This window comes from Chironomus tepperi, unplaced genomic scaffold (assembly GCF_022539635.2).
Source record: "Chironomus tepperi strain 1889 unplaced genomic scaffold, CSIRO-AGI_Ctep_v1 contig_81, whole genome shotgun sequence".
Classification (NCBI taxonomy): Eukaryota; Metazoa; Arthropoda; class Insecta; order Diptera; family Chironomidae; genus Chironomus; species Chironomus tepperi.
Window position 1 is genome coordinate 53,165 of NW_027226203.1, and position 72,089 is coordinate 125,253.

The 72,089-nt window shown below is 31.8% G+C and overlaps 1 protein-coding gene across 1 annotated transcript; it reads right to left on the reverse strand.

Annotated features, from left to right (window-relative positions):
* Positions 1-23,779: 23,779 nt before the first annotated feature.
* On the reverse strand, positions 23,780-43,740 carry LOC139085689 (protein sax-3-like). The gene is made up of 10 exons (XM_070633803.1): positions 41,236-43,740; positions 30,850-31,297; positions 29,221-29,351; positions 29,007-29,147; positions 27,961-28,092; positions 26,963-27,894; positions 26,760-26,879; positions 26,075-26,321; positions 25,291-25,960; positions 23,780-24,582 (listed from the first exon to the last, which is right to left on the reverse strand). Exons 1-10 carry the CDS (start codon positions 41,309-41,311, stop codon positions 23,940-23,942), a joined length of 3,540 nt encoding a protein of 1,179 aa, XP_070489904.1. The 5' UTR covers positions 41,312-43,740; the 3' UTR covers positions 23,780-23,939.
* Between the last annotated feature and the right edge of the window lie 28,349 nt (positions 43,741-72,089).

Here is a 72,089-nt window from a genome sequence, read left to right on the forward strand (position 1 = left end):
TAAAAGCAGGACACTTTCCGTTTACCCTGGGTTCTAACGTATTTTTGTCCACTGTGGCGTGTTTAGGATGAATTATATGTAACTTAATTAATAATGCTAAGAACTGCTTTTAAGATGACAATGAAATCATAAAGATGCAGTGGTGACTCGAAGAACTGAGCCAGTGAACAAGTTTTTAACAAATTCAGGCTAGATTTAATTCCAAAAACAATAGATCTTGTCAATTTATCCAATCTTAAGTGAAATTGTTTTCTAAGTTGCTTTTTTGTACAAGTTGATTTCGGAAATGATCGGTTGTAAGCCTTACCATCTCTATCCTGATTGTGGGGTTGCCAACGTTCAGACAAGGTGCTTTGAAGAGGTCCTGACATATAGCTAGGGCGTCAAAGGTGTATTTAGCGATATCAGCGTTTACCTCTTGACATTTGGTCACCTTCAGAGTCAGACTTAAGCTTTCTTAATTCTTTTATTCTTCCAAATTGGCTTCACATGATTCATCATCCTCCATAGTCTTCCTAACTCGTCGCATGTCACACAAAATTTTTATACGGTTGCTGTTTTGTTCAACATGTGTAAAACTGTGTATAGTTCATTTTTAGCTGTCGTAATTTCCATTTTTTTGCACCATTGAGTTCATAAATTTAGGCATTCGCGCAGTTTTATGGCATCAAAATTTCAAATATTTTTTTACAGCTCACGACTGCATGTGTTAAATTTCCTATAAAAAATCTTTAAGTTACTGTTTAGCTTTAAGAATTAAAGCAAATAAGATAATTTCACGCACTGACAATAAACCTCAAAACTTTCCCTGTCAGATTTTTTAATTAAATCCAAATATTTTCATATCGGCTATTAGGGATGCGTCCCGGATCAATCTTTCTGATGCTGTGTCAATAAACAAATATTTTTTCAAGTTCACAATTTTTTATGACCTTCCAAAAATGTGTTGCATAAAAATGTTTTTTAATGCTTCTGGGAATCGAGAATTGCCACCCTCAATAATTTCATTCCAATGTGTTCCTGTATGCATTCCTCACCCTTACTATATTTTGTCTTCGATGCGTATGATGATGATCAATATTTGCAGCATGCATAGATTATTTTTTCACCCTGTAAAGAATGTTATAATAATGAGTAAGAGTAGCTATGATGCAATAATTTTGGAACTGTGAGAGAGGAATATATGTTAGTAGAGTATTACAATTCTTTTATGACCCTGATCTATTGATTAGTTATTTTGTTTCTTCATTCTCTCGGTAGATTAAGTGGATGAACTACAGGGTTCTGGATGATTAGATATGTAGAATGCAGTTGCTTTTTTGGGGTGTTGTGGTTGGTTTGTAGCGCATTTTTTGGTTTTGTTTGGTGTGATTTTGATGAGTTAGGGTCAGTTGCGGATGAGTACAGTCGATCACATTCAATATTTAAGTGTTAAATTTTGATATATAAGCTTTTGTTTCTCTTATGTTAATCTTAAACCAGTTGTCACGAATTAGAAGTTCCTAGCAATATTTGGGTCATAGCTTAGGTAATGGCAAAAGCTATCGCCATACACCTAACCATGAATTTGATACCTCTGGAGTAAACAGGTCTTTTGTTCTGTTATCACCATTGATTCACCACCATTTATTCCTTTGGTGCCCTTCATTTTTATACCAGACTAGCGTCATTTCAAATATTGATCGTTATTATTTGAATGAAAAAACGGGGATGAAAACTATATTTTTAAAAAATAAATGACCGTTGAAAATTTTTAAATTCAAAAAATACTTTACAAACAAAAAATTAATATTTATTCAAATTCTGATGCATGTAACTGTTTTCTTTCAAATGAGCAATGATATCAATGATCATTTGAGTCTTAACTTCATGGAATTTCATGAAAAGAACTGATAATTTTTAAAAAATATTTTTCGTTGTTTACATTTATATCAACGGTAAAATATTTTTTGAATTTTCGCAATCAATTTCGAATATTTTCGGACTAATTTCGAATTTTTTCGAAATGAAATGACGCAAGTCTGTTTTATACAAAATATTCATATGACGAATTGTAACTGGGTATATTGCAGGGTACATTGTAGAGTACACTAGGTCTTATGACGTACTCGTGTCTTTGGAATGTGTAGAGCTTGTAGGTGGTTCGGATCCGACTAAAAACTGTAGGTCTAAAGGGTGAGGTACCACAGATTACTAATCGCAGTGTCTCCAACTATAAGACTGTATTCTTCAAGTATTATATATAATCGTCAGACTGATATTCTACTTGATATTTACCCGTGTACAAGTCCATATAATGCCATCTACTATTGGAAGTCAGTAACCAGTGATTGTTGATGCTTAAGTAACAACAAGCACCGTTCCTAAGTTCATACCAGAGTTGCAAAACAGGCACCTGTGACAGGCAAAAACTGTAGAAATTCTTGATAATTTATGTGGATTTGTAAGAAAAACCATACAAATTATCAAGAATTTGTACAGTGTTTGCCTGTCGCAGGTGCCTGTTTTACAACTTTGGTTCATACTTAATAATTAACTTTCTCTCAACCGGACACTAAGCCATTTCATCACCATATTGACTCATTCGTACCAAATTTATCAGCTAAAAACTATCTCAATAACTTACATGATGCACAACTCATATGGACCTTCAAACAAACAAAAAAAATTCATAGATTGCTATCTGTAACTAAAAAAATACACAATGCACTTCCTTAATCCCTGTATTCGTCATTAGAGCATTGCGTAATTGATGCATTGCACAATATTTTCTCATTTCTTCTTTCACTCGATATTCTATTTTTTTGTGCATGTCGATTCCAATCAACGACATTAAGAACCCTCGCATTTTGAACAATAGATGATTTAATGATCATCTCATGCGACAAAAAAAAAATATTTATGGAAATTTATAGATTTTTTTCAATGATTTTTTATCTTTTTAATGAAACAAAGAATTACACAGAAAAATTCCAATTATTTTTCTGTTTTTATGTTAGCATAGTTATGAGGGATGTAGGATGGCTGATTTGTTCGAAATGTCTGTATTGTGTAAATGATTTTAATAGCTTTTGGTGAATTAATGATGCAATTTTTTATGTGTGAAATAATATTTTATGAGTTTTGTGTTGATAATGTGAAATGGCCGCAATGAATTGTCCGATATTCATATGAAGGTGCCCTTGAAAGGACATAAATTTAAATATTTTAGTGCTCTTTATTCAGCGTTCCAAAGAATTACTGGATTGGATGCCTGAACGTTCCGAATTGGCAGAAGTTCTCGAAGGATATAACCGGCTTTAGACGTTGTCTTCGTGACAATGAGCCTACATGCGCCCTAGCCAAGGAAATAAGAAGTAAACTTGCTTTATTCAGTAATACTCTTGAACAGAGTTGGTAGGCATCATAGTGGAGACGCCAAGGGTTAGACGCTCCAAAAGTACAGTAAGTACAGTAAGTACAGCAAGTGCAGTAAGTACAGTAAGTACAGTAAGTACAATAAGTACAGTAAGTACAGTAAGTACAGTAAGTACAGTAAGTACAGTAAGTACAGTAAGTACAGTAAGTACAGCAAGTACAGTAAGTACAGTAAGTACAGTAAGTACAGTAAGTACAGTAAGTACAGTAAGTACAGTAAGAACAGTAAGTACAGTAAGTACAGTAAGTACAGTAAGTACAGCAAGTACAGCAAGTACAGCAAGTGTAGTAAGTACAGTACTGTACAGTAAGTACAGCAAATATAGTGTCTGAGTATCTGACCCTTGGGAGACGCTCTTTTGGTCTTTTGGAGTCCGGACTCCCTGCCAACTCTGCTTTTGAGTTCATTCCATACTTATGCCTTCTATATGTCACTAGCTTGCTGTATTATTGATTATATCCAGCACAAATAGACGTCAAACTACAAAAATATGATTTAAATCAATATCTACCTTCAACTCTCCATATCCACTCCTCCTTCCGTTTCACCATCCATTAAGCAATCCTTAAACAATACAACTGCGCTCATTACCTCCATCATAACTCATTTTATTCAACATCAAACTGATTTCCTCTCTTATTTCCATCTATGACGGTAGAATAAATCATTTTATCCGCATGTAATTCTCCTATTGTTCTACAAAGTGTGCCACTTATCATCTTTTCAAAAATCAATTTTGAGTGCATTTTACGTACGAGAATGGCACTTTATACTGATTTAAAATTCCTGATTGTAGTCACTAGTAAAGCAAATAAATTTCACTTTTATGCCCTGTCACAAGGTTTTGTTGAGCAGATTCTTATCAAAATAATATTCGGAACATGTTTCAAACTTCAATAATGCTTGCGTCGTAAAATATCTTATTAAAATCTCCAATACATCCAAAACAACCGCAGTCAGCCTCTCAATATTCAAATGAAATAGCTGCGAAAAGAAAAAAAATTTATTTCCAAAGTTATCGCATTAAATCCAATTTCATCGATAAAAAAAAAGCCATTTTATTTATTTATTGAAGTTTGTGACAGGATTTTTCGATTTCCTTACCAAAATGTGGATTTTCATTTTCTATTTCCAATGCTGCAATGTGGCGTCATTGAATGAATATTAAGAGATTTTTTCGATGGGGGTGTTGGAGCTGAAACGAGTGAGAATCATAAGAGGCAGTCAGAGTTAAATGGGTCATTAGGTTAAAGGTTTATTGCTTATGTTAACAAGAACTTTTTTTTTGTTGCAGTTCATGATTTTACATTTTTTATTGTTGATATATAGGCTCTTGAGCATTGATTTTTGGTGCGTGATTTAAAGTGGAATGAGAGGAAATAAAGTGAGATTTAAAAAGGATTTTAAGATTGGCAATTACACAATAATCTATGTTATCGCGTATCGTAAATAAAATGTGATGTTGGCAATGTTTTGTGCCTTATTCGAAGATTTATTTTAAGTATTTTTTGAAAAAAGTTGCGAAGATTGAGTGGAATATTAAGATGGAATTTGCATAAGTCAAAGAGTTTTGTGACTTTAATGATATTAGACTGTAAATTCAACAAGCTGTTAGCTGTCAGAGCAACTTTGTGACTTTCCAACTTTAAGTACCTTCAAAATAATTTTTGAGTACCCCCAAAAATCCAAAAATATTTATCCCGACCAATGGGATAATTTTTTAGGACCCCAAAATCCCAAAAATGGGAAAAATGCAAATGGCCATTAAGTGGACATCTTAACTCAATTTAATTTGGAAAATTAGCTCCAAAAATGTCAAAAATTCAAAAACAAATCTACAAAAAAATATCCATTAAGTTACATGCCAAAAGGTTGATTAATGGATTTAAAAATTTCTAATGAATTTTACCGAGACATTCCTGAACTTCATTGCCATACATCAAATTATTCTCAGACTCATTGAAAATCTGTTTTTATAACCCTTTGATCCATCACAGTGAAAATACATTTAGAATGAAAATATTTTTCACATAAAAAATTTCATTTCCCAGCCTACACAAAATATAAATTTTCCTTTAATTTTACACGACATTAAAAAACATATTCTTGTTAGTAACATTGATTAAATTCCATCCATGGGACCTATTCCAAGTCATCTTGAATTATGAATAGATTAAAATGATAGTGACATATGTTTTGAAATTCCGATTAACACTTACACCAGGGGCACTAAATTGAATCTTTAGACATTAATTTTGTTTGTTTTTTTATTTTTTTTTCAACTCATCTTGTTTTTACACGAGCATCTCATATGCATGTAGTCTATTTTTGAACAAATCACATTCGATTTCCTTTTTTTCTTGAAACAATTTTTCTTGTGTGCTGGATTTTTTAGGGCTGGTGCTTGGGATGTTGATGCAGTTTGGCGATTAAGTGGTCATTTGATGTCTACTAACTAGTCTTACTTATTTCGATGACAGTACAGATCAATTACGATCTATGGCCTCCCTCAGATGTCGCCTAAAGCTGATTTCATCGTTGTTTTCCGCCTGTTAATTGCCAATACCAAATGCAATGCTGTCTCTATCGACAGCTTCCTTCCAAGAGTTCTTCGGTCTTCCACGAGCTCTACTAACTAGTCAGTAGATTCAATTTTAAGGAATTAAGAGAAGAATTAGATGTTAACGGTTTTTTTTTTCAAATGTTAAATTGATGCGAAACATTTGTTTGGTTCTGAAATGACGCGAATAAAAAATTGTACGGTTTTAAGAAAATGTGACTTTTTAGTGAAAATAAAATAGTGATTTTTATAGTGAAATATAGCATAATAGTGTACAAAAAGTTGTGAAAAATCTATTCAAGTATATAAATAATCAAGACATCATAAGAGGGAACTTAAATCACCAAGAAACAACGGGTAAATAAAGAAATCAAAAAATTTTGTCAAAAAATCATCAAAAAAGGTAAGTTAAGCAATTTATTATACATCCAATGATCTCACTTCCTTAATTACTGCAACCATGTTCATATGTCTCTAACAGAAATTGAGCATACTCACCTAAATACGTGTGCACTATGCTTTCTCGTCATCGGGATCAGGATCGGGATTCCCAGGGATTTCCCGATCCCAAAAAATTCCGGGATACCGAAAATTTCAAAAGTCGGGATCGGGATTGAAAATTCATAATGTGCACATGAGTGTACTAAATAATTTATTAGAGCATACTCAATTTTGTAAGCATACTCATGAGCATGCTCTTTGTGTCTCGGGTGTGGAGCTTAGGTGACCAAAAGGCCTTCCACCTGACTCTATTGCTGGTTTTGTCCAAATTCTCTGTTTGCACGATGATCAGACATTCAATGATCTATTGCTGTCCTAAAACATAGTATCCTCAAATAAGACATTCAGTGAATTCACTCACCATTTAAAGTTCATCAAAATTCTGTATCTATTTTCAAAAATAATGTCATCAAATCGAATAAAATTCGCTCCATTAACTCAATCCCCACAACCGTCCTCAAACTTCAATTCTCATTCCATCATACAGTGGCACTTAAGTGGATTGAGAAAAATGAGAATTTTCACTTTTTTTTTATATTTTATTTTCTTCTGCCGAGACACGATGAGCCAACAACAAACAAACAAATTTTTTTTCTTTCCTATTTTTCTTCGTCATTCTTAACACATCGAATTGTTTGACGATTGAGTGCCACTGCGAGTGAGCGAAAAGATAAAAGAAGAAAATGAAGAAGAGAAGTTGAAAAATTTTTTTTCTATTGAAATTGAAACTGAATAGGACATGAAAAAGTCCAGAGTAACATAAATCACATGAAAAATTTTGTGGATATATGCTTGTGTACATAAAAATAAAATAAAATGTCAAATGCCATTGAGAAAGTAAGTGAAACAAAAGGCCGTTTGTACCGTCTATGAAAGAATAAAGTTATCAATCAATTAACTTTTTTTTTTTTTTTGAAATGTCAGACGACTACGAGTGATCCGTTCACTGCTTTATTTTTTTGCGGAGGAGACCGAGATCGAAAGTGAGGAGTGAAAGAAAAATAATATGGGTCGATTGAGCTGTCAAGTTAAGGTGATTTTATTATACATCTCGTCCATGTGATTTGTTATTTGTAGGACATATACAAAATAGAAATCTATTATGTCGGGAAAGTCAGGGGGGACTGTTGAGCTTGCTGTGGAGGTGGAGGTGGACAGGGAATTGTTGCGGAATTTCTATTTTTGGCTGTCAGAGATGCTGGAGGATATTGGATTTTTTTAAATTTATATTTTAAGTAGATTTTTCGAGAAAGTAGGAATGCGGTGATATGAGAGTTTAGCATTTTGGAGTAGGTAGTAAGTAGTGACTTAGATTCGTCAATTTCTGTTACATATACTGGATTAAAATTTGAATAAGTCTTAATCTGATGCATGTGTTTTAGATAACATATTGAGAGCAAATAGTAGCGTACTCTCGATTCAGATCAGTTGTGATCAATAGTCTTTCTTAACCTAGTTAGCGTCAGAAGTTAGAGTAATCGCTTACCTGTACTGTCGAGTACAATACTGTGTCAACAGCCTTGTTCAATGACCGTAAGTTCCAATGTAATACCAGAATTCAATTTTGATGGAATCTTGAATTTGTGGAGTTCGAACATACCGGAGTATTGTCTACTCTGATTTTGAACAAGGCAAGATATCACTTGGAAGGAGCATTAGTAATTAGGATCAATCTCATGTCTATCTACATTATATGACAACATATATCCAGTTTACTTTCCTTAACAACATGAACTCACACATCCCTTGACCACTCTCCTTTTCAAGCTTTCTAAAAGCACAACACAAGCTCTTTTGGACATTCCCTTCTATTGTACAATCTCCATCCATTCCCAAATAAAAATTCTGGTCCTCATCCAGCACCCCGAAAATCCCCCAAAAATTTATCTTCATTCTATTTGCATAAACAACATCAGAGTCTTTACTTGCTTCCATATCACTTACCCCAACATCATCACATGATGTATTTGCGAGATGACTGAAGCTTAGCAATCTTAAAATTGTCTACGGAATGAAAAATGTCAGCAATTTCATTTTAAAAGAGAGTAGATGAAAAAAAAAAAAACGGATTCAATGTATTTTACCGCTATGTAGATGTAATATAATGTACACAGCACAAAAGACATGGAGAATGTGTGTACAGAAAGCGAGATGTTGAAGAAAATAAAAAGCTGGAATGGAATGAAAGGAAGGAAGGTATCATTAGGCAAACAAAAGTCACGTAATTCGCGTTATAGACTTTCAAATTCCTTAGATTTGTATTATTGGTTTTCCATAATGCAATAAGATTTTTTCTAACTCGACGGAAGTAAGTAGGGAAGGCATTGTGAGTTGAGGGTTGTATGAAGGGTGCTTATGGATGGTCAGAAGTTGCGCAGATTGTGTTGATTTGAGGACAGCATTGGTTTAGAGAGTTTGTAGCTATTTATGGACAATAATCGTAAATAAGTCACGAATTTTGACCATTTTTACCCAATTCTATGTGCTGTGTACTAATTTCGACTATTGCTAACAATGGTCCTGCAGTTTGTATGATTTTGGACCATTCCAATCAAAAATTGAGTGTTATGTACGAGTTTTGATCATTCATAACAAAATACCAAACCATCCTCGATCAAACGATCATTTTCAACAATAGAAGCTAACTCAGCTCGACTTATGACCATTCTAGACCAAATCCTACACCTTTTGACTATTCAAGACCGAATCCTTCGTCTTTTGACCATTCTCGACCTAATCCTACGCCTTTTGACGACCTAATATGACTCTTCAGGTTCGCCGAAGACAAAATGCAACCCCTTTGACATCTTCGACTCCTTTCTAAACCAGACAAACTTCAAACATTACCGCATTTCCTCAAAAAACGTATCGCCTCTCTTTAAAAACATATTCTTACATCTCCTTCGCCTTCCATCCGGCATCATCCTGTTGAAAATGTTGCTATTAGTATTCACGACATGTTTACAAACTCCAAACGATAAAGCCAAACGATTTCTTTTTTTTTTTTCTCGAAAGCAGCACAATGTTCCGATTTTTATTTGACTTAAAAACAATCCCCCCAGTTCAGTCATCATAGTACATGATGTTCTTTTTCCATTTCGACTTCTCCAAATTCATCTTATTTTGTCGATTTGAAATTCTAAAGACGAGGGATATTTGCCAATACTATTTTCTTCTGTTGCTTGATTCCTACTCTTATTGCTATGAAGAAAAAGGAAATGAAGGAAGAAAAATGCGAAACGCGATGCTATCACATTAAATCCAATTTTGATCTGATTTCATTTTATTTATTTATGATACTTTACAATGTGACGAGAAAATGTTTTTTTTTTTTGGTTTTTTTTAGGGGTTTGGGGGGTCGGTTGATTGGATTAGCGGGGTTTTGGGAATATTTGGAGCAATAGTGGAGAGTTGTGGACGAGTTTTTGGGGGTTGTTGATTCAAAATGACTCACTATGTTAGAATTCTATGAATATTCGGTCAAAAATGGCATACAAAACACGATTGCTCAAAAGTGGACAAACTATGTGACAGCATTGATGGTTCACGGTCAAGATTACCCCAAAGCGACATTTCCAGGTTTAAAGAGATCCAAAATGCCAAAACATAAACAATTTTGGTATAGAATCGCACGTTAATAACCACTCTAAGCTAGGGTTAGATCAGCAATCTAAGGCAAGCATTTCCTGCATTTAACATGCTCAATCCTGCAGATTAGGACCAACAATGCTCAAAACGCAGAACCAAAAGACATCATCAAACCCTTCCCAACTTCGATCTTGCTTCGATCCATCAAAACCCCTATCAACCAACTCAAAATACACATTTGTAAAGCACAAATCGATGTTCTGAATTTCAACATCAAGTCATTGCCTTTTCACTTCACATAACATGCCAAAAAAGCTGTAGAAACAGAACAGAACAGAAAACAGAAGAGAAATGTTAATGGATCATGTTCAGTCAGCAAGACCTACAATTGTTTAATGATATCATCTCATACATGATATGAGAATATAATCTATACAGCATGTAATATGTGAATGAAAAGAAAAATTGAGAAAAATCCCTTTTGGCGATGACGATTCGATGTTATAGTTATTTGTACACATCGCACATGTTCATCGAATGTCTTTAAGATACATGCTAGTCGATCAAAAATAATTCAGTTCTGTGATCCATCCATCATGTTTTATTTTTCATGTGCTTGGCATGTCTCACTGCGAGTCTCTATCTTGCTTTCATCAGTCACATGTTTATAATGTGTTCTTTAGCTCAGCGACACATAATGCGACGAAAGATGTGGAAGAGATGCTGAATAAATGCAAAAAAGCATATCGAGTCATCTTTCACATTTAATTTTTCATTTTATTATTTTTTAAATGTGAAATTATAAAAGTTGCTTTATTATTTTACAAAAAGGAGAGAAAATGCAGTAAAGTGAATAAATATTTTTCTGAAATGGAGATGAAAATATTGTCAACGATGTGAATTAATTAGGGCGTTTTTAGGAATTAAGTGAATTTTCTGTAGATTGAAGTCAGAGGTTGATGAAATGCGCTTTATGTAATGTTGTGTGGTGACTTTTTTACTTGGATTTTTGGAAAATTTGATTAATTCAATTTAGGAAATTGATATGATTTCAATAAGATGCTGCATTACTAATGATTAAGAAGAATTCAAAAAATAAAGCTAAAAAATTCAAAAAAGCGCTTTATTCATAACCTACCAGTGACTTTCTTACTTGAATTTTTGATAAATTTGAGATTCGGCAGTAAAAGTTAATAAGAAGTGTCAAACTGAAGAGGATTTATTCTGAAAATCTGTAAAATGCGCTTTATTCCTAATCTACAAGTGACTTTTCTACTTGAATTTTAAAATTTAATTAAAATTTCAAAATGATGGGCATGCCCAACCAATTGAGATAACCACGCTCAAATCCCCCCATCAAAAATTCCCCAACTTGTCTCATGGCACATGCCTCGAAAATGTTTCATAAATTTGTCGTTATTGGTCTCACTTCTAGCGGTCTTTCTATCTCTTTAGCATAGTAAAAAAAAAGCCTTTGATGTTTATTCTGTTCCTTTATATTACTCATTGTCACAAACAATTTCAAACATTTACATTAAATTTAAACTAACATGTAATTGAATTATATATGTTTTAATTCTTCTTTATTCCGACACAATAACAACAACAACAGCAACAACGTCAACAGAATTTTTTTATAAAAAATAAATATAAATCGAATGGAAAGGAAGATTAAAGATGTACAAATTTACATTACAATAGGTGACTGGCAATTGCGCAGCTATCAAAATAACTTCGCGGTGTTTATTTTTTGTGTTGTGTGTCATAATGCTTGTTGTGTACATAGGAGAAAGGGAAGTAAGGACAGAGAGTGGATAAGAGAAAAGTAGATAAGTCATATAAATCACAATCATCAACGACAATTTAGGGAAACAAGTCTAATATCGTTGAAAGTGTGATTCAGAGTTTGAAACTTAGTGACACAACATTTAACAACGCATGGGTTAAGTGACGTATAGCTTTAGTACCGTATGGACTGAGTGACGCATAGTTCCATTAACGCATGGATTCAGTGATGCAAAGCTTGAATAACGCATAGCTTTGTTAACGCATGAACTTAGTGACGAAGCATAATTTTAGTAGCTAATATAATGAGTAACGCACAGCCGTAAAAAACTCATATAATGAATGACGCATAGCTTTATTAACGCACGAAATGAGTGACATGTAGCTTGATTTATGCATTTACTGAAGGATGCATAGCTACTAACTGCATGAATGTAGCTTTATAGTAATATATGGACAACTATGATCCACGGCCTCTGAGTGACATATAGTTTGATTTATTTATGGACTGAAGGATGTATGATTGAATAACGCATGGCTTCATAAATACATGTACTGAAGAATACACAGCTTTAAGAACGCATGAATTAGTAACGCATAGCTTCACTAATGCATGGAATAGATGACTGAGTTAAAGTAACGCATGGATTGAACAACTTATAGATGTTACAATTTATGGACTGAATGACGCATAGCTTTTATAATGAATGTACTGAGTGACGCATAGATTTGGTAAACTATGGACTATGTCAAGCAAATCTTTGGGATTTAAAATTCAGAATTCAATAGACAGTCTGACAAAATTAACCCTCAACTTCATTCTAACACTTTCACACACCTCACATCCTTAAAAAAACAGGATCATCCCTATTCCTATGCGATCACATAACACAATTCATTGAACAATATAAAGCGCATCATGTTGAAGCGACATAATATCATTCTGTATTGTCTCCGTTTTAAATTTATGCTCTCAAAAATGTATGCTGATTGCAACATTGTGAATAATTGAAATTTTTTTTATGTTTATCTCTTCACTTGCTGTGTTGCTTCTTTTTGCGTTCTACTCTGAATGATGTTGAAGAGGTTTTTAGCTGGGAAAGTTTGAAAAATTGTTGTAATTTTGACAGTTTGGAGCTAGAATTTTAAGAATCTTCAAATTTCTTCACAATATTTATTCAATCTCTCATCGTCGATTCCCTCAATTGATAATGCACTCATTCCCCCTTCTTTTTTATCCCAAAAATATCGCTGATGACAAATTCAATCATCAGCTTTACTAAACATTTTATGCGATGTGCGTTCTTACTCATCACCAACCAACAAAAAAAGAGGCAGCAACATGCGATGCATGAATCTTCTACTGTAACATATAGAAAAGTCACCCCTTGCATTGTGCCATAAATAACAAACGCAATGAATTCAATTTTCATGTTTTCCAGCTCAACTAATCGAAATGTTCTTTTCTAGATGAGGAAGAATTTTTATTTTATATTTTTTTGTCGCATGATTGGAGAAAATTTCTTTGTGATGAAAATTTTTCTTAGTTTTTTGGCATAATTTTTGGTTGAGGAGACAGAATATTGATGGGAAGAGGAAGTAAAATTCATGAAAAATTGGAAATTATTTCTGATTTTAAAACAGACCAGATCTCGATGTCGATTTAAATTTTGTATCTAATTGGGTCGACTTTTTCATACAAAATTCGAGTTTAAAACAAATTTTGTAGATTCAGTCTCAAATTTGTAAGGTGTATAGCTTTATGACGCAGAAAGATGACAAGCTATAAGATTCATAGCTGTAAAATTCATATCTATAGTGTAGATCAGTGGATAGCAACCTTTCATTTTTCGCGGTATACCTTAGGGGCCGTTCACTTATTACGTTCGCTTTTTAGGGGGAGGGGGGGTCTAGGATTTTGTAACAGCCTCAATCAAAAACTTTTTTTTGTAACGACATTTTGTAACAAGGGGGGGAGGGGGGTCTAGAAATTAGTTTTTTTACGTAACGTAATAAGTGAACGGCCCCTTAGTGGTAAGACTAAAACCGCAGAAAGCCTACTGTTAATGGAATTTTCAACAATTTTTGAGGGCAAAATAGTGTTTCGCGGCACACAGATTGCCCACCACTGGTAAAGAACACTGGTGCTACACATAGCTTTAACTTATGTGTAACATAAAGTATTGTTTCGGAATCGTATAAGCTATAATGCTCTAATATCTGATTAAATAGTGAAGATCCAAAGCATTCCAAACTATTGCTGAACTACTCCCGTGGTTGCAATGCTCCTATTTCAATACAAATGATTCAAAACTCAATTGTTGAGAGATGCATAGTTTTTAATAGCACATCATAAAAATGCCAAGTTTTAATATTTAAAAATGCTGAATTAAATTCATAAAATAGGAAGATTGAACCTTAAGGTCAATTTTTTGGATGATCCCTGGCTACTCATCCTAAAAAAATATGTCTAAACCCCAGAAACGATCCCTTGAATGACACATTAACATACTAACACAACCCCATTTCATTCAATTCCTAGCGACATCATAAAAATAATGCTAAAAAAAATCTTCCCTTCCCATTTCCTGTTTCTTCTATTCACAATTTCAATTTTCTATTTTTTCTATAAATTTCTAATAGCTACTTACGTAGTCACCAACTTGCAACAATGTATGTATGCTCTCGATATTATATATATTTTTTGTACAATTCTCTTTCCATTTACAGTCATTAAATTATTTAATTATAATAATTTACATATATGAACATACTTAGTGGAAAATAACATGAAGTGGAAATAAAAATTTTTTTATTCTTCTTTGTTGAGCTGACTGACTGTTGTTTTTTCCATTAATCCGTGGATAATTGAAAAATTATAAATGTATGTATGGAAAAATTGATTGAAAAATTTACGCTTTAATGAAATTATGTCTCCTCATCCATATTTTATATATTCTTTCTATTTATAGAGATATGAAATGCATATATTAAGGAAATATAGTCATGGAATTATTAAAAGTGTGAATTTTCAATTGAAATAAATATAAAAACAGGAACTGGGATAAAAAATGAATTTTGAGTGCTTGTTGGACATAAATCATGTTGATTTAGTGATGTATTTTGGATAGTTTTTTTTTTTGTAGATTTAGAATTTATTTTTTAAATTTTTAAAAATTTGAATTAATTTATTTATTTTAAATTGAGCGTGCGGAACTGATCGATGAATTTTGATACTTTTTTGATCATTTTTGCTCAAATTTTTAATTTGTTTAAAACAATTTTAAATTTAAAAATTTTAATGTCCCAAAATACTTACTTACTTCGCTTGCCGTGCAGATCAATTGTGATCAATGACATCCCTCAGATGTCACCTAAAACCAACGAATGTTCAAAAATCCATTTGAAAATTGAAATAAAACTAAAAACCTGCACTTTTTGTTAATAAAGTTTATGAATTATTCTCTTTGTGAAGTAATTTTGCATTAATTTTTTAAATGTTTTATCCAAAGGATAATTCAAAAGAATATTCATAAAGTTCATTAAAAAATTCTTGTTTGAAAAGTAGAGTAGATTAAAATAAAGCTTTTGTAATATGATAAATTTTAGTGAGAATTTTAAATATATATATATTTTTTTTGTGCATTTTAATCAGAAATGTCCGATATTGCATCATTTGAGGATGAAAAGCAAGAGATTTTTGAGAAAAAATCTTGAAAAATAAAGAATTCAATTATTGTTCTATTTTAAATTAACATTTAAACCTTCAGTTATTCAGATCATTGAGATCCAGAACTGTGCTAGGGCTTTTCGTGGACAATGATTGTTTAAAGAGTAAGGTGCGCCTGACCTCTTTTACTTAGTCTTCCTCTTCTTCCTTTGAGAAGGCGAACGAGGCTCATTGCCGCCTTTAAAGCTCGTCAGATGTTAGACTTAGATAATTTCTGCCAGTTTCTAATCCCCAGTACTTTTGTATCGTTGCTTACATAGTAATTCCATGAGCTCTTTGGTCTATCTCGAGATTTCTTGCTCTTAGTAAACCTACAAATTTGCGTGGAATCAGAACCTTTTGCTATCAGTAATAATAGCAGCAGTAATGATTCTTTTATTAGGAATTCTTTGATCCTCAATTGTTCAATTTTCAAAATGTATTGATCTTACATGACAGTGTAGCTCTTAGTATTGGCTATTGGCAAAGGGCAGCAAGCAAAAGAGTTGAGATAGAGAAAATTTAAGGCGTCAATTTAGAGAGGTCACTGATCACAGCAGATCCATACGGCCAGCAGATTAAGTTAATAAATGTTGATCTTCTTTACTTTATCTATGCATTACGTAATATGGCGAAACTAGAAAATTTTGAATGTTTTGTACAGTAACTCTGAACAGAATTGATCAATAGATTTTTAAAGAATTACATTGTCTTTTAAAAATAGGCTTTAGTTATTATGAGCAGCTTTTAATGAATTGTGTGAATATTTTCGAAACAATCCACTCTATCTACAGTAAAAATCATTGAGTAAGTTCATTATTTGAACATTATTGAACACTATTCACTGAGTTATTACATCCTTAACATGTACAATAGCATCAAAAATCTCAATAACATTTTTGTTTCAATATTTTCATTCACATTACCTCAATATTGTTCCTATTTAGACTTCACATTGATATTCACATCTATTTCAAAAATTAAAAAATTATTCCTGCTGATATCCTTTGATTTCTAATCCTATTGATCCAAAAACATGTTTATAAATTTCTAAGGACAATTCGATACACTATAAACATAACAATTAGGAAAAATTCTATGATTGCTGCATTGATACCTTCATTAATTTTAACTGACCCATAAACCTCTATAATCAAATAATTTCTCAATCCTTTCTATCCAAAAAAAGTTCTCACATTTTGGTCTATTAAGAAAACTTATGAAAAATTAAGAGATAAATTTCATAAATAGTCATAAAAACTCAATCGTGAATAAAGAAGAAGAACAAAAAAACTAAGAAAATATACAAAGCATAAAACAACATAACACAACGAACCGCTAAATTGTTTATGCTGCTCATCATACACTCATTTACAACAGTTTTTTTATGTGTTATTCTTCTCTCGATATATGTTTTTCAACTCTATTCTGTTTTTTGTTTTTTTTTTTTCGGGATCGATTCACACGTAAATGTGAATTTGATAATTGTAGCCTGTGTGAAACACATCCGTCTCTTGCAGTCTTGTTATTTACTGCATAAGCATATTATTATAATTTTTTTTTTGTAGTTGTTATGTATTCTGTTAGTTCGAAACGCATCTTTGAGTAGTTACGCTGAATTTTGAGGTTAGGAAGTGAATGTTCGTTTGTCTGGATGTCCTGCAAAAAAAAAACTCTCTCAAGTTGCACAATACTCTCTCAAGTTGCACAAAGCTCATTCAAGTTGCACATAATTCTCTCAAGTTGCACAAAACTCTCTTAAGTTGCACAAGACTCTTTCAAGTTGCTCAAAACTCTCTCAAGTTGCACAAAACTTCCTCAAGTTGCACAAAACTCTCTCAAGTTGCACAAAACTCTCTTAAGTTGCACAAGACTCTCTCAAGTTGCTCAAAACTCTCTCAAGTGGCTTAAATCTCTCTCAAGTTGCACAAAACTTCCTCAAGTTTCACAAAACTCTCTCCAGTTGCACAATATTCTCACAAGTTGCTCAAAACTCACTCAAGTTACACAATAATCTATCAAGTTGCACAAAACTCTCTCAAGTTGCACAATACACTCTCAAGTTGCACAAAACTCTCTCAAGTTGCACAAAACTCTCTCAAGTTGTACAAAACTCACTCAAGTTGCACAAAATTCTTTCAAGATGCAACAAAACCTCTCAAGTTACCCCAAAAAAAATGCGTTTTACAGCTCCACCTCCTCATCTCAATTCCCAAACTTATCATACATTGTTTACGTCGGTTCCATTCGTTTGTTGTTGTTTCATTTTTGTTCGTCCATAAGAAACAAAATTATAACGCCATATAACTTGATTCAAGTTCTTTTTCTCAATTTTTTTTTTTTTTGTACTGGTCCGACAACAAATATCCCTCAATGATATTCCGAAAGGAATTTTGAAGATTTTTATTGTTGGACTCATTAAAGCCACACTTCTTTTCGTCGTTCACAAAAAAATTTGTTTTTGACTCTCTCGATGATAATTCAATTCGACACGATAGCATTGATAGTGAAGTTTTTATGACTCTTTTTTTTTTGTGACTGCATTGCGTTTGATTTTTAAGTTATTCTGAATAAAGGGTACTTATAACAAATTGTTTGTCTCGAAGGAATTTCTATCATCCCTCATTGTGTCGTTCCTTCACTCTTAAAAGCACTCACTTACATGCACAAAAATCCTAAACTACACATAACATTAAGATAAAATAAAAATCAGATATAGGAGATGCAATAAATTGTTCAAGTTATTTTACATCTCCATCATCTCTCTTATGTAAGATGCACACATTAATGAATTAAGCATAGATAATTGTTGAACAAGGCATAAAAAAGATATATTCTTAGTATGGTTCTTATTGTTTGTTATGTCTCTAAATCTCTAACATGCTTTAAACATAAATTTTAAGGGAATCATCAATGAAAATAGGAAATATATTCATCTTATGCATGCGATTACTTAGGTGATATTTATAGTTTTAGTGCTTGGTGTGTTTAGTGAAGGTTGTAAGAATTGAAGCAACTTGAGGAGAATTTGATCAACTTGAAATGAATTTGATCAACTTGAGAGAATTTAATGCAACTTGAGAGAATTTTTAAAAAACTTGAGAGAATTTCATGCAACTTGAGAGAATTTTATACAACTTTAGAGGATTGTATGCAACTTGAGATGATATCATGTAACTTGAAGAGATTTAATGCAACTTAAGAAAATTTTATGCAACTTGAGGGGATTTTTTTCAACTTGAAAGAATTTTGTTCAACTTGAGAACATTTTGATCAACTTGAGATGATTTCATGCAACTTGAGAGGATTGTATGCAACTTGAGAGAATTGTATGCAACTTGAGAGGATTTCATTCAAATTGAGAGAATTTCATGCAACTTGAGAGGATTTTATGCAACTTGAGAGGATTTTTTTACAACTTGAGAGAATTTCATGCAACTTGAAAGATTTTGTTGCATGCAATTGAATGCAATTTGAGAGAATATCGAAAAACTTGAAAATTTGTGGCACTAACCAACTTATTTCAACGAATCCCTCTTCCTAGTACAAGAGCCCTCAGGTTTCAAAAATAGATGAAGAAAAATTAACTCCGAACAACTCAAACTCAAACAAAATATTCCTTACGATTAGGATTAATGATACATTTGTGGTTAATATGGTGTTAACTATTTCCATTTTTCGAAGAAGTAAAAATTCTTATTTTTACGTTTCAATTAACAACAAAAACAAATTGAAAATTAATTGGGTGAGCAGGAAATGGTTCATTCATGTCTCTCTTGTGAGTCTTCAGTACTGCTGATGGTCCATAAAATATTTTTTTCTAATTTTAGATTCAAGGAAACCCCAAAATGCAACAATTCATATTCATTCTCCGATTTTTCGACAGCAGCACGTGTTTGTTGATCGTTATCGACTGCACACGCATTGCACTAGTATTAATAACCAATACGGTACAGGCGAGAAGGAATCATTTTCATATGGAGGGTAACAGCTACCCCCTTTGACTTTAAAATCACAAAATCGTATATCTTTCATTTTTTTTCTTCTTATTTCTTTCGGTGACAATACGGAAAACCTTAAATTGATGTCCTCGTGCGCACGAGACTTTGCTGTAATTTAATATTTTTTGTGAACTGATGACATTACTCTTGCGGCTGCTGCTGTTGTTGAGGATGATTGTGATAAGAAAATTTTGGAAATAGGAAATTCTGGCTATCTTTAATGTTTATTTTTGAATATTCTATCCATGAGCTGTATGAATGGTATATTTAGTGGGTTATGGTATTGTATGGGATTTTGGAAGCTTGTTATTGGTTAAATGGTCCAAAATTCGGTCTTAGGGTTGCCGTACTAGGTTGGCAATATTGCTTCTTATTACTAAGGACCATGACATTCAGTATGGAACACCTGGAAGGAAACTGTCGATAAAGACAGACATCTGACCTCCCTCAGATGTCGCCTAAAGCTGGTTCTGTCGCCGGCTACCGCCTCTGCTAATTGCCAATATCAAATGCAATGCTGTCTTTATCGAAAGCTTCCTTTTAGGAGTTCTTCGGAGTTTGCATTTGGTATTGGTAATTGGCAGACGAAACCCTGCGATAAAGCCGACTTTAGGCGTCATCTGAGGGAGGCTATGGATCACAGTTGATCTGTACAGCCAGCGAAGTAAGGAAGTAAGTTTGACATTCAGTCAGTCATGGTGTCGGTCACTGTTACAATGTATTTGAAAAAATTCTTACATATAATCAATTCTGTCCGTCTTTTGATCAACTTCCAACAAGATCTGCCTCCAATATGCATCACAGCATAACATTTTACATTACCGCTATCAAACTCATTGCATTATACTCAAAATCACTTTTTCGCTGTAAGATCTCACGCCAATAAATCTTCTGTTCCCGATTTTCTTTCTCGTAAATCTCTCTCACATCCATTCCATTCACATCCATTCCTCATCCACATCCAATCCCTGCGGTAAGAAATTTTTGAATGAAATGAATTAAGATAATTTATAGTCGCCACGTAGTAGAAATGAGAGTGAGGAGAAGTAAAAAAAAGTCTTTATTACCTGGTGAAAACATCATTGTTGTCAAGACATTTGACAGATTTAAGTCGCGGAAGCTGTAAAAATGGAAGGTTTTCTTTCTTAGTTGAAGGAAGCCACAAAATAATAAAGGAGAAAAAAAAATGAAATTATGGGATCATTAATTTAAATTTCTTTTATTTTTTTGCAGCGATTTTGCTTTATGTGGATGAAGGAGAGGTGTAATGAAGAATGAGTAAGGAAATTTTAATGGTGATGTGTGGTTAAAGCGCTTTTTTTGGAGTTAATTTGAATTAAATCTTTTAAAAATCGTTGTAATCAAAATTCTTGAGATTTTTTAGTTTTAACTGTCAATTTTAGTTTAAAATAGTCAAAAACCTCATAAATGTTCCAAAGTCAATGATGAATTTTCTCCGTATTTAGCTTTAAAACTTGAAATTCTCTTTAATTTACCATCAATTCTCAATGAAAATCAGTTTCCTAGTCTAAAAAAGATGGCATCGACTTAACTCAATTAGAATTCCTAATAAAAACAGCCTCTAAAATGGCTAAAACTCCCAAACTGCTCCTAACCTCACTCACAATAAAACCACATTCAAAACTTAAAGCAAAAGTGGAACTCAAAGCCACAAAATCTACTTTTAATGTTTTTTCTTCGCTTCTTTTGCACAAAAAAGATTGATGACTTAAAAAACACATATTTTTTCCTTCTTATTCCTTCACATCTTTGACATTATTGACAAGAATGAGTGTCAAAGAATAAGATGAAGGGGGGAAACGAGTGTAAGTGAGTAAGTCAGCAATAACACGAGTAATTTTAACAAATCGTATTGTGAATATTAATAATGAAAATGAGATGAAAGTTTTATTTTTAGTTACAATACGTCTCAGTGGCATAAAATGTGGTAGAATAAAATAAAAATTTTCGGTTCTATTTTGAATAATTGACAGCGGCGCTCGTAAATTCATTTGCGTCTTTCATTTTTGATTGAGTAAATGAGACGAAAAGTTTTTTTTTTCTGAAAAGTGTTGAGCATTTTAAGATTAAGAATGTTGATGAATGGATTAGATATTGTCGTTGTGACAGGTGGGGCTGGGGTATTGAGAGGCTTGATGGAGTTTTGTTAATTTGTCCTTTGGGTCTGTTTAGTTATTAGGGATTTGAAATTAATTTTTATTCAATGGCAGCTTCAGAGCTGAGTGTTTCTATGGTTGTGAGTTTTTTTGATTGTTCAGTCTTATTGCAAGCTGATTTCATGGCTGAGCGTTCTTCCATCTTTGCGTTTTTAAGACTGAACGTTCCTACAGCTGAGCATCTTTCAGCGTTGCGTCTTTAGGCTCAGCGTTCATACTTCTGAACGTCTTTAAGGCTGAGCATTTTTACAGCTGTGCTTTTTTAATGCAGAACGTTTCTCCAGCTGAGCATTCTTAGAGCTGAGTGTCTTTAAGGCTGAGCGTTTTTACAGTTGAGTGTATTAAAAGCTGGACGTTCTTAGAGTTGAGTGTCTTATAAGCTGAAAGTTCCTACATCTGGTCATTTCTGAAGCTGGACATTCTAAGAACTGAAAGTACTAACAGTTTAGCTTATGTAAAGCTGAACTTTCGTACAACTGAACGCATTTGAAGCTGAACATGTTTAGATCTGAGTGTATTTAAGGCTGAACGTTTTTACATTTGAAGTTCTTACATCTGAGCGTATTTAGGGCCAAACGTCCTTACTTTAAAGAGTGACTCTTCATCTGAATGCTCCTATTTTGGTTAAACTCTAATTTATTGTTAAATATATATCCTAAATTATTATTAGATGCTCCTTTAACAGAATATCCTCAATACATCCTCAAACCGTCACATCGTCTTCACGCGCATCCAACTCCGATCCCCTCCACACCAAAAAGAAACCCACTCAAAATTCATATAAAAATAAAATTGCAATAAAAAACAGCCAAAATGAGGAAGAAATTTTCATAGACCGCAATTATTTCCTTCTCATTATTCTTTCCGTTCAAGTATCCACTTCCACTTCAATTGCTCCCTCGACGACTCCCAATTCACCAACAGGAGTAAGAAGTGTACAACCGTCAATGAAAGCAAGCTAATTAAGTAATCTCACCAATGCTCAATTATATTAAAAGAAAACTCCAATCAATTCCAGCTCATTAATTTTTCTCATAAAAAAAAAATACCGTAGATAGAGAGAATGGAGATGGAAGTGGAAAGGAAAGGAAATAAAAAAGAAATAATTTAAATTTTTTTGTTTTCTTCTTCTTACTTTTTACTTACAGGAATAAATAAATAAAAAAAGGCAAATGAAAAGAAAGTTGGAAAGGGTTTAATGGATAGTTGGTGATTGATGATAAGATGAAGAATTGATGGGTTTTTATGTTAAATGGGTTGGATGGGTGTATGAATGAAATAAAGAGTTTTATGAAGTACGCGGTTTTATGGGAGAATTTACTGCGTTTTTCAAGTTGATTAAATTATTTTGAATCATTAAAGCTGAGCGTTTTTAAGTCTGAGATACATTGAAGCTGAGCATTTTCAAGTATATGTGTCATTAAAGCTGTGCAGTTTTAAGTCTATGTCTATCTTATCAAATCTATATGTCATTGAAGCTGATCGTTTTCAAGTCTTTGTGATATTAAGGCTGTGCATTTTTAAGTCTATGCGTCATTAAAACTGAGTGTTTTTAAGTCTATGCGTCATCAAAGTTAAACGTTTTAAAGTCTTTGAGTCATTGATGCTGTGCGTTTTCTATTCTATGCGTCACTAAAGCTGAGCGTTTTCGAATCTATGTGTCATCAAAGCTGTGCATTTTCAAGTTTATGCGACATTAAAGCTGAGCATTTTTAAGTCTTTGTGCCATAAAAGCTGAGCGTTTTCAATTCTATGCGTCATTAAAGCTGAACATTTTCAAGTCTATGCTTCAGCTTAGACTCTTCTCTTAGTTAGTCTCTATGTCTTACGTAAGCTGAACGTTTTTATGTCTGTGCATCACAAAGTCTGAGCATTTTAGGAGTAAAAATTGAAAACCCTCACTGAAATCAAAATAAATTCTGTAATAAAAACTGAACTGTGTTCCTTCCTGAAATTAAAAAAGTCTGTAATTTGAATAATTAATAAGACAAGTGAATTTTCATTATTTTTTTACATCTCGAATAATTTTCTTCTTTTTTTCATCTTTTCATCTCGAGAAATAAATTTCATAAATTCTATTCGTTTTATTACACAAAATTCATAAGGATGTATGTACACATATCTAGAAAAAGGAAAAGACTTTACTTAAATATCTAAACTATATACAATAAAATAAAGTAGATAGAAGTAGGGGGGGGATTTAATCACAGTTAAGCGTTTTTGTGTCAGTCTCATGAACACTCTGACTATCATCATTATGATGCTGTTGTTGATGTTGCTGTTGTTCCTGCCGATGCAAATGATTCTCATAAATGTTAAAATTTTGTGGATTCCATGTATATGATGAGCTATTCTGCATTTGTGGTTGAATGTGACCTTGCTGCTCCATTGCATTTATATCACCAACTTTCACATACAATTGTTCACCTTGCATGCCTAAATTAATGCGAAAATTTTGTGGCTTCATCAGCTTCAGTCGATTACTTTTATTTGTATTAAATTTTGTGCTATTTTGTTGGTGCTGATTATACATATTTGGCATCATTGTATTAGCCATACGATTCTCCACAATATTAACTTTATTTGAGCCATTATTTGTGTATGATTCGGAATGGAGACTCCTATTATAATTATTATTATTATTGTTTGTACAATTTTGCATCGGTGGATATACGTCTGTGGTGTAAAACATATTAAAGCGTTGTGGATCGCTGCTTATAATTTTTGAATTTCCAATTAATGTTGCTGTCGCATATGGCGATGGTGAGGGTTGTGCACTACGACATGATGTAGATGACACTTCTGCATATTCAGCTGGACCTTCTGAATATACTGCCATGTATCTGTGAATGAGCATAAAAAAAATATAAATAAATTAATTATAATTTATTATGAAAATGCTTTTAAGTTTCGTGTGTTTTTTCTGTGGTTTGCAAAAAAATGCACTTGATGTTGGGAGGAAAAAATTGCAAGTAAGAAAGTCATTGTTGGGGTTGATGCTTAAGGCGCTTTTTTGATTTTGAATTTTTGAAAATCTGACTTACAATTCTGAGAAAACGGAACTAGATTTAAGGAAACTGGATAAATTCGACAGTTGTTTGACATTTAAATTTAAAATTTCCACGTGGTTTTTTACTTCCACCTCGAATTCTTATTTGCAAATATTTCTTAATTAAACATTTATATTCCCAAAAAAATGATTGAAAATTATTGAAAAAAGTGGCAAGCATAAAACAAAACATATTTGGCATCAAAATCCTTTTAAAGTCATAATATTTTTCAATATTTTCTATTTTTTCAATTATTTTACCAAACTAGCAACTCAAATTGAGAGCAATTTAACATTCGCTCTTCGCTAAAAAATGCATTACGTAATAAAAATATTCTCAACATCACGAAAAAAAGTCATCGGAAATTAATAAATTTATGGGCAGCACAAATAGTAATTGAATTTCCATTACGACCTTCTCATCGACGATTTTTTTTTGTTCAATTCAACATTTTTTTTTGCAATTCACAAATTTAAATTAAATTGAATAAAAAGTACTTACCGATTTCGAGAGTCATCATCGATCGTGATACCATTGGATGGGGGCAGTGCCGTACAGATGGGTGAATAGTCGGGAATATGAGAATCTTTAACATGATTTGATTTCCATATTGTACCCGATGGATCCATCCAATAGCTGTTATTGACTTTTGTTGAACCAAATGCTGATGGTAATCCAAGTGATGATTGTTTTGCCATAATGTGTTTTCGTTTAATATACACCATAACACCGAACGAGAGCATTATAATGACCAATATTGTTCCCAATAAGATAATGAACCATGGTTGTGTCAAGAAGTCGTTCAAGTGCTCATTGTGTAGTGGGAATCGGTACGAAAATGATGTATCTAATTTTTTCGTCGTTGGATCAAGTCGCATGATGATTGGCATACCAAATGGACCTAATCCGGCATTTGTCATTGCCGCTACACTCACTGTATAAGTTACACCTTCCGTTAAGTTTGCGAGCATGATTGATGAACGTGTAGCATCAATTGTTAGATTTGTTAGAACTTTTGAGATATTCTCATAAATATTCACGCCACGTACAATCACGTTGTAAGATTTTAGTACACCATTATAAAATTTGGCAGGTGGTGCCTTCCATTTAACGTAAACTGTCGATGTGTTGAGCAATTTTGCTTCCATATTTGATGGTGCTTCACTCGGAACTGTTGAGTGAAAGAATATATTTATTAAAATTATATATTTAAGTAGTGTGAGTCGCTTCTATTTTCAAAAACGGAAGCATAGAAAAATATAAATAATTCAAAAAATAAACTTACCATCCTCAAGCGTTCGAGTAATTCGTGAATTTGATGGTTTGCCTTCAACAGCTTTATAGAAAGGCACAATGAAGAATTCATATGTTGTAAATTTTTGTAATCCGTCAATTTTGCATGATGATGCTCCACTGCCTGCATTTAGTACTGTCAACATTTTGTATGTTGGTTGACTTTCATTATCTAATGATGTATCGTCGATATTACGGGCGTAGATGTAGAAGCCTTCGACATATCTTCCATTAATGATCTGTGAAAATAGATAGGAAAAGTTTTATAAATTTTGCTTTTTTGAGGAGATTTTAGGGAATTTTTTGTGTTTTTAGAGGTTCTAGACTTTTTTTGAATTCAACGATATTTTGAAATTTAAAATTTCTTAACCACGTGGTCTTCACTTCGAAAAGTTTATTGCCGATAATTTCAAAACTGAGCTAAATTGATAAACTAAATTGAGATATTCATGCTTAAAAAAGTGGCAAGAGTCAAATAAACAACAACTTGTGATGTATTTTCATGAAATTTCAGAAAAAATGGTTTTTTTATTGTTTAATGAAGAGTAAATTTCACACAAGATTACAAATTTCCGTCAAGTAAATATCAGAACCTCTACAAATATACCTTTAACTCAGGTAAATAACACACACGTAAAAATGAGACAAGATTGTATAATACAAATTCATATACTTACATCCCACGTTAATTTTGTCGCTGTTGATTCAACAGATGTAGCATTTGTCAATTCAATAACATCACCCGATAACAAACTTGCTCTTGCTTCGCTCAAATCCAAGTTTGAATTTGTGTCATCCTGTTGTATGGGAAGGAACAGACAAAAAGAAGATAATAATTATAGTCCTTATTCATCAATTCCTTTTACGTTATACGACTTACCACTCCTAATGTAACTGGTTCCGACAATTGACTCGGTCCCGATACACCATGTGAATTTTCAGCACGTACAGCAAAATAGTAAGTCATACCACTCCTTAATCCATCAATTCTATATGAGATGTCTTGAATACGATTTGCAACTTCAACCCAAGTTTCTGTTAAATTTCTCGAAAACATTTCAATCTTGTAGCCGATAACGCTTGATGCACCGAAGGCGTTACTTGGGATCCATGTTAATTTAACGCTATTATCAGTCTTCTCGAGTATTAATGGACGTCCCGGTTGACCTGGTAATGTTGATGGTTCGGGTGCACGGTAGAATTTTATGTTTGGATTTGTTGGCACTTCAATTCTTAAAAATCCACTCCATGTAGATTTTCCACTTTTGCTGCTGGCAACGCATGTATAAAGTCCAGTATCGTCATTTTTATTCAATTCTGTTATTGTCAGCAATCCATTGTCCTCAATTGAAATTTTATCAGACTGAACAACAGGAATGCCGTCCTTATACCAGCTTATAACTGGTTTTGGTGTTCCAATAGCACGACATGGCAACGATGCAACAGATTTAATCGGTAATGTTTGATTCACTGGTCCTTGAATAATTTGTGGAGGTGGTGAATCATCTTGAAGATTAACAGACAAAACAACTCTTGTACTGACACTTCCAACACTATTTACAGCACTACAGACAACAACTTTTCCATTATCACTTCTGTCTATCTCATCAATTGACAAAATACTTCCACCATCGGCTGTCAATGTTGCCTCCATTTTCTTTGACTTCATACCCGGTAAGATGAGCGATCGATTGCCCTCAATTGTCCAAAATAATGTCGGTTCAGGATATCCGGTCGCTTGACATTCAAATATCACTTCACTTCCTAGTTCACCGATTTGTGTTTTTGGACGTATTGTGAACGATGGCGGTGCTATATTGTGAATAATAATTATATTGTTATCGAGAACAATGATGTCAACTGATTGTATATACTTACAATGTACGAGTAGCATACCAGCGGCAACAATTGCACCAACTCCATTGTCAGCTTCACATATATATTCGCCAACATCTTCCATCGTTATATTATCAATTTTTAAGCTTCTATCTTCGAGTATGTGAACGCGATCTGCATTTATGTAGAATAAAGAAAAAAAGAGAATCAATTTAATGCTTGATATTATATTCTGTATGTCATGAGTCTATATGTATGTTATGTGACATGCAATTGTTTGTAATTTGTATATTCATGAATGTATAATAATTGAATTGAATTGACTGACTTGACTTGACTTATTGTCATGTGTGACAATCTAATAATTTAATAATTTATGTCCTTTATACAAAAATTTGATATGAATTTGTTGATAAATCACTGAACCTGATGAAGGCCAATGTCTGAATTGAGTCGATGTGCAGATGCTTGTATGGAAGTGAATTTTTGAGATTTGCAAGGATTGTGACTAGCTTTTAATGAAAGGATTGAAAGAATTATGACTATTTTGAGCATGAGCATCTAGTCACTCCCCCCCATGCTATCCTTCATCCCATTTCAAATATTCCTATTAAATCAACAAAACATTTTTGTTCCTCATCATACACTTGTCCACATTTAATGCACATATTGCATTCCTTTTTCAACATCATGACACTATAAATATGTAAGTAGAGTACCAGATAGTGACATACAGTCTCATCTGAATAATTTTACATTTCATTTTCGTATCAAAAAAAGAATCGTTCCTCATTGCATATTGTATATGCACAATTACAAATTCATTACAGCATTATATGTATTTGCACATGCACAAAATAACATGTCACGCTTGTTATCGTTATATTTTCTATTTTATATATTTTTAAATGCTGAGGAGATTCATAAAATTTACATACAATGATGTTTTAACTCTATACGTTCCCATAACATTTTGTGAGGGAATTTAATTAGATCGACATTATGCAATGAAATTTATGTGTTAAAAAGACATAACATGCATGTCTCATACATACTCGACATTCATATTGAATAGAATCGTATCTTACCTAAAGGCATATTTCCACCTGATGCTGTACGACGCCATAGCACGTCAGGTAATGGTTCACCACCTACTCTACATTGAAAGATAACGGAACTTCCAGTTACTGTCGTTTGATTTTGTGGACCACGTATGAGAAATGGCTTGACTGTAAAATGTATAAAGAATATATTTTGGATATAAGAGATGTCATGAGAAATACGGATATGTCAATAACTTACCCATAACCTTTAGAACAGCAACGGCTGATTCACGTACACCTACAGCATTTTTGGCTATACATTGATAACGTCCATCGTCCGATTGTTGGACATTTTGAATGATTAAATTACCGCCATCGGCAATACGAATTCTGTAAAATGAAAAGAATAAGGTTGAAAAAATAAAAGTTTTAGTGAGGATGTAAAATAATATATTTTAAAATGATGGAAAATATGCTCTTTACATGTAAGCATAATGGATTTACAGCATGAAAAGGAATATTAAATTAAATTGAATTGAAAAAGCTAGAAATCGGTTGGGTATCCCATACCATGAATGAGAGAAAGACTTGCATGCATGAGAGAGCATAAATGAAATGAATGAAAAGGCTTTGAAATAATTAAAAGGCTTATCAATGGACATAAAGTCTACATAATGAATGTGTATATAGAAAAATAGATAGCAAAACAGGGAGAAAATCGCTGTTGATGAGAGTTTTATGCTGCATGTTGTTGATAGATAATGATTTTCATTGAAGGATCGTTAAAGAGGAACGGATGTGAGAATTTTTAATTAAAATTAAGTAATTTTGACTTTAAGTGCGTATTATGTGTGGGAATATAATAGTATTACATGTTTTGAAGGTGTAAATAAAGCACATGAAGTGTGAATCACTTGAAATAGAAATGTGCTACTCATTTTCTACTAAATAAATCAAAAACATTAAGATTTTAAGCTTATTTGAATGTTCTAAGGCAATCGAAACTTTAAATTGCGCGTTATCTGAAGAAACTTCTTAAAAAATTTGAAATCTTTGCGAAAATTCTCTTGAAAAACTTTCATTTCTCAGACTATAAAACTTCTCACATTACAATGCAAATTTCTCAATCTTAATTAATACTCCACCATCTTCCCATAAAGTCACCATCCCCCTTTCTTCAATTTTTCTACTACACAATCAACAGTACTGTACGAATAACAGAATCAGAAGCACTATCAAGTAAGGAAGCATGAAAAAGTAGTACATTTTTGCATTTTAGTTTAGTATGAAGAGGAAAAATTAATTTCTCAAATGCTCTTTACTTCGATGCACAAACGGCAATGGCTATTGATAGCTGAATATGGAACTACAGTTTTTTTTTTGTACTCCTTTCCTCATTCTATTTTTCAACATCGTCATTGTCGGATGATAGGAGGAAAGAGATTTTAAATTCCGGAATATTTTTTAATAGAAATTGAGTGGAACTGCTGGTTTGACTTGATGTCTGATCTTACTGGATGCTAATAGAGGGCAAACTGGATGTCAATAGAGCATTACAAGGCATAATTTTTTGAATATTACTGAAAATGCGCTCTATGCACCAACATCCAGTGACTTTAAAACTTGCTCATTTTTCGACTAGTTTTTCCTCTGATTCCTCATTCCACATTTTGTCGATAAACTGAGAATAAAGTTTTTCTCCATTACGGACAACTCGGTGCATATCTTTTATTCTTCATTCTTCCTATACAATAATATTTTTTTGCATAAAATAAAACTTAAATCCATTGAAATTTATTTCACCGAATACGAGAGTAGATTTACATTCATATAATTATGGCATGAATGCATAAATATAATAGAATATAAAAAAAATTGATTTCCATACCTTTTTAGACCTGCTAAGTCCATCGTCTGACCATTCTTTCTCCATGAAATTATTGGCTCGGGATTACCACGTGGTGGACCACATTCCAACATGACTGTTTCACCATGAGCGACATTCGTGTCTTGTGGCTCTAAACGAAATTCATCTCGTAATGTTGCAACTCTTAATGTTGCATTACGACTTCTCGCCATACCAAGCTCATTTCTCGCCTCGCACCAATAAAGTCCACCATCTGATTCACGTCGTGTATATGTTACAGATAATAGAAGTAAATCACCAGTTGGCAATAGCATTTGACGTGATGGCTCAATGGTCAATCTCTTGCCATCTTTAAACCATTCAATTTTTGGTTCGGGTGAGCCTTCTGCTTTACAATGTAATGTGTATGGCGTGTTTCTTGGCACAATACTATCGTGTGGATGCTCGATTATTGTCGGTGCCTCTAGTGCTGTTTATAGAAATAGAAAAAAAAATAAGAAGGAGGAAATTTCATTAAAAATTGGAATCGCATTTCTTCATTGAATATACATAAAAATAATTTTTTTGTATTGTGGAATAGATTGGAATTGGAGATTATTGAATGGAGAGTCTCTCCCCATTATAAAGACTGTTCCGTGTTTTATTGTTGCTTGAAGACTCGATTTGGCTATTGCTGATCATTTTTGTATGGGTATGAGTACTCATGACCAGATTATTGTGTGCAACTAAACTGGACTATCTTTCATATCTATTATTGCTGTGCTTTGTGTTATTTTTGGTATGGGAGGGGACATGTAGGGAGTTGGGGAGTCGGGGAGGGTGAGATTGACCATAAAATGAGATTTTGTGGATTATTCATGCTGATTTTGAGTCGATTTTGCAATTTTGTTAGGTTTTTACCGAATTTTTGACAATTTATACCCAAATGTCATTAGAATTCGGTTGACTTCGAACCAGTCTGCCAGAATCACAACCGACCTTGTCCAAATCGTAGCTAATACCCCCCAAAAATGCGCCTTATCCCCCATATCACCCAACAATCAATAACTCAATACTCTCTCCTATTTCTATGAAAAATTATTGTACAATTTATTCGCAAAATACACAACAATGCCCTGTAGATTTATTTGCGTATTTTTCTGGTAGATTACATTTCTATCTCTATCTCTCTCTCTCTCTTTCTTATTATTATTATGGATATGGATTTACTTATATGTACATTTAATTCTTTTCTTTCTTTTCTTTGCTTCTTTCTTGCCATTTATATACATTTGTTCCTTCTTCTTCTCCTACTTGCTTTTTTCTTGTTGTTATGTGAAACTGATCTTATCTTAACTACTGACTGGCTCCAAATACAAATCATAAACATATTTTTTACATTCATTTTTCTTATTTTTTTATTTTGTTGGAGATGAGAAAAGCGATGGCAAAAAAAAATCAGCGAAATTGGATAAGAAAAGGAAAAAAATTTAACGGATATTTATTGGAGTTTTTACTGTTGATCAAGATTGTGGGGAATTCTAGGAATGTAATGGTTTGAAACTTCTGTGGTCTAGAACTGTATGCTGCAGGGGCTATTATTCAGAAGTCAATGTATTGTGCAGGTTAGATTGAGGTTATGAAATTGTAGAATTTTGATGGAGATTATTGGGAAATTATTGAGAATTTTTGGAAATTGAGATGCTGGTTTTGGTGTGGAATTGGACAAAAGGAGATAAGATTGCGTAGATTCTGCAGAATCATCTAACACTCCAAAAATTGAGAATCTTGGGAAACTGAGACATTTGGACTAGTATAAGACAGAATATGGCCAAATTACTCCAAAAACTAAGACCAACTCTACTCTAATCCAATCCAATTAAATCCACATAATTCCAACCCCTCCTCCCCCTTATCACATAACCCACATAAATCCTAAATCCCCCATTTTCATCTCCATCTCTCACCAATAAAAATATGTACATTTAATATACTCCACATATCGCATGAGCATATATTCATCCCATTCATTTCATTCATTTATTCATGGGTAAGGGTAAAACCGTCTCGCTTCAATATTCACTTGATTAGATAACGTCAGTTGAAGCATAAAAACAAGGCAAAAAAAATTTTCATTCATCTTTTCTCATCTCTGATGACTGTTAATGAAGCGCAAAATGTTTATTGCCGAAAAGAAAAATAAAAGTTTTACTGAATGTCTGTTTTTTTTCCGTTGAATCATCAACTATATCTCTTTTTTTTTATCAGACATGAGAATGATGAAAGTCAGCGGGTTAGATGTGATGAATAGAATTAAGTTTGACCGAGACAGTTGGGTTGATGGTCTATTTGGGGACGATTTGGTATGATGTTTGGTAGTTGGAGGTGGTATGGGGGTCTGTAATGGCTGTGGGATGTGAGAGTAGTAGGCATTAGGTTGGCTACATAAGGAGTCAACGCTTGACGAGCTCTGAATACGGAATTAAGCTTCTTTGAGTTCTTTTCAATTAGAAATGGACCACTGGAACTCTAGAGTCATCCTAGATAGTAGAAAAGGACTTCTGGAACTCTAGAGTCATCCTAGATAGTAGAAAAGGACCTCTGGAACTCTAGAGTCATCCTAGATTGTAGGAAAGGACCTCTGGAACTCTAGAGTCATCCTAGATAGTCCAAGTCAAATAAACATTTGCCATACAACCTAAAATGCCAGATCCGACCAAAAATCACAATTTCTACCCAACGTCATCATCACATGACCCCTCCATACCTCACCAAAGTTCATATATCATTATTAAAAAAAACTGCATATCAAAGTAAATTTAACAAAAGACATCACAGTCTGTCAGCTCAACAAGGAGGGTGCCTCCTTGTATTTTTTGAATAAAAAACTAACTATATAGTCAAATTAAACGGAAACATTTGATAGATAAAAATCAGACTTTTTTTTCATACGTATTAATAAGTAAAAAAATAGTGTTGGTTCATTGTAATGCTAATGGAATCGATTCATACAGTCATATTTCTGCCCCCACAATTGCAGTGTAAAATATGACAAGTTAACAAATGGCTTTAACAGATCTATTCATGAACGTGTCCCGTCCACTCTAATCTAATAAGACATAATATATATTTTTTTCAACTAATTATGTGCTATTATTCATACACGTATAACTCAAATTTATCCTAATCTTGATGTAATTTTTTTTTTTTTTGTATTTCCATCTAATATGTATGGCTATTAAATGTGTCAATAGTTGTTTAAGTCGATTAGGTTTTTATTATTTTTTTTTTTTTTTCATTTTGTTTCTTGTTGAAATAGACGAGCAACAACAAAAAATGAAATTATTGAAGTTGCTTTATTACTTTAATTCATTCACAGAATTTATAAGAATTCTAGTTCTTTGAATAGATCGTAATAATTGTAATTATGGGTGAATTATGGTATTGAATAATATTAAAGGCTGGTTGAAGGAAGTGCTGTGTAAGTTTGGGGAGGGATTGTTCAGGAGTTGATTGTTAGGGGGCTTGATGTTGCATTTGTAGGCAGTAGAATTGAGTGATTTTGGAATTTTGTTGAAATTTCATTAATTCTAATAAAATTTGAAGAATTTCATCAAAAATTGAGACTAAATTGTCCAAATTTTGATTTTTTTGAACAAAATTGCCCCAAAAGTCCTCCAAAATACCCCCAAACCATCCACAATCCCTTCTAATAATAAACCATTATTGACGACTACAAATTATGAATGACTTCTGATTCATATTGATCAAATACAAAGAATTCCATTTCATATTTTGTCCATCATCATCATAGACCATCAATCTACCTATCTATCTTGATATACAATTTTATTCCCTTGATGTCGGCATTTTTATGTATATTTGTGGGGGTTTATGGATGAATTTTTATTATTTTTTCTCTTTCACATTGATGTTCTAAATTTTGAAGGATTAGATGGTGGAGTTGGAATATGTTCTTGAAGAATGTTCGTGAGGCCTTTCAATCAAATGTTATGCGCGCAATAAAAATTGACTCAATTATTTATATTGTGTGGCATAATTGAAATATCATTTTAATGGATTTTGAATATTTTGGTTGGGGATTGAGATCGTGAATTTGTTAGACATGAAGTTTATGGGAATTGTATTTGGAGAATTGCTGGCGGATTTGATGGGTAATTAGCCGTGAATGTGAATTTGCAATAATTTGTAGGATGTACTTTTGAAGTTAAAGTAATTTCCTCAATTTTATGAAATTTAACGCCTGCTACTCAGCAAACAATACAACTGTACACCCCAAAAAACACCTCAAAAGCCAAATCATCACGAACAAAGCAAAAATGTCCGAAACCCCAAGACAATACCAATCAAAAATCTCCTCATTTACCATTAATTACATTGATTACTTCAAAGGCTTCAATCATAATTAAAATTTACTTTCTCATTGTGTATAAATTAACATTCATGACATAAATAAGCATAAAAAGTATGCGCGTATTTAAAAAGTATTTTTAATTCTCATACACATCAACATTTTTTGGATAATCTTTCAATCATATCACTTGATATCTTCGGGAACATGTAAACTTGAGTATTTTTTTCATTATTCGATATTAGTCATAATGCAATGTATACATACAATAATGCTGTATAGAGTGGCTTGAGTATTTTTCTTTTGGGGATTTAATGAGAAGATTGAAAGTGATTTGGAGAGGAATTGATGTGAGCGCGGATTTCGCTGGATGGACAGATTGAAATATTATGGAATTTTTGAGCAGCTTATGAGCTATTTTGGCGATTTTCAAATTAATCTAGCAATTTTTGAATTAGTCCAGCTGTTTTCCCCATCAAACTCCTCGAAAACCGCGCTCAACTCCAATATTCAATTTTAATGCGCGCACGGCACAAGAAAAAAATCTAAAAAAAATTGTCGAACGATGACGAGGTCAAATGATGATGAGAAATTATGCTTGGTAATCGTTTTCTAGGAAATTTTACTTGTTCATTTCTATTTTCTCTTTCATTCCACAGCCTTTGTAGCTGTAGAAATGAGAAATAAACGAATAAGATGAAGAAAGAGAGCTTTACGATTTATTGCCATCAATAAAACTTCCAAATCATTCAAATCTAATCAAAAAGTCACTTGTTGAAGATCTCAACCGGCTCACTCTCGGTTGTATCGACTTTAAGCCGCACGGCACATACACAAATTTTTGGTTACTGTGTGATTTAATGTAATAAATCAGACCTTATAATTTATTGAATGTCTCATTCCTAGAATCTGATTCCTTTGCTTATTACCTGCACCTTCTTTTTATTATTGTCTATCAATTTCCTTGTGCCATTGTGTGGAGTCTCATTCTGAGAATATTTTCATGTGATTTAGATTTAATCAACAAATTTGCTACACAAACAGTTTGACTGTTTTATCATCTAAACTAGATGATTTGTACGCATAAATTTTTGAGAATGTTTGTTGAACATGTCATATCAAGTTATGAGTTTAAGTGGATCATGTTAATTGGAAATAAAAAATGGATTTTTGAGTGAGTTGTGGATGAGTGACAGTTGATGAGAATGATGGGATTTTGGGAGCTCAAATGGGGTCAATGTTGGTAGTTGTTGAGATAATATTGGCAGATTGAAGGATATTGACGGAAATTGAGGGATTTTAGGACATTTTTTGTCTTAAAAGTGCAAATTCAGCTCAATAATTCAATAAAAATTGAGAAAAATTGAGAAAATCACTTCAATTCCTCATTCAATAGAACCAATCCATCAATTGCCAGAACCCAATGTCTAGCCATCACCTCCGCCTAATTAACTCACAGACTCCAATTCATCCCACAATATTAATTTACTGAAAACTGATATCACGTCAATTTTCACCATAGATATCAAATATTCCAAGTATTAAAGCTTTACGTGGTAATTTGGCACAGACTATCAAAATAAATAAATTAATTAATTATTATCCAAAATTGTTCAATAATTAAATTACGAAATATAGATGATAAATTATTTTGGGAAAAGCAAATTTTTTTGTTCAAACAATTAATATCGAATGATATTGATGACATTTGATGATAAGGAATTAGACAAACATTGTATGTGTGGATTGTTTATTGTGCTATACATAATGTCGTAATGAACCTACGGAAAATTTTCTGTGTATGTTTGAACAGTGAAATCCTTGGTAAATTATTCAATTATTCAAACATGTGTTTTGATGGAATTTTTTGTCTTTGATGAGGTTGTATGGCTCATATTCAATGCAGACTGTAATCTGCTTAGGGGTTTTCGGTATGAGATTAGATTTGAACTGAATAATACAAAATTTTAGCTCAATATTTCATAAAAATAGCTAAAATCATGCCAATGATACAAAAATTAACCTAAAAAAATCCATCAATTATCACTCAAGACAATCGACATCCAATACGATACACAGCAAGTCAATACAATAGACAACACAGAAAATTAAGAAAAACTCAACTATTCAAAAAAAAAGAGAATTTGTCGCTATTCATTTCGCATCAAAATTTTCGACAGTCTGAACTCCTACACAATCAATCATTCCTGCCTGTCTTTTGAGTGGCAAAACAAAACAAAAAAGCAAGCAAGTCAAAGATGCTGGTTGACTGTAGATGAAGTGTCGTTTTCTTTTGATTATGAAAGTCATTTCCACTTAGTTTTAAAATACAAAAGAGAGACATGAAATATATCTAAATTTATAACTATTTGTCAGCACATCATGTGTATGTCGTATTTTTTCATTTATTAAAGACTTTACAGTTAAACATCCTCCCCATAATAAATACTCATTGATGCAAAAATTAAAAGAAAAGGAAAAGATGAAAAAAATTGAGAACAGACGGACGTGGATGAAGTAAATAAAAAAATGAAGTTTTTGTTTGGGATTTTTGTGGGATTTTGGAAAGGAAGTTTTGGATTTTTTTATGGGAAATGTCAGGAAAATTTGAGCGAATTTGCTTCATTTTTGCGAAATTTTTGATTATTTGATTCAAAATCTGACACCAGATTGACGTGATTCTGTGATTTAAAGCCAATTCGACACCTGGCCAGTGTGACTCTGACATGATTACATCGAACCCACCACCAAGTCAGAGTCACGCTACCCTGGCTCGAATATCTGATCGATAACTCAATTTGTGCTATTCGGATGCATACCAACCCCTAATAATCATCCTCTAATATCCATAGTCTTCCATCCATTAATTACCATCAATTCCATTCATTCCTAATCATCCATCCTTCATTTCCTCCTAATCCCAACCAACATAATGCATTCAAAATAAACAACAATAATTTCTTTACAAAAACATATAAAAAATCTCGTGCCGCTATAAAAAAATTCATATTTTTTATTCCTGCATTAATTGACATCCTCATAAGTCACACAATCTGACATTTTTTTTATTTTTTGTCAGATTGGGCGTCCCAAACAATATAAAATAAGTATTCACGAGAGATGAAAAAAATGAAATTTAATGTTTCATTGTTGATTGAGTTCCTTTTTGCAAGGCACACATACGACGAAAAAAAAAAGACTTTTTTTTAATGGCACGTTTGGGAAATTGCGACATGTACATATTCATATAGAAAAAAAGGTACAATAGTTTCAAATAGCTTATTATTTTTAATGATTTCTGCGACTTTTTTGTTAAACTGAATAGTTCCCCTCACCCCTCGATTCCATAATTAAATGCAATTTCTCTCTCTCGTGTTATTTTGTTGTTGTTGTTGCTGTTGCTGCTATTGTTAAGTAAGGAAGAATTTGGAAAGGAACAACTGCTGCGAAAAAGTCCATGATGAATTGAAATGCGTATAAAAAGTATTGTCAACCCTGAATTTTTGATTATTATCCTTATGGAAATTTTGGATTTAATTTTTGTTGAAATTTTGCAAATTTACTATTTTTTCAAGTTTTTGGGATTTTTTGAATTTTTAAAATTTGAATTTCTTATTGAATTTTTAACAATTTTAAAATTGAATTTTCAAATTCTCCAATTTTGAAGTTTTAATTCTCAAATTCTTAAATTTTCAAATTCTCAAATTCTCAAATCTTCAAATTTTAATTTCAAATTCTCAAATTTTCAAATTTTCAAAATCTCAAATTTAATTTTCAAACTCTCAAATTTCAAATTCTCAAATTTCAACTTTCAAATTCTCAAATTTAGAAACTTAAATTCTATAATTTTAATTTTCAAACTCAATTTTTTTAAAGTTACGAAATAACAAATTTTTGAATCTTAAATTAAAGTTTCAAATATTTCAAAATCCTTTAAATATAATTAAATATAATAAATTCAAATTTTGCTCAAATTTCGCTTAAAACATTTCAAAACCTTCAATTCATCCCTTCCAATGACAAAATCCTTCCAAAATTCTGACAAAATCACCCTACTATGTACATCAATAACTATTTTTTTTTACTCATTTTCTACAATTTTTTTTTATCTCCTCAATCGACGCACCAAACAACAAAAAAAAAAGTATAATTTATTTATGTCGAAGGCTGTGTGCAGATCCGATGATCACAACAATAGACTATATTTTTTATGTTGTTTTCCTATGGATTACAATACCATTAAATATCGAGTTTGCCGCTGTCGACAATGAAATCAATAGTTTGAAAATTTAGACAGAATATTGCAATTATTTTGTAAGTCGAGATGACTAGCTGTTAATTATAGACTGTAATGATGATAATTACACGGTATAAAAGAAGATTTTAATCTTAAAAGATTTAAAATTAATATGCTTAGCAGTATAATGAGCATATGATAGATATTTTTGAATAATTTGACATTATTATGAGATATTTTGCAATAAATTTTGACTTGAAAATTTTAATTGAAGATTAATCGATATTTCAACAAGGTATTAGATGGTAAAATTATAGGGGATAATGAATTGAAGTTTGTCGTGTGGTACGGCATTAAATTACATGTTGGATGTGCAGATGTGATTAAGGATTGAAGTGAAAAATCTGTGATAATTCAAAATTGAGTCAAATTTAGAAGACCAGCATTAAATCAGTCAAATTTCCAGGTGCTTAGCATGAAACACTCAAGAATTACCACAACAAAGTCCATAATCCCCATCCAAGTCAACTTAATATTCACAACTTAATACTCCCAGAATTATTCCCATAAAAATTAATTCAACACCATTAAAAATATTCTCATTTTGTTGATTAATTTGTAAAGAATTAAATAGAGATATCCATGACATAAAATGGCTCTTTAAGAAGACAGTCGAGAGACAATAAAAAAAGAAGTATAAATGAACATGTTCAAAAAAAATCATCATAATTTTCCACACATCAGCGGTCAGCGAAAGTGCAGTGCGTGGTTATAAATCAATTTTTTTTAATGCTTTACGATGAGACGAGTTATGGCCGTAAAAACAGAGAATAAATTAAAGGAAGAAAAGAAAGTATGAAGTAGAATGAATCTTGGGAATTAGTGAATGAATGGATAGAGAGTTGGAATAGGTGTGGGAACTGTTGGGAATGTTTTTTAAAAATTTGGACTTTAATTGTTTTAATTTTGAATTAAAGGTTAAAAGTTGAAAGTTAAAATCTTAAATTTCAAAAGAAAAATATTCAAAATTTAAAGTTTTGAATTTCGAAAGTTAAATTTTTAAGTTTCAAAAGTTGAATTTGAAATAAATGTTTTTGAATTTTAAAAGTTAACCTTTTGAATTTTGAATGTGAAATTTTTGAATTTTTAAAGTGAAATTCGGAATTTAAAAATTGAAATTGTTGAATTTAAAATGTTTAATTTTTGAATTTCGGAAATGAAATTATTAAATTTCGAAAATTAAATTTGTGAATTTCGCAAGTTAAATTTTTTAAAGTTTCGAAAGTTGAATTTTAAACGTGAAATTATGAATTTAAAAATTAAAATATTTGAATTATGAAAGTAAAATTTGTGAACTTAAAAGTTTGAAATCTTTAAATTTCAAAAGTTAAATTTTTGAATTTTAAATGGGAAATTTTGAATTTTGAAATTGAAATTTTCATTTTTTGAATTTTGCAGTGAGATTTTAAAACTAATTTAAATTGATAATTTCATAACATTTTAAATAAAAACATCCACAAGATGCCCATCCCATGCAATAGAATTTCACGCTTCAAGAACTTTTTTCTAATTAAAAAAAAACTCCAAAATAAAAAAGAAATTGTGAAATTTCTCCTACATCCGATTCAAGACCATCGCTCGCCTCTCATACCCAGATATATATTCATAGATCATAATAAATAATTATAATTATTATTTTATGGTCATATATGTATAGAGCAGGAATTATAGTTTGTTGGGAAATGAATGGGAGGATTAAAAATAAATTAAATTTTTTTTTTTCATCATAATCTACATGAGATGTATGTGAGAGACTTACCTAGAATACAACTGCACAGACATTGTATAACGATAATCAGGAAAATATCCAATTTCACATTCAGATTCATCTTCATCCTTGCTTAATTATATTCACACAAAATATACACTAAAATTATTATTTTTACGTTTCAGCAGTTTCTTGTGAACTTATTTTATTATTTTTTATTTTCAGATCCTTTAATCACTTCACCATGTTAAAAATATTTTTTTAAATAGATCCTTTCACCTTAAAGTACCGTCCTTGACTTAAAACATTTGTGCATTAACATGAAGGATAAAATTTGTCGTTTTCAGTTATGCATATAATTTTCTCCGTAAGACACACGAACAGGCTGCACAATATCCTTTTTTTGACATATGCAAGTTTAATGACTTTATGACTGTGCCTACTGATTCTTGAGGATTAGTTTATGGCTTGTCCTTGTTTCTTCTTCGAATTATTCTTTCATTGACGGAAATGGATGTCCTTGTTCGATAATTTTCTTCTTTCTTGTTCGTTTTGCTAATAAATTATCTTGAAATTCCTATGATCATTGACTTTAATTGCCTGTTATTGCTTTTACACGAGTCAGAATGCTTATTGCTTTATTGCTCACGTTTTCACTCTAACAATTTAATTTCATTGATGAGCTCTTTAAGTTTGAATTCCTCAATATTTGGATTCTCTTTTTTGGTGCTATTCAATAATTCTTTTGTAACTTATTATATCCAATATTACTTCTTATTCTTCTAATCGCACCTTTCTTATTCCTCTATTTTTCAACTTATCTACGCACACTTCATTTGGTATTCGTACAATTAATTAATTAATGTAATTTCCTATTCACATTCAATTCTTATTAAACATTCATAAGCTGCATTTCCTTATAGCTTGTTATTACACAATCGTGGCTTGTTGAAGATGTTTAATTAATTGGAATTTCTTTTTTTTTGTAACTTATTCCAAATTTTTCACAAATTTTTTAGTTCCTTCAATTTTTTTCTCATAAAATTATTGAAGTCTTCATCCATAAAAGCGATGGGAATTAATTAAATTAAATTCTCTTATTCACACTAGTCGCCCTTTTTGAAATGTTAATTTTTATTTTCTGTTCCTTTATATTTTTGTCTAAAAGAATTTTTTTTATTTTTTTTATTGCCTCTCCGTCCACATATGTTTTTGTTGTGTACCGTACAAGAGGAAGGTAATGAGTGAATGAGTCGAGATCTAGGCGATAACTGGTTTATGTTGCTTCTTCTTCTTCTTCTTCTCTTCGTCGTTTTTCTCTTTTTTTTTACTCTTTTTTATGTGCGAAGGAAGAATTCACTTGTTGCTTCTTTTTTTGCAGCTTATCTTGCAGTCAATGCTTGATTAAATTCGTGCGTTGGTGACTCCCACAATGGATATATTGAGTATCGAGGGTCTCTTTTTGATTATTTTTTGAATATTCTTTCAAATCTTCAAAATTTATTATCGCCTCTGACCAAATGACATCGACTTGAGACGCGCGTTATCAACAAAAAATAATGACTCTGTTTTTTTTCTTTGGGGTCGGTTAATGTGTGTCGCTTTGATATTAATAAATTAAGCGAGTGTCATTGACAGAACAGAAATATCATGTGGAACACTTTAATTCAATTTTATAGTCACTTGAAATTGTTCTTTGTATGATGATTCTGATGAAATTTTATGCGTTAATCTCTTTGTTGATATTAAATAGATTTTGAGATTCTTGAGTTGTGAGTAATGGAATTGAGTATAGATTGAGTTGTTTGGATGCGGGGTTCTTTGAGTATTTTGGGATTTGCCGCTAGTTTTTGAAGTTTTTTGACAAGAATTTTGTTTAATTTTGCCGACTTTTATTCAATTTTGTAGATTTTTACAATTTTTTGATGAATTTTTGAGTTCAAATTTTTTCAAATCTCTCTCAGATCATCAAAATTCAGTCTTTACCAAAAATCAGAATTTTGCCTGCAATTTTCAATATTTTACTTCCGCGAATCGCTCTCTTGTCAGCAAATAATCCTCAGTCTTTCACAATAAAACACACAAAAAAATTGTTCTTCTTCACTTATTTATTTTCGTACATAAATTTTCATGTAGGAAGTCTCTTTTGTGTCAGTTTAACTTGCTATTCTATTAATTCACCATGTCAAACATTCACTATATACGTTAAATAATTATAACACGTTAAAATGAGCATTCAGACGTTCATTTAAATGAAAGTTAATTAGATTATTGTGTGTATGCAATTTCTGAGCATCCAAAAAGGATTTTCTATTTTTTTATCAATGGGTATTTTTTTTTAATTCACAAAAAAGTTTCTTATTGTCTTCGAATTTTATTCACTCTGATGACTTTCAATGTCTCAACCCTAAAAAAAATTTTTTTATTTTTATTCGATAAATCTCGGAGCACTCCGTAATTCAATATATATGTCTATGTCTATATAGTCCCTTCTGTATGTTTTTTTTTCACGTGCAATATGTAATACAGAGGAGCAGTAAAATGTGCTTCTGTCCTCAACGAATGTTCCGATGAAACTGAATTATACACAATTTATTATGGAACGGAAAACGAAACAGCTCGTGACAGGACGAAGAAGATTTTGAGAATATACGAAATTCTCTCATGATTCTCTCTCTGAGAGCGTCTACAGCTCATTGTTGAATGCTTCAAACAGATGATTTTACATTTAAATATTATTTCGAGACATTAACATTGAAATGAATAAAGCAACATTTCCGACTGAATGTTGATGAATAAAAATGAAATGAAATGTAAGTGATATATTGAGTATGGAAATTTATGGCGATTCCACAATTGAGATTTATTGAGGAAGAATTTTTTCGACATGAGATTTAATGTCTTATTCTACTTCTTATTTAGAATTTTGTTTTGTGAATTATTGAAGCTTAATTCGGGTTTTTTTGGATGATGTGAATTTTTATTGGCGGAATTTTGAAAGGTTTTGCGAATAAATTGATGCGGATTTTTGATATGATTTGGATTCAATTAAGTAATAGTGTTTTTCAGTGTCTAAACACTCGTCAGACACATGACACCTATCAGAATCATGTGCTAAGACAAAATCTCTGAAGAATCGACCTCTGGAACCTTAGAGTGACATCAATAAGCTCTACTGGGGTCTATAAAGCATATGCAGTCCCTTAAGTCAGAAATGAGGATGCTGAGCATCAAATCCATACTCTAACTAGTTCCAACTAAGAGTTTTCAAGACATAATTGAGATACCCCAAAACAGCCTCGATCTCAATAATTTGTCGTCCTCGAGACATCAAGAACCCTCAATTCCTCATCCTCAAACAACTCCCAAAAATATCAACAAAATTTTATTCACGATAAGAAACAAAAACGAATAGTTTACTGACATTTAATTTCACAGACATCTAATAGACTTTTTCCGTGAATTGCTTCTCTTCATTTCCTATCCTTCCGTCTCTGCAAAAATGTTATGCCGTATCTCAATACAATGTTGATTTATGACTCTTTACAATCTAAATTTGCTCAAGATTCACATTCAGTTTGAAATCCATTAGCGAAATGTTGTTTACATGAAAATTTTATCAATGAACTTGAGTCAATTTTTGTTGTGAATTGAAATTAAGTTTGAGTGAATTTTTTGTATTGTCGAAATGAGGATTTTATGGAAATTAATGACTGGGATTGGAGGCTTGGTGAATTGAATGATGGAGGGGAACCAGACTTGAATTGTGTAACATGGCGTAGGACGGTAATCGAGGAAATTTCAGTTAGATGTCAAAACTGAGAACTTGAACCAGTTTTGTGATTCGGTCAGTAATAAAGTCACATGGAAGGCCTTTTGCAGCAACATCGGCTCCAAATCGGTAAATAAGTACTCGAATAGTGGCTCTTACAAGGTGATTTAGATTGAATTCAGCATCATGTCAGTGTTGCGCTGATCTGGGTTCGAATGGCTCATCTTAAACCCTAAATTGCTTCTGAATTTGAAACATTGAAATTCAAAATTTGTCGATTTATTTGAGTTAATTGTAGAAATTCTTCAGAGTTTTTCGAGATTCGAGGTTTTATAAACACTGCTTAAGCCATTAAAATCAGTTCCAAATTGGATTCTAAATTTCTTCTTCAAATTGTAGCTCATCAGCAATCAATTGAATTTAAAGTACTCACTAATTGCTTTAATCAAGACTCAAAACTCTTTAAAACAATTCAAAACTCAAATTTCCTATTTTAAAAAGAGATTCAAGCCATTCTATTGATATCTTATCAAGTCAGGTAGTGTCGACAGTAAATCACAATAAAAGCTAATTTAGATAAGAGCTTAATAGAGATTTGTGAAGTGCCGCTTTCACGTTTCTGTCTAACTTCATTCAATTATTGCAAAAATATGTTTTAAGGTGTGACTGTGCAGAAATTCTCTGAATTTTTTGAAACTATTTTAAAAAGAAATGAAATGTTTTTGAGTTGCTGAAATGATTTTTTGCAAATTGGAAAAATTGATTTTTGAGATTAAATTTGCATGAATGTTGAGGATGTGTCTCATAATTTCATGATTTAGCGTTGATTAATTCAATATTTTGAAAGGTCATGATGAGTTGAAATTCCAAACTATTTTAAAATTTGTGTCTAAATTGACGTTGAAATATTTATGCAAATTTACAGTTAAACTCTTTTAAAATTGTGAAATTTTCAGAAAATTCAAAATCCTTTAAGCACTTCCAACTAAAACTCAGTTGCAAAAACTTTCAAAACTCCAATAAAAACAAATCCTTTCAACTAAGCAACAAAAATTTAAATGTCAAAATATTTCCATACAAAACTTTTTCGTCACTAATTAAAGAAAGCCTTTAAAATCTCCAAACAGCAATTCACAAAATGCCAACAAAGACACAGCAAGAAGAAGAAGAAGAAGGAAACCCTTCAAGTCGTCAAAAATAAAAATTGACACTTAAAAGTTAAAATTTTTATGTTAATTATAATCTTCGACCACCCAACACATTGCAAAATGTTGCTATTTGTAGCTGTGACTGAGACAAAAGATGGATGGAATAACATTTGACAAAAATAACATGTGCAAACAATTATTGAGTCTGAAAATGCTGTGATGATGCTAGATTGTGATATTAGCTTAAAAATATGTTATTTGAATGGGTAATGGCATGTGAAGTGATCAGATTGGAGTTGTTGGTAGTTGAAGAAGTTGGATGTTTGGTTTGGAAATTTTGATTCTACAATTTGGTCGATTTCTAAATTTTGTGACAATTTTTCAAGGTTTTTGAATATTTTTATTCATTAATTTCATAATAAATTTCAATTTTTTGATGATTTTTCAAGAAATTTTAAGAATTCAAAAAAGTCGGTAAATTTACAAATTTTTATTTAAAATTTCGATTTTCAGCCAAAATGTTTATTTTTTTTTTGATACAGTTATATTTTTGCCACTTTTTTGATGCATATTAGATCAAAAGTTGGTCAAAAAGTTCAATTTTGAAAGATTTATGAACGAAAAACTTTTTGAGGTGAGAAAATTTTTGAGAAAATAAAATTCAAATTTCATAAAACCGTTAGGATTTTTTTGACGTTTTAAATAAATTCATCAATGTTTAAATTTTAAATTGATTTTAACCAAAGAAATATTCTTGAAAAATTAATTAAAAATCAATCAAAAATGCTTTCCATTCCCAACATCACTCACTGACCCTTCCTACTTCCCAAAAAAAATACTTCCACTTCCATCAATGACTGCAAACAACAGTCAAGTAGATGAGGAAGTTTGCAAACTGAAACGAGAGAGATTATCAAATGGATCATTGGCTTCTTTCCGCCAATGTAATTTGCATCCATCTGCTGCTTATGCTCGTGCTTTCTCTAATTTCAAAAATTTCTCAAGTTTCATCAATAATATTTTTTCACACATTTATTTATTTTTTGTTTGAATTCTGAAGAAATGTTTAACGCATTTTTATTCGAATTGAATTTATGTTTCATGCTTGAAAATTTCATTCATAATTTTAACGTAAAACTTTCCGTTAAAAAGGTAAGAAAAAGGAGCACAAGAAAGAATTATGACAATCACATGTGTAAGAGGCCTTCTTCATATTTCCCATAATCGAATAGAAGAATTTCATTCATTCATTTCGACCAAATCCATTCAATTGAGAATGGGCTATAAAAATTCCTTATGTTGTTACATAGAAAATTGTATCATTAATAAAATCGTATATTTCGTTATTAAGAAGAGTAGAATGGAATAAAAGTAGAAGATTTTTTTTAGGGCAGAATTCATTTCAACAATTTATTACCTTCTCGACGTACGATTTACGATTTTTGTGTCCCCAAAAATGGAATCCTGCATGATCATCATCGACTTCTATGTTGCACAATGGAGGACCCTTGCGGGGATTTTTAATAGAAATATTGAGTCTTGAATTCATTTCGATTCGAATTTGTAAAACTCTTAAAATTTTTGAATTTCTTCAAATTTTTCAAATTCTTCAAATTTCTTCAAATTTCTCAAATTATGTAAATTTCTTAAAATTCTTCAAATTTCTTCAAATTCTTCAAATTTCTTCAAATTCTTCAAATTTCTTCAAATTCTTCAAATTTCTTCAAATTCTTCAAATTTCTTCAAATTCTTCAAATTTTCAAATTATGTAAATTTCTTTAAATTCTTCAAAATTTCTTCAAATTTCTTAAAATTCTTCAAATTCTTCAGATTTGTTCAAATTTTTTAAATTTCTTCAAATTTTTTAAATTTTTTCAAATTCTTCAAATTTTTTCAAATTCTTCAAATTTCTTCAAATTCTTCAAATTTCTCAAATTATGTAAATTTCTTTAAATTCTTCAAAATTTCTTCAAATTTTTTAAAATTCTTCAAATTCTTCAAATTTCTTCAAATTCTTCAGATATGTTCAAATTTTTTAAATTTCTTCAAATTATTCAAATTTCTTCAAATTTTGTCAAATTCTTCAAATTTCTTCAAATTCTTGAAATTTCTTCAAATTCTTCAAATTTCTTCAAATTTCTTCAAATTCTTCAAATTTCTTCAAATTATTCAAATTTCTTCAAATTTGTCAAATTTCTTTAAATTCTTCAAAATTTCTTCAAATTCTTCAAATTTCGTCAAATTCTTCAAAATTTCTTTAAATTATTCTAATTTCTTAAAATCTTTCAAATTCTTCTCAATTTATTAAATTCTATCATTTTAAAAGTCATTTTTCAATGCATCATCAAAAGAAATCCTGACAAAATTGTCACAGTTCCAGAAATCTCTTCTCGTTCATGAGACACATTAAGATTAGTTACAGTCTTGAAACTCTTCTTCTTATTCTTTATTCCCATTCACAGTCGTTTTTTTCGATCCATAAATGTATCTGTGTAGATCTTTAACAAAAGAGTCATTGCCATATACAGCAACAAAAATAATGATTTCTTGTGTCCTTTTTCGCATTTTTAGAATAGAATATTTCTTCGTATTATTTTTAAATAAATTCAATGTCGTAACGAGGCAAAAAGGCAGCACAATTGTTGTTGAAGAATGAGAAATGAGAAGAAACATGCATGAAAAAAAGAAGAAGAAGTAAGAATATCGATAGTTATACATATCGAAGGTCAAAGATTATTTCTTCTTGCTGCTTCTCTTTTGTGTATTGTGATAGTTAATGCGATTTACTACGGGATGGATATGAGGTGTGTGTCTTGTAATTATTATGCATCATGATGTAGATGCAATGATATGCAGGAAAAGGTGAAATATGCAAACTTTGAGATTTTCTTTAGAATATTATCAAGGTTAGAGAAAGAGATTAAGATGATGCGTGCCGAATTCTATGGAATCTGAGGGTATCTGATGGTTTCTGAGAAATATTTTAAATACATGTAAATATTTTGTGAAAGGTCTTGAACTTTTGAAAAGATTTGATACCATTTGATATGGTTTTTGATGTATTTTTCTCAAAAAAAAAAAAAAAGATATATTTTGGTTTTACATACTTTGTTACTTTACTGACTATATATATATATATATCAATTGAATTAAGTATAACATAGGTTTGAAGTAGTTCAATAGTATTAGAATCTTAGATTGAAGTGGCTGATAATTTAGTCAGCTATGACATAAACATTTTCCAATTTTAGCGAATAATTTAGACGTTTAATAATCAAACATTTAGCTGCCGACTTCTTAGTGACTTCTATTTCTGATTAGAACCATCTTGAATTTGACACAATAAAGATATACCAGTGCAAATAACCTACTATGTAGAACTATTGCACAATTTTGTTTCCAAAATCTTCAGATGAATCGGGAACTAGAGATACAATTAAAAAGGATATACCAAAACAGCGCTATTTGGACATTGTTGGCTTTATCAAGGACCCTGGCGCACCCTCACTCGTTAAACAATCATTAGCCGCAAATCGCCCTAGCGCAGCTCTGGATCTCAAAGATCTGAATAGCTAAAAGGTTATTTTAGGTTTAGGCAATTTGTAGAGAATTCGGGATGGTACAACAGATCATCGATACAAGTGCCGTTTCTATAAGCAAACCCTACATTATAATCTATTCTACAATTTAAAGCTAGTATCAAAACAAGGACAAAAGGACAAAACTCAGTATTAGAATGGAGTCATACTGGTTAAGGGTTAACAATGCCGAGACAGAGTCCGAGACTTCCTGGGTAGTATTGAGAATTTGTCGAGGATGGGTTTCAAAAAACCACAATACCGGTTTAAAGCCGGATTCAACGTAGCTTTGGCATGACTCGGGTCAAATTTTTGTCAATTTTGAAGCCAAATGTTATCAGGGAGTGATAAGAAAAACTCTAGACCCTGCTCTATAGGTTCCTTAACAGTCAATAGTATATTAATAAGATGTTAATAGACAATGAATACGAATAATCATGGATCCATCTTGATCGATGATCTACAACCATGAAATTAATTAAAATATGGGATTTTAAACTGATAAATTCTTCAAAAATTGAGCATGGATCAGGGTACGAATCCTGAATTCTTACTAACTCAAAGCTACATTTGAGAATTTTCACAAGCCCCAACTTTTCAGAATCTGTTCTGCAGTCACTGCAGATTTATCAATATTTTATAATCTTTTCTATTTTACGGTCGAAGAACTCTTTAGTAATTCTGTGAATAATATTCGCATAGCTGCATTTCTGCATAAAAAAACTCACCAGCATTACTTACTAATCTTCAATCTATATGGATCCATATATATTCCCATATCAAAACGAGCTACTCAACCGAAAAATTCTTCATATTCTCAACTTTTTCCAATTTCTTTTCATTTCTCATTCTATTTTCTGTGTTGTTCAAGTAAAACGCATGTATTATTTTGTTACTTACTCTTGAAACTCACACAAAATAAAAAAAAGAAGAAGAATTAAAGAAATTGTAAGAATCTACACAAAAAAGCATTAAAGAGTATGAAAGAATGATCATGCCAGCAAAAACTGTTTCTCATGGACATATATATACTTTTTTTCCCATAGCAATTCTAAAGAAATCCTCTTCTGACTGAATATAAAGGTTCAGTTGACACAAAAGGGATTCTCATTGTGTTTTGCAAGGCAATTTTTTATGTTGTTTTTAAAAAGAAAACCTGCTTCGTCGTCGATCATCACCATTGGATATACAAACAATGTGGTCAGGTAATCCCAATGTGTCCCACTATGCATGTAATCTTGCCTCAATGTCTGTCACAATCAGCGCCAAATATTCTACCCGAAAAATGTTTGTCCCTCGTTACAGTTTTTTTTATATTCCTGCGAAAAAAATCATGTTGACGCGTGTGCATGCAATAAAAATCAGTGGATTGAATGCTGATTGCATTTTATATTCTTCTCTCCGTTGATGACGTCGATGATGATTATTGCAAACACTCTCAATTTCACATTGAGATTAAATGGATTATAAATGTTTGTGCGAACGTTGTTGCTTTTTTTGCTGTACACACCGGGATGAAATGGATTTGTCTGAAGGGAGAATTGATGTTGTTCAAACTGTGACTGTTTGTCACAATTTGTGCATTTTGTGATGCAGTTGATGGTTTTATGTGAAAAGGAAGTTTGTTTGATTGGAGGTTTTGAGTTTGCTGGATTTTTTGGAGTGTATGGATGAGTTGAGTTAGTCTGTTCATTGCGTTAACCAATTTGGGAGTTGGTCATGCTGTGCGTTAGTTAAGCTGAGTTTTAGTCAAGCTGAGTGTTAGTCAAGCTCAACATTCTGAAGATTGCTCAAGCTGAACATTGATTAAGTTAAGAGTTAGTCAAACTGAGCATTAGCCAAGCTGAGCAGTAGCAAAGCTAAGCATTAGTCAAAATAATCGTCGTTCAAGTTGAAGATTGGCCAAGATGAACAGTGTTTAATCTGAGCGTTGATAAAGCGGTGCGTCAGTAAAGCATTAATCAAATTAAGCGTTTATCTAGCAGTGAATTAGTCAAACTGAGCATTGATTAAATTGAAGATTGGTCAAACTGAGCGTTGGTCAAGCTGAGCATTGTTAACGCTGAGCGTTGTTTAAGCTGAGGATTGGTAAAACTGAGTGTTGTTTAGGTTGAACATGTCTAAAGCTGATCGTTATTCAAGCTGAGCGTTAGTCAGAGCTTGAAAATTCGTCAAGCTGAACGATGGTAAAGTTGAACATTTCAAAGGCTGAATGTTAGCCAAGCAGAGCATTGATCAAGCTAAGCGTATGTCAAAGTTGAGCCTACATTAATAACGCTAAGCGTTAGATAAGCTTTGATCAAATCAAGCTTTGAGCGTCAAGCTTTGCTGTAACCAAACACATTCCCAAAAATCAGTAACCCAATTAATCTGTAATACAATCTAATTAATCAGTAGTTTAACAATTCGATTCCTGAACTAAGTCAACATAACATTAACACCGTGTAATATTTACACAACATATTAATATTATCCACAAACTTAACAAACAACTTTCCCACAAAAATCACGTAAAAATGCGCCTAATCCACAAAAAATTCCCATCATTCTCATCCAGCACAATCATTAATAGAAGGAAATCTCTTTTGGCAACAAAAGGCATTAACACAGTCTGTATTTGTGAAACTGTATGCCAAATGGATCATTAAATATATTTTTTCATTGCTTCCATCGAACGTATTGAATTACATTTTGTGTAAATTATTTCGGCACGCGACTTCTCATCGACATACTTATTGTGCAATCCGGCCAATGCTGGGGTAAATTTCATCGCCAATTAAATTTTTTTATATTTTCATCACTTGAGGAATTATTATTATTTATGATTATAATTTATATCCATCCAGCATTTCTGTGATGCTATTTTGTGGATAGAACCAAAAAAAGTCATTAAAAGGGCATGATGACTGTAGTGGTTGACCGAGAACTATTATGAATTGCCTTTTCTACATAAATTGTTGCCAACATTCAATTAGAACGCGCATTTGTTTAATTTATGCTGGTATATATGTATCCTCATGTTTTTGTGGACTTGTATAGACATGTGGAATTGTTATTGTGTTCAGTTAACACCATGCCATCTAGATTTTATGAATACTGATACTGTATGGAAGATGAATTGATGGAATTGATGGGAAGTTTGGAGGTTGGGAATAAGACGCATTTTTGGTTCTATACAACAGTGTTGTCCTAACTGTGGTATGCTGTTATATATTTTAGAAGTAATATGAACTGCTGTACTGCAAACAACATCATAGGTGCTGGTTTTTGCGGTTATGGAATCGAACTCGTAGATCCACATCCTTTACAAAGCAAACTTAATAAGCTACTTTCTATGTACAGCTAGATTTTGGAAATAATCCATTGTAGGCTTTATCATTCATTGCCTGATTGTAGGCAGGGTTTCCAAAAATTACCCGGAAATATTCCCGTTCCCGGAGGTCATTCCCGTTCCCGTTCCCGATTCCCGATATTTTGCGGGAACGGAAATTCTGGAAACCCTAAATTTAGGTTATTTTATTATATCTATTGACGTACTTATCAAGGCATATAGCTTGATTGCCGGCGGTGTTTTCACCGATATCAAGGAATATTCCTAATTACATCCTTAACGATAGATCACAAGGGCCCATTGCCTCATTAATAGCTCGCCAAAAGCAGCATCTAAATAACGTCTGCTAATTTCTAATTCCCAGCACTTTTGCATCATTGCTCACACAGTAATCCCATGAGCTCTTTGTTATATATATACCACTTGACATTAGGTCTGTTTCATAGTCAGACGTTACCATTAAATTCCAATAAGACAAACCAAAAACATTCTCATATCCATCAAAATTCCAATTCAACATCCAACCAGCACAGCACTCAACAAAAAAATTCTAAACTTTCTCTTTCTTCTTGTTCCTCTCTTTTCGATCTCATCGAACCGACTCTATTATTAATTTACTTGTGTTTAAATTTTGAAGTGCACATGCTTACCCAATAGCTCATTCAATCATTCAATATCTCACCAGATGATGATGATTATTCGAAATGATTATCAGAATATTTTGTATTAAGGTATGGAAGATTTTTTTAAAAAAAAATTATTTATTGTACATACGGAGAATAAAAGAACCAATTTTGAATGGGGTAAGAAAGAAACTCAAGGAATTATTGCGCAACAATTGAGATTAAAGGAAGATAAGAAGCACAAAAGAGCGTGTGGAATTTTAATAAATTTTTTGTTAGACAGCGGGGTGCCGGTTAAATTACTCAAAATCATCAAATACGTAATTTATGGATTCTAAATTCTTATATTGAAGGGTAATGATCGTTGATTCCTCAAAAACTTCCTCAAGAAAGTCATAAATTTTTATCAACAAATTTGTCATTCCCAGTCAAAATTGCATTAACAACTCGATGATGCTGCAAAAAAATTGAAAAATTTAAGGAAATTCAATAAAATTGCAATCAAAAAATATTGTCAGCACTTGCATGGGGTTCGATTTTGTATTGAATTTAATTTTTTGATGACGGATTTAAAAAATATTAAGGAATGCAAAAATAAAAAAAAGTTGTGAATTCATTGGATTTGATTGAGTTTTTATGAGGAATTATTGATGTGTATGAATATAATGATGATGGAAAGTAACTGGAGGCTAAGAGGTTCGGTGTTTTGAAATTTAGATTTGATGCTTTGTTAGGGAATTGGAAGGAAGAATTGAAATTTTAGTTGGATGGGCTAAGGACTTGAAATACAAAATGATCTAGAAGGAACGAAGGCAATAAACCATAAATGAGAGATGGATTTGCATTCTTAAGCTATTTAGACCAAATTTCAAGGTGTTTAGGCATTTAATTAAGCAAAGAATTGGAAAATAGTGCGAAAATATTAATCACAGCATCCAATTTTGCACAATTTCATGGAAATTCCAAAAAATAAAAATAGTGAAATCTTAGTCAAAAATTTGCTTACGGTTCTAAAATCTCATGACCTCTTCATGTCAACTTTGACCTCAAGCAGGAAGTAATAAAATGCTTCATAAAAATAAACAAAGGTGAGTTTCTTTGATTTTTTGCAATAAAAATTTCTGCAAATTGATTTTGGATGCAAATTTTGTAAAATAAAATCTCTGAAAATTTGTCAAATAAATCTAGGCATAACCTTAGGGGTCATTTGTATATTTTCAAAAATTTAAGTTTTTGAAATTCTTCTCTAAAAGTTCTTTTCGAAGAATACAATCCCTAACAGACAAAGAGCATACTCTGAGTTTACTCACTTTTGTGAGCATGCTCATTTGTATGAAAAAAGCATGCTTTGAGTATGCACATTAATGTGAGCAGGCTCTTTGTATGTTAAGGAATGTGTTACTTAGTTCTCGACTTTCATCCCGAGAAACATTAAAAAAGAAGGCTTGGGGTTTGCCGAAAAGCAACACGGCATCTAATTTTGGCGAATTAAAGCCTTGAAAATTCAGTAACGGAGCCCTCTTCATTTGTTTCGCTCGGACATCTTCCTTCTATTGAAAATTGATCATTATACAAACATTACTAGAAAAGCACTCAAAAAACAATTTTCAATTATTTTTATACCTCCAAAAACTGACATTTTCAATTTTTACGTCTATAAAATAGTAAATGAATAAAAAATCATCAAAAAAATTTGCCGAGAATGGCTCGAAATGATCACTGGAGACACACCTCATCTCTTTTCAGTTTAAATTGATGCTTCTTCAATTTTTGACAACGACAAAAATATTCAAATTGATTTTTTGTATCTTCGGTGATGATAAAAATGTTTTTGGACATTTATTGGCGAATAAATTGATTGCTAAGTAAGTTGTGCTATAAGAATTTTTTGGTATTCGGTTGGAATCTGGATGGATGGTGAGTAGGAATGTAAGAGAATTGATTTTGTGGAGTTTAAAGTGAAGCGATGAGTATTTTTTGATTAGATAAATTCAGTAAATTATTTTTAAGTTTGTAATGCAGCTGATTTTAAAATCAGGTTAAAGTAACGACTTATTTTAAAGATCATATTGAAGCAATGACTTATTGTTATGATCAGGTTGAAGCATTGACTTTTTTATATCAAATTAAAGCAGTGACTCATTGAGATTAGATTAAACCAGAGATTTACATTTAAGATCAATTTGAAAATTTAAAAAAAATTTGAAAATTCGAAAGAAATTTGAAAGTCTGAAAATTCAATGAAAACTGAAAATTTGAAACAATTTTAACAAGAATTGACAAAATGCATAAATTCAAGCTATTCCCTCAAATTCCCTTCACAAAACTCTAAAATTACGAGTGAAAAAAATAACAAAAACATGTCACAAAACACAGCAGTTGTTGCTGATGCCCGATCAATGCAATAGAATTCTTCATTAAAACGTAATTACAAGTTACACAAATGTTTTACTTGATCATTCAAAGTAAAAATGTAATTTTCATTAATCACAGATGGTGCCATTTTTAAAAGCAAAATGAGAAAATCTTTTTAATTTGCATATTCACATAAATATTAAGTGAGCAGATACATGCGTGTATACAACAATTTTTTTGGATGTGACAGATTGAATGCATGAGGGAAACGATGGTAATTTGCATATTCAAGGTCATAATAGTTAATTTTAAAAACTTTTTTTTAATTTACAACGATAAAAAGTTGACACAGCCGCTGTACTTTTTTGTAATTTATTGGAGGGGCTTCAAATTACTGTTATTTTGGTAAGTGGCGGGTTAATGAGAGGGAAGTAAAAATTATTAAATGTATTTCTTGAATAGAGGTCTGAATTAAGTTGATTAAGTTCCTTAAACCCTTGGATTTGAAGAATATAAATCATAGTTTTTTGTTCGATTTTAATTTATTCAGATGAGCTAAGGGTTCTGGGTATCAATTACATAGTTTTTGAATTTAAATGAGATGTGGCTTTGATCTAGTCAAAAACAAAAATCTCTTAAATCAATGTTTCTTTTAAATTTTCAAAATTCTTTTTAACTTTCGATTTTTTTTTAAATTTTTAAATTTCTTTTAAATTTTCAAAATTCTTTTAAATTTTAAAAGTTTTAAAATTTTCAAATTTTTTAATATTTTCAATTTTTTGAATCTAAAATACTACGCTCCATGCAATCTACATCTCACTAAATTTCCAACAATCTTCTCAATATTATTACAGCACTGCAAATTTATTTATTGGCCGAATAAATTTCAAAATCACGAACTGCAATTTTCATGTACAAAAAATACACATTTTAAACAACAACAAATGCCAATAATTCACTTCTCATTTCGATCCTTTTTCTCTCATTCTACTCTTTTGTTATGGTCCTTGATGGGCGCAATAAAGCACAATAGAACCCTCATCTTATCCATTATTATGTGTATAAATGTGCTTCACATGACACCCGTTGTGTGTTGTTTCAAAAACTTCAATTGTAAAGAATCGATATGTAATTGAAAAATAATGAGAAATTCTTGAGGCAACAACCCTTCGTGGAAGTGCCAGTGGCCATTGGCAGAACAAAAAAAATCTCGTAAAATTTATTCTACAAAATTATTTTTTTTTTTTTTAAACTTAAACAATAGTTGACAGCATGTAAGCGATAAACATGTCGAGTGTCCAGTTAGTTCCAATTGAGAGCATTATAATTGACATTATTCATCACATTCGTCCGGTTCGCATTTGTCGTTTGACCAGAGACGAGAAAAAAAAAACAAAATTATTATAAAAATTAAGTTGTGAAAAAAAAAATATTAAATTATCGCTAAGGGACACTGATGCGACTCTAAAATGTGTCATAAATTCCTGTTAATTAGCTCAATGACTCTCGTCAAATATTTTACTTTTTTTTTTATCATCGAGTGGACATCTTTGGGAAGTTGGAAATGAAATGTTTATTAGAAATTTAGGAATTTTAAGCGCATTTTAAATCATATAGAAAATTTAAATTTAAAATTTTGAAAAAAAAATTGAAATAATTTTTCAAAATTTAATTAATTTTCAAAATTAAACTCGTTTTTAAAAATTCAAATTTTATCAGTTTTCAAACTTTTAAATTTTATATATTCTCAAAATTTCACAATTTTATTTCAAAAAATTCAAAGTAAAACAATTTTTAAAATTTAAAATTGAATGGTTTTTATAAATTCAAATTTAATGGTTTTCAACAATTTAAACTGTAATAATTTCTATAAATTCTTGAATAAACTTTAAACTTTTTTCTTAAAAATTCAAATTTAACGATTTTTTAAAATTCAAAATTCAACAATTTCAAAAAATTCATAATTTGAACCAAAATTTAAAACTAGAACGAATTCTACAAATTCAAACTGTAAAATAATTGTAAAAATTTAACAGATTCCACGAAAAATAAAGATTCAAACTCAAATTTTAGCAATTTTCAAAAATTCAAAATTTAATTGTTTCCCAAAATTCAAATTTTTATTGTTTCTTAAAACTTAAAATTTGATTGATTTGAAAATTTCAAATTTGATGGTTTTAAATTTTAAATTTTAATGATTGTCCAAAATTCAACATTAACTAAAAATTCAAATTCAAATTATAACGGTAAAATTCAAATTTTAATGATTTTCTTAAATTCAAAGCTTTTTTGTTTCTTTAATTTCCAAATATTTATTTTCTCTGATTTTAAATTTTCTAAAATTCTTAAATCTTAAAATTTTACAATCTTAATTAAAAATTCGGACAAAATGCTCAAACAACCTAACATTATCACCAAAAAAATTCCATAACCAGCAAAAATAAAAATTAATAAATTACTGATGTTTATGGATGCTTAAAAGAAAGTCAGTCTGTACCTAGCTCGGGTCAAGTCATAATTTTAATTAAGTTATTGCTGATATTGTCGACCCAATGTTCAACGTTAGAAGTGAATGAAAAATAAAAATTGTCAGTCTTTTTGACTCTTCAAAGAACTTCTTTCAACTTACGCACAGCTTGTGAATAAAAGGCAGACAAAAAAGAAAGAATTGAAAAATTCAAAAAAAAAAAGCAATCACATTAATGTCATTAATGGCAATTCTATTTTAAGTAAATTAAATGGCATTTTCATGCCCTTTGACCTCCCCTCTTAAAAATTTTACTTTTTTTTTGACTTTATTTGTTTGTTTGCAAATGTCTTTGATTGCAAATTAATTAAATTATTTTGCCTTCCCTGTCGTGAAAGGAAAAGTAAAAGGAACTTCTTTATGTTCTTTTGTGCGACTTTCTTCGTCTTTTTTTGGGATGAAGAGACAGTCTTTTGTGATTTCAAACACATTAAGTTGGAATGATGAAGTTTAAGTTCAATTAAATCAAAGAAATTTGTACACACGAAGAAATTCGGATTCAATTCTCGTGAGTTGTTTTGATCATTTTGATGGAACTAGATTTTGGTGGATGAGAGGTTGTGGATTGTTGGAATCAGGGATCAATTTGGAGTTTGGTGGAGTTGGATACTCGGAGTCATGTCACTTCGGGTCGAGTTCGACTCCGGTCGAGTCCGACTTCGGTCGAGTCTGACTTCGATCGAGTTCTATTTTGGTCAAGTCCGACTTCTGGAGTCCTGCCAACTCCTGTCGAGTCCGATTTCAATCGAGTCCAACTCTCGGAGTCCTGCAACTCTGCTTGGAATGTTTGAAATTTTTAATTTGGGGAATTAAAAATAAATGACAGAAAGACAGCAAGACAGAAGGACAAACAGAGCAAGTCAAATAAAATAATGTAAAAAAAACTTAATTTACCAAATGAAAAATGATTTTTATTATGAATGTTCTTTATTTTCAAAACTTTGGTTTATGGATTTGAACCCAGGAATTGATGAAAATTTCATACTTTGTCAATTAAACAACATTTATAATTGAAATTATTTCAATTTAAAATTTAATTTAAGGTAAAAGAATGGCTGCGAAAGAGCAACATTGACGAGGTGGATAGAGTGTCCGCGTACCGACCCAAATGACTCGGGTTTCTATAGCTGTAAAAGTCTAATCGGGTTCAAGTACTTATTCGCTCTTTCTAGTCACTTCAACTCAGTTTGTCACACTAACTTAACTGGTAGGTGGAAGCCGGCGATAGGACTAGCTTTAGGCGTCATCTGAGGGATACCATGGATCACAGTTCGACACGGTCATCGAAGTATGTAAATAAGTAACTCGGTTTGTGTATTCGCGACACACAAATTATGGCAAGACTCGAGCTAAATACATTGTGTATATACTCCTGGTGTAACTATGAGAGTTGAAAATAAAGAGTTGAAAAAAGCGAAAGGTCTTTAACACCAGACAATATCCATTCAATTGCCATCCAACAGTAAATATCCACATCTTTATTGATTCCATCGCAAAATATCCCTTAAAAATCTTCCAAGAAGACCATCGAAAAAAGCAACAAAAATTCTTCTCATGATTCAATTAGATACAGATTAACATTCCATTTACCAGAAAATGAGACGAACAATTTTTCCTCATTTTTATTATTTTGGGACAAAGAATGAAGAAAATTTTCCATCCATCCAATTGAGACTTGCTAAAAATTATGAAATATTAACAGAAAATAATAATTTTTGTTTCATTGCCTTAAGGGCGAATTAAACTTATGTCTAAAGATTGTAAAAAAATTGGGATGGAGGAAATGGTGTGTATGGCGCGTAACGAATACAATAAGATAAGGGAACAAAGGGGGAGGGTGAAGAATGTAAATTGAGTTCAGTCATGCAGTTTGCGATACACAGAATCTCTCTTTGATATTCATATTCATAATCGACTTTTGCTATTAGAAAATTTTTATGATTTTTGAGAGGATTTGGTGGTGATTTTGGAAAATGAGGGGTATTGGTGGTGGTTTGACTGGATTGACTGAAATTGAAAGTTGTGGGATTATTGCAATTTTAGTAGTAACTAGCCTTAATCCTGGTTTCTAGAATATTAGATAGAATATAGAACTTAGTTCGAGTAGCATAGTTTGAGTTAGCTAGTCTGGTATTTCAAACTGCTTATTATATAACTCTGTTGCATTGTATCTAGAATATAGTGTCTGGTACGAAGTATCTAGTATGTGACACCAAGCATTTAGTCCTTAGCACCTAGTATTTTGTTCCTATTAGTAAGCGGTACCTAGTACATACTAAATGATTACGTAGTACTTATCACATAATGCCTTGTTACCATTACACAGTACGCAGCACAAGTAAGTTCTAACTCAAAATGCGTCAAATACTCAAAATCACAATAATTCCCAGTCTCAATTTACTCATTCAATATTAAACAATTTCATTAAATCGCAAAGGGTCCTCATTGTTTCTATCGTCACAACAAATTAAATTTTTCTTTCCTAATTCAATTCTTTCCTCATTTTTAGAGAAAAAATAACATAAATTTAAATAAATTCACATCGACAATTGTGAACAATGAAGAGGTTTTCAAAATTATTCATCTGATTTATGGACGATAATTAGCATCGCAAATGCAATTTTTGCACTCGATTTACTTACAAACACATTAGATTGCCATTGCCATTGCCATCTATCTTAATATTGATAATTTTCCATGATGACGTACATAAAATATAAAATTCAATCATTTAACAAAGCGTTAAGTCAAGAAGAAAACTCGTGTGATAAAAAGTCTTTTTTTTTGCAGCTCTTTATTTCCATCGAACAGGAAAGAATGAATGATGAGAAAAAGGGGACTTAAAAAGGAAGGGAATGTCATCGAAGGGAGAATGAAAAGATTTTTTTTTTTGAATTGATTTTTAGTACCGAGGATTTTTATTCCTTAACAAAAGACACATCACATTGTTGGGTTCATAAAGTGAAATTACTTAATATCTTTAATATATCATAATAACAACAAACATAACCAACACGATAAAAGGAAGACTGGATATCGATTGGATTATTATGTATGATATTTGAATTGGAATCTTAAGGCTGTTGTTAGGAGGGATGAGCGTGGTTTTCTCGGAGGGAAGCTACTTGGTGTACTTGCCCTTAAGCCGTACTTAGGATTTATCTAAGGATTAAAACATGGATTAAGTCAAGAAGAAAACTCGTGTGATAAAAAGTTTGCAGCTCTTTATTGGCATCGAACAGGAAGAAAATTGAGAAAAAGGGGACTTTAAAAGGAAGGGAATGTCATCGAAGGGAGAATGAAAAATTTTTTTTTGAATTGATTTTTAGTACCGAGGAAATTTTAACAAAAGAGATATCACATTGTTGAGTTCAAAAATTGAAATTACTTAATAGAATATGGACATAATAATTGAGAGAAACGTAAGCAACACGATGAAAGGAAGACTGAGAATCGATTGTGATTATTATGTATGAATTGAGAATTGGAATCTTGAGGACTGTTGAGAGGAGGGATGAGCGTGGTTTTCTGAGAGAATTGTGAACAAAATTGAGAGAATCTGAGAACAAATTGAGAGAATAGTGAGCAAAATTGAGAGAATCTGAGGACAAATTGAGAGAATTATGAGAAAAATTGAGAGAAACTGAGGATAAATTGAGAGAATTTTAGCAAAATTTAGAGAATTGTGAGCAAAATTGAGAGAATTGTGAGCAAAATTAGGAGAATCTGAGGAAAAATTGAGAGAATCGTGAGAAAAATTGAGAGAATCTGAGAACAAATTGAGAGAATTGTGAGCAAAATTGAGAGAATCTGAGAACAAATTGAGAGAATTGTGAGCAAAATTGAGAGAATCTGAGAACAAATTGAGAGAATTGTGAGCAAAATTGAGAGAATTGTGAGCAAAATTGGGAGAATCTGAGGAAAAATTGAGAGAATCGTGAGAAAAATTGAGAAAATCTGAGGACAAATTGAGAGAATCATGTGACAAATCGAGAGAAAATTGAGGAAAAGTAAGGAAAAATTGAGTGAATCTTTAGAAATCCTAACAAAAACCCGAGTAAACCCCCCTAAAATTCCTAATCACCCAAATCACTCTCTCCTCTCTACAAAATTTCAACATCAACGATGCCCAATTTGGTGTTAATAATGTTAATGCATCTTTTCATTCACCATTCATCCTTCCACCAACCAGCCAACAAAAAAAATGTTCCTAACATGTCTTGATCATTATCAATTATGATTAAAAATCATCCCTCATTTATTTTCTCATTCAATGTTTCCTTTTTTTTCGCTCCTTTCACATTTGCCATGCCTTTCAATTTCCATCCACATGGCACTTTCATATTCATGTGTCATTTCAGACGATGCTGGATATGAATGAAATGAATTGAAGTCACATGTGTCCTTATTCTCAATGAAATTGATTTCTTCTTTTGACTTTTTATTCACGTTTCCAGTCAATCATGATGATTAAAATTCTTTCTTTTTTTGGGTTCTTTTGTGACTGATTTTTTGTGGTTTTTTTGAGGGATGGATGGGCAGTTTGGGATGAAATTTATGGAAAATTTGTCAAAATTTATATGGAATTTTGTTGAACTAATTGAAAATAATGACTTAGTTTTAAAAAATGCGCCTTAAATCACATTCACCAAGGCCTTTCTTACTTGTCCGTTTCAAAAATGACAGAATATCTCATTTTTGATTCCAACTCTTTCATAAAAAGTCTTCTTTTGTATGCTCAAAAATGTGAAAGGATCACCAACGAGATTTATAGTAAAATATTCAATAAATAAAAGACACTTGTGACTGACGTCTATCCATCCATAATAATATATGAATAATAATATTCCATAATTAATTTAAATCTTTTTTTGTGTACCTATTTTCGAGATTTTTATCCTCAATTTCCGTTTTTTTAGGAGTTTAAAATACAGAAAGGAAGAAAATTATTCATTCACAAGTGTGTCGTTTCCTGTGTGCTGAGTACTATGTGTTTATGGATAAAAATCTTATACATAATAATATTCATAAGAAATATTAATCAAGAAGGATCTGTAAGCATATTGAGTTGAGTATGAGGGGTCTTAGTTAAGGCATCAATTATTAGTGAAATTAATGAAGAAGTTAAAAATACATTTTTCATTGCATTCAAGTGTGATTCTTTCTTTTTGGGTAAGGATAGTCGAACCGTGATGTGGAGGAATTGTAAATTTTCAGAAAAATCTAATATGTGCCTTGATATTGAAGCATTTATAGCTAATAATGAGTCAATCTTAAAGCGACGACCTACTTTTGAGTTGATCTTGAAGCGACGATCTAGTTTTGAGTCGATCTTGAAGCGACGATCTAGTTTTGAGTCGATCTTGAAGCGACGATCTAGTTTTGAGTTGAACTTAAAGCGACGATCTAGTTTTGAGTTCAATCTTGAAGCGACGATCTAGTTTTGAGTTGATCTTCAAGCGACGACTTAAATTGGAATCAGTCTTAAATCAATGCCTTATTTCCTAACTCCAAAATTATCAACGGTTCGACTATTTCAACAGATTCAACCCCATTTAAAACAATTTTTGAATGAAATTAAAATTCATTATTACATTTTAATCCTCTACTATTTTTCAACTGCCTCTTATGACTGCCTACAACTGTACCGGGTGTACTTGAAAAACGCCGTGAACTTGGTAATATTTATTACGTGAAAGGTGAAGTATTTAGGAATTCTATTGAACATATGTACTTGAAATTCAGCAGAGGAATTAAAAAATTTAAAAATAAAAATTTTCTAAGAATTTTTAGTGAATGCTCTGATTGATTAGAGGATGTTGAGAATTTATGGTTGAGATTTTGTTCTTGAGCACTTGAAAAAAAAATATGTTTTAAAATGTGTGTGCATTATTCATGTTGATCCTTGGACTTTAAGTATTTTTTTGACATTCTAATGATTTTTTTGAGGTTTTTCCACTTAGGGATTGTTGCAGTTTTGAAATTTTATCAGATTTAAAATGAGTTTTTTTAAAATGAATTTTGACGGTTTTGAATGAAGTGAACAAGTGGAGACTACTTATGAGTTAATGCTTAATATGTCGTTAAATTGACTTAATTCTTGTTTTGTAAAATTTTTAAAATTTTTTTAAATAATTTCAAAAATCTCAAAATTCAATAAGATTAGTAAATATTGAACTTATTTAATAGGATTTAATTAAATAAGTAGCTAAACAGTTGTCATAAGGATTCATCAACTCCAGGGCATCATAAACATAATTTTAATTACATCAACTAAATCCGCTCAAAAATTTCTAATTCACAATTTTAAAATTAATTTCTAAAAGATACCAAAAATCTCCAGAAACCATAAAATTCAAATATCCTTTCCAACCCCATATGCAACAAAAAAAGAATTTAATTCAAAATAAATCTCCAATTTATCTCAACAATTTTTTTCCATTCCACAATAAACCTCTTCAGTACTTTTAATAAAAACAAATATGCAATATTTCATTATTAAAAATAGAAAAAGAAAATTCGATATTCATAGAGTCATAACCAACGGCAACAGGCGTGTGTTGCCATTACTTGCAATTACTAATGTCACCATGTTCACACCCTCAAGCGTCAGACCGTAAAAAGGAAATCGAGGATTTTTGATCGTCAGACCGTATTTTATTGACTTGAGTAAAGCTAAACTTTTAGAATAAAGCTACGACTTATCTTGAGACTTGAATAAAGCTACGACTTGTCTGGTGACTTGAGTAAAGCTACGACTTACCTTGAGACTTGACGTAAAGCTACGACTTGTCTTGAGACTTGAATAAAGCTACGACCTTGAGACTTGAGTGACGACTTACTTTGAGACTTGAGTAAAAGCTACGACTTACGACTTGCTTGAGACTTGACTTATTTTGAAACTTGAGTAAAGCTACGACTTGAGTAATGCTACTTTAAATTTCAAATAAATTTGCTAGATTTCGACTTATCTTGAGACTTGAGTAAAGCTACGACTTATCTTGAGACTTGAGTAAAGCTACGACTTATCTTGAGACTTGAATAAAGCTACGACTTGCTTTAAATTTCAAATAAATTTGCTAGATTTCAACTTTGACATATTCTATTAAGAAAGGAAGTCGACGATCGATCTTCCTTAAATCACTCAGTTACGACTAAAATCCATTACGGTCTGAATCTATTAATAAATTCTCAACTGCCTTACATCCCATCATTCCAGCAACAGTCTTTAAAATGTATCAAATTTTTAAAAATAAATTCCAATTTGAGGGTTGAAAATTTTGTGACAAATGCAGAGAGAATTATGCTTAAAAAATCCTTTACTACAGCTGATGCCCCTTTATTAATGCACTCCTAGATGACTCGATAAATTTTCTCTCATTCCCGACATTAACTCTACCTATTAATTATGCCATCATAGTATTAATTCGACATCAAAAGGAAATAACAGCATAAGCATTCATTTTAATGTCAAAAAAGAGCGACATTCACGCAATGTTCAATGTTGTGCGGTGAGCTCAATAGGAAAGAGAAATAAAAAGTTAAAAGGAATGCGCCTTAAAATGCATAATGTGTAATATTAAAATATTCAAAAACATGCAAGTCACTTAAAAGAATGTTCACATAAAAAAATCCTTTTTTCAAAGCCGAAAATTAAATTGAATTAAATATTTTTTGTTGTTTAACGTTGAACGTTGCTTTTAAGAAGTCATTGTGTGACAATGTATGGAGCGGACGATAAAACAAAAAAGAGTAAGAAGAAAGGTAGAGGAGAATGAGAGGGAAAGTTTAGGTTTGATAATGAATTTTGAGGTTGATTTGATGATTGAATTTAAAGCGCATTTTACGTCACTTTACGTTTAAAACTTGAATTAAGTCATTGCTTTGTGCTTCAATTTTGAAGTAAATCATCGCTGTAAGCTTCAATTTTGTAGTAAATCATCGCCTTAAGCTTCAATTTTGAAGTAAATCATCGCCTTAAGCTTCAATTTTGAAGTAAATCATCGCTTTATGCTTCAATTTTGAAGTAAATCATCGCCTTAAGCTTCAATTTTGAAGTAAATCAACGCCTTACGCTTCAATTTTGAAGTAAGTCATCGCCTTAAGCTTCAATTTTGAAGTAAATCATCGCCTTAAGCTTCAATTTTAAATCAAATCATCGCCTTACGCTTCAATTTTGAAGTAAATCATCGCCTTTAAGCTTCAATTTTGAAGTAAGTCATCGCCTTAAGCTTCAATTTTGAAGTAAATCATCGCCTTAAGCTTCAATTTTAAAGTAAATCATCGCCTTACGCTTCAATTTTGAAGTAAGTCATCGCCTTACGCTTCAATTTTGAGCTAAGTCATCTCATTCTTGCCTCAATCCTGAAACAAATTCTAATTTTACAACAATATTCAAAATATTTTGCAACCTTATTCCAGATCATAAAAACAAGAGAGACACATCCAATAAACATCTTTTACAACAAGCCTTCTGCTTTATATTCATTTACAACACATCATTTGTCTTTCATTCATATGACCCGTCTAGACAAAACAAAACTACCTAACACATCCTTTTTATCCGAAAAAACTGCATCCTTACAGAAAATGAAAAGGAATTTGTAATTTAGAGGAAACACGTGTCAGTTAGTTTATATGGTTAAGGGAATATTGATGTTATCAATTCACAAAAGGGTGTTTGTGCTGCAATTTTTTGTTACTCTTTTTTATGATAAAATATTACGAATGCAATGAGGCATGGAAAATTAAATTGCGTCGTTCTTATCAGAAAAAGTACAAATTTTAGAAATTTTTCTGCATTTTACTGCCGTTGACTCAAAAAATTCACCCTTCAATCAAGTCACAGCAACTTCAAAAAATTCCATAATCCAAAAGTAATTCTAATCATAGTCATTGACATAAAGCACTTGTCTCCCATGACTGCATGCACTAATAAATAAAAATATATATTTTGTACGTACATCGATAGTAAATTAGCTGGAATCCGATTACTAAACAACTGAAGTAGCAAATGTCTTAAAAAATCTCTCGTTTTTACTTTGAAATGTGATCTCGCATCGACCCCAGGTTCATTTTTAGAACTTTATTTATTTTCTTACATGAGCTCGTATGTCTACTTATGTTTGCGTGTTTGTAATACAAAAACAAAATAGGAGAAGAATGAATGAGAGGAGAATTTAACGATGAATTTCTAGAAGTAAGTAAATGAATTTTTTTGAGGAAATGGAAGTTAAGATTGGGATGATTTGGGTATGAGCGCATTTAGGATTGAGTAGGGGACTATGTCGACTAGGGTTTAGTATGGACCCTAATAGGCAATGATTTGAAGAGCAGACTCTCGAGAGCTTGTCCATTTTAAATATCCTAGTCTAGCATACTCGTGAGCGATTGCTTCAGCTTATTTTGATCTTGAGAGGACACTCTTTGCCTGCTAGAGGGTATGTTGACTCGGTTTATACAAATCAATCAAATTTGAGCTCTGAACTTAATTTAATTATCCAAATATGTGAATAAATACAGCAAAAATTAGGGACGCAATCAGGTTGACTCAAAACTTGCTTTCCATAGATCTTGCAATAGTCTTGTCCTGGATTCATTCTGGTTGTGCATTCCAGGAGAGTTTAAAGTCGGACTAAACAAAATTTTTAAATTTACACGTTTTTCAGATCTTGAACTTACTTTGTTTAGTATATTCTAGATCAATTGTGAGCATATATTCCAATGGAACCCTACATGTGTCACCTAAAGATTCTGGTTTCCAATTGCCAATAATTTCTTACCATTAGGAACACTATCTTTCGACTAGTAATATGCAAATGCACATGTCATACTCATCGAAGCTGTCAGAAGACAATAAGACAAACTGCATCTCTTTACATCCACATCATCTAACTGACTAGAACATTACTTAAATTGTGTGTAAAACGAACCTTGCTTTTATGAATCATTTAAGAACGTTAAGACCCAAAACAGAAGTTGAATGGAATAGAATTAAAGTCACTAATATGTCATTTAAGAAGATTTAAAAAAAAATGAATTTGATTCATTTTTAATTAAAATTATTTTTATTAAATTCTTTCATGTGAATTAGGTATATTTTGAAGAAGGCTCTGTGACGGAGCTAAGAGCTCATCATTCCGCTGTTTTAGCGTATATATGGCTTCTATTTGGTGTTAATAAAGGAGCTATAGTTGAAACGAAGAGCTCCATAGCGGAGCCTTCTACAGTTTTGTCACTCGGGGAGTTGTTGGATCATTAATGTGTCCCTAAGCTGGTCTTTGTCTGCTGCTCCAAAAGCAACATGGCATAGAACAATGGAGCACCAGGAATGTCAATTAGATGTCAAAACAGAGAATTTGCACTAGCTTTGTGATGTGGTCAGCAATAGAGTCAGATGGAAGGCCTTTTGTAATAAACAAGGCCCCAAGTAACCGGAGCATGGTTTCAACAAGTAAGTAAGTAAGCTCATTGCAGGCTCATTGTGACATTCTTGAATCACGTCAAAACACAGCGCTCTAATTCACGGGACGAGATGATTGAGTAGCACTGACCTACAAAATGTAAAATTCAGTTTATGATCACTTAGTGGATAAAAAAACGTAAGAACTAGTCATGAACTGGACTTTAACTTGCCATTAACAAGCCACAACGCACTTTTGTCCACTCAAGCTCTTTAATTAAGTTCAATATTTATAATATTATCCAAATTACCAAAATAATTAGAAGTCATAATCCCACAGTAAGTAAAACAACAATAGTCATTTAATTCCGCAAGCTGCATCCTTCCTCTTACCCATCCAAATAATCCTTGATTAAAAATCTCGACAATTCATCAAAATAGTTGAAATTTCCTCAAACAATCCAAAAAATAAATCTGACAATAGGGAACAAATCCATCATTTGCCGTATCATGCGTGGGTGCTGGGAATCAGATTATGACAAAAAAAAAGAATTTAATTCTAATGAATACCAAGAATATATTTTTAAGTGATATCAGACACACTTAAAATTACTCACATTACAATTCATCATTACTAATAGCATTTAATGCGATTGAGAGACTTTTTGTTCCTTATTCTATTCGATGATCAACCGGAAAATATCATCAATTTAATGGAATCAAATTGAAATTGGTTCTTTGTTGTGTCTTCTTTCATTATTCATATTTTTTGGGATTTATTGTTGTATTTATGAATTTATGATGGAGAGGGACTTAATGGCATACATAAGAGTATTATTATTAAAATGCAGTGGATTGTCCCTTATGCTCTTATGTTGAGTGCATTCAATGGTCGATGGGAATTAAATTTTTTTTTTGAGATATAGAATTATTGTTATGGACTTGGGAGATGGTTGGCTAGTGATGTTCAAACCATATTTTGGATTACATATCTCTAGCACAAAACTCGATTGCTATCGAAGTGTTTAGTGGTGTCAGATAGCACGAGAATGTATACTCTTGATATTAAGTCAGCTAGGAAGTCACATTTCGGCTTTCCCATTCATCCTTATGTCCAAAATTACACTGAAAGCAAACGTCGTAGAAATGGTTAACATGACCCTGGCTTGAGATCGGATTTCATCAAATCCTATCTAAAGCTAGCGTCTTAATGGCCTGGGCTCAGATTTTTAACCATTAGAGCTTCAGGACACCTTTTTAGTTATAGATCACATCCTAAAACGGTAAAAAATTGTTTTGCTGCTCCAGCATTGCCACTTTCTATTGTCCACCTAATATACATCAGGTCTTTAATGCGAATAATATTTTAAGTCACTGAGCAATTGAATGAAAAAACTCACACTGAGAGTATGATAAGATTGTTTTTCGGACAAATTGAAAGAAAAACAAACACTTGAGATTAAATTGAAATCACTTCAAACCAAGGGTCAACACTATTATAACATTGTAGAAATTGTGATTTTTACAATTATTTTACCCAAATTAAAAATCATGAAAAGTGTGTTTTTTGAGGAAAACTTACAAACTTTGCTTAAAACTTAGTTTTGACTCCCTATTCTGATCACCGCATACATATTACTTTATTTTTATCAAATCCAATAAAACACTTAACTGTGATTTAGCTTTTAATCACAGTAAATTGATAACGTTCTTCAAGTTCATAAATGAATGTTTTTTAAATGATAAATTTATAAGTGCAGATGCTAGGATTTTTAAAATAGATGATAAGAAGTATACTTATTTTTTAAGGTTTAGTGGTTGAACAAGATAAAAGTAAAGACTTTAATCTGAATATGTATATTGGGTTTGAAGTTAAAAGCAGAACTTTGAGAGTCCGGACTCTACTTTTTTTTTGGGAGGCGTCTCCACATTGGAATCCTGCCAACTCTGGCCTTTATATTGTTAATTGTGAATAGATTTATATTTTATTAATTGATAACACATTCGTTTTGGAATCATTCGTCACTTGCAATATTAAGATGACATCCTTAAAGTCCATAATCACAATTGATCTGTACGATGACAATTGACCTGTACGATCAGGGAAGAAAGTAAATTAGTAAAATGACATTCTCAAACTGTTTATTAATAATTTATTTCCAATATCTTAAAATACTATGTTATCACATTAATTCTTACAAAAACTGATAAATTTTAAAAAATCCACGATATTCTCCTCAAGCTTCAAAGTTGACTTTAAGACCTAACATTGAATTTATTAATTAAAAAAATATTAAAATTTATTAAATTTTTAAAAATTAATAAAATTTACCTGCTTGGAAACAAGGCATTATAATTACGAATGCACACTGATATCTCAGCTCGCATAACAGATCTTGTGATTGAATTATCAGTTATAGTCCTGCTCGAACATATATTTCCAATTGTTGATAAGAAGCTTACACCAGTAAAATCAATCAGGTTCTCATCAATTGCATCAATACGATTTCCACTCAAATTAATTGATCTCAAAATTGGTAAATTTTCAAAGGAACTGCCATGAACTATTGTCAAATCATTATTTTGAATAGTAAACCATGTCAAGCTGCTTAATGGTGTAAAGACATTGGCAGGAAGACTCGAGATAAAGTTGTTGGTAAGAACCAAGTTTGTCAGCCTTGGCAGATTCGCGAACCACTCTGGTCGAAGGTTTCTAATTTGGTTGGTACGGATGTCCAGCTCATTTAAATTTGAAAGTGGTCTAAAGATGTTAGCTGGTAGATCTGCTATCCTGTTCTGCATCAGCCATAAAGTGACTAATCTGCCTTGACTTTGGAAGACATTTTCAGGCAGGGTTGTGATTGGATTGTTGTACAGATATAAAGTTTGAAGCTCGGTGTTCCTGATAAATGCATTCTCATGTACTGTGGTGATCTGATTGTTAAAAAGGTCCAGGAAGCTGAGGGATGCGCAGTTTTCGAATGAAAAGTCATCGATCCTTTGAATTCCTATGTTGGATATCGCGATGTGACGTAAATTTCTATACTGTTGACACAGAATTGATGGAATGTTGGTGCTGTTTGATCCGAGTCTGATAAGCACAGCCTGAACATCGTCATCTGTTAGAGGTGGTACATGCATCCCGAACACTGTGTCAAAGTTGTTGAGT

Coding starts and splice junctions, on each gene's coding strand:
- LOC139085689 (XM_070633803.1), bottom strand. CDS start 41,311: ATGAAGATGAATCTGAATGTGAAATTGGATATTTTCCTGATTATCGTT. Junction 28,093..29,006: donor AGGTGGAAATATGCCTTTAG/GTAAGATACGAT, acceptor ACATAAATGCAG/ATCGCGTTCACATACTCGAA. Junction 27,895..27,960: donor TGGTATGCTACTCGTACATT/GTAAGTATATAC, acceptor TTCACAATATAG/CACCGCCATCGTTCACAATA.